At 34.6% G+C, this 60,948-nt stretch overlaps 5 protein-coding genes, 2 long non-coding RNA genes and 3 other non-coding genes across 13 annotated transcripts in view; 7 read left to right on the top strand and 3 right to left on the bottom strand.

Moving 5' to 3' along the window:
* Window positions 1-5,989: 5,989 nt before the first annotated feature.
* On the bottom strand, window positions 5,990-8,278 carry LOC110938136. Its single transcript, XR_002591210.2, has 4 exons — window positions 8,115-8,278; window positions 6,958-7,073; window positions 6,420-6,548; window positions 5,990-6,285 (listed from the first exon to the last, which is right to left on the bottom strand). It is a non-coding gene; the product is annotated as an uncharacterized LOC110938136 (long non-coding RNA).
* An 8,151-nt stretch (window positions 8,279-16,429) lies between these two features.
* Window positions 16,430-20,485, top strand: LOC110938134 (tyrosine-protein phosphatase DSP1). 2 transcript variants are annotated; one of them, XM_022180607.2, is made up of 6 exons: window positions 16,430-16,690; window positions 16,776-16,869; window positions 17,577-17,634; window positions 17,721-17,764; window positions 19,218-19,402; window positions 20,316-20,485. In XM_022180607.2, exons 1-6 carry the CDS (start codon window positions 16,488-16,490, stop codon window positions 20,317-20,319), a joined length of 588 nt encoding a protein of 195 aa, XP_022036299.1. In that variant the 5' UTR covers window positions 16,430-16,487; the 3' UTR covers window positions 20,320-20,485. The 2 variants fall into 2 exon arrangements, with proteins under 2 accessions (XP_022036299.1, XP_022036298.1); XM_022180606.2 differs by having other exon boundaries at window positions 16,432-16,690; window positions 20,310-20,485.
* A 1,235-nt stretch (window positions 20,486-21,720) lies between these two features.
* Window positions 21,721-22,936, top strand: LOC110938133. Its single transcript, XR_002591209.2, has 2 exons — window positions 21,721-22,564; window positions 22,785-22,936. It is a non-coding gene; the product is annotated as an uncharacterized LOC110938133 (long non-coding RNA).
* Window positions 21,803-21,871, top strand: LOC118492014. Its single transcript, XR_004892458.1, has one exon. It is a non-coding gene; the product is annotated as a small nucleolar RNA U49 (small nucleolar RNA).
* On the top strand, window positions 22,198-22,351 carry LOC118492013. The gene has a single exon (XR_004892457.1). It is a non-coding gene; the product is annotated as a small nucleolar RNA snoR2/U65 (small nucleolar RNA).
* On the top strand, window positions 22,400-22,482 carry LOC118492009. Its single transcript, XR_004892453.1, has one exon. It is a non-coding gene; the product is annotated as a small nucleolar RNA snoR77Y (small nucleolar RNA).
* Window positions 22,937-29,933: 6,997 nt separating the features above from the next.
* Window positions 29,934-32,477, top strand: LOC110935336 (phosphatidylserine decarboxylase proenzyme 2). 2 transcript variants are annotated; one of them, XM_022177753.2, is made up of 6 exons: window positions 29,934-30,624; window positions 31,156-31,338; window positions 31,529-31,588; window positions 31,696-31,764; window positions 31,849-31,928; window positions 32,009-32,477. In XM_022177753.2, the coding sequence occupies exons 2-6, from the start codon at window positions 31,312-31,314 to the stop codon at window positions 32,067-32,069; spliced, it is 297 nt and encodes a 98-aa protein (XP_022033445.1). In that variant the 5' UTR covers window positions 29,934-30,624; window positions 31,156-31,311; the 3' UTR covers window positions 32,070-32,477. The 2 variants fall into 2 exon arrangements, with proteins under 2 accessions (XP_022033445.1, XP_035844716.1); XM_035988823.1 differs by lacking the exon at window positions 29,934-30,624 and having other exon boundaries at window positions 30,983-31,338.
* A 776-nt stretch (window positions 32,478-33,253) lies between these two features.
* On the top strand, window positions 33,254-37,514 carry LOC110938132. The gene is made up of 5 exons (XM_022180605.2): window positions 33,254-33,503; window positions 33,602-33,674; window positions 35,513-35,577; window positions 36,084-36,193; window positions 37,167-37,514. The coding sequence occupies exons 1-5, from the start codon at window positions 33,390-33,392 to the stop codon at window positions 37,387-37,389; spliced, it is 585 nt and encodes a 194-aa protein (XP_022036297.1). The 5' UTR covers window positions 33,254-33,389; the 3' UTR covers window positions 37,390-37,514.
* Window positions 37,515-42,735: 5,221 nt separating this feature from the next.
* On the bottom strand, window positions 42,736-43,968 carry LOC110938131. The gene has a single exon (XM_022180604.2). The coding sequence runs from the start codon at window positions 43,921-43,923 to the stop codon at window positions 43,315-43,317; it is 609 nt and encodes a 202-aa protein (XP_022036296.1). The 5' UTR covers window positions 43,924-43,968; the 3' UTR covers window positions 42,736-43,314.
* Window positions 43,969-55,267: 11,299 nt separating this feature from the next.
* The window catches only part of LOC110938130 (GDSL esterase/lipase At2g04570), a 7,607-nt gene continuing 1,926 nt past the window's right edge, over window positions 55,268-60,948 (bottom strand). The window contains exons 1-3 of one of the 2 annotated variants that reach the window (XM_022180602.2): window positions 58,700-59,140; window positions 56,114-56,609; window positions 55,268-55,639 (exon numbers count right to left, since the gene is read on the bottom strand). In XM_022180602.2, the coding sequence (XP_022036294.1) occupies window positions 55,446-55,639; window positions 56,114-56,609; window positions 58,700-59,050 (1,041 nt within the window). In that variant the 5' untranslated portion in view covers window positions 59,051-59,140 and the 3' untranslated portion in view covers window positions 55,268-55,445. Of the gene's footprint in view, window positions 55,640-56,113; window positions 56,610-58,699; window positions 59,141-60,948 lie in introns of those variants that run through there. The other variant, XM_022180603.2, reaches the window with a different exon arrangement.

Here is a 60,948-nt window from a genome sequence, read left to right as displayed (position 1 = left end):
TCATGAATGGTTTATGAACGTTTATCGCACGAGATTTCTTGTTCGTGTTCATTCATTAAGGAAATGAACATGTTCATGAACACTTATTGAACGCAGACGAATGCAAATAAACATAAATGAGCACAAACAAACATTATATATTCCTTTTAAAAATACAATCTGCATTTATTATCAGAAAGATTATGAATAATCCGTCAAAAAAATATTTAACATAATTAACAAAAATTAAGAAGTTTCTTAAGCTTTAACGCAAAGTGAAACCGAAATGATCAAACGAGTGATGTTGGCGGGGGTGTATAGTATAACTATGGTTTCAAATTTAAAAACCAAAGCCAACAAAATAAAAATATAACTAAAAAACTTTTAAATGAATGAACTCAAATGAACATAAATGAGTGAACATTAATGAATCTTTTACCAAAAAGTTCACGAACGTAAATGAATGAACACAAACTCTGTTCATGTTCGCTTGTTTAACTTATCGAACAAAATTTATTGTTTGTGTTTGTTCGTTTATTAAATGAACGAACATAAACATTTCTTGCCGAACTGTTCGCTGAGTGTTCGGTTTGTTTACAAGCCTAGATATCTTTAACCTCCTTTTTAACTTCACCTAGGCATTACACCACCTACATTTTCCCCTTTCACGCCACGTCACCCCAAGGATATACTTTAACACCCCTATTGACTCCACCTTAACACCCTGGCAACGGCAAACTCTTCCCCTTCGAAGCCCGTTAACGTGTTAACACATGGAGATTTTAACGCGCTTAATGCGTTGCACGGAGTGGTGATTAACGCCATTATCGTTTCATATAGGATAACACCCCAAGACATGTTAATATACTGCAAGGCCTTAGGGATGGAGGTAGTCTTCGGTGGCAGATATAGAAAATCCTTATAGGGGTAATGTTTCAAAAAAAGGGTAACAAAATCGAAAAAACGTAATTTTTTTTCTAAAATTTACACTACCGCCGGAGCGTCAACGGGTAGCGGAGACTACCCCTAATTATAAGGTAGGTCCGCCACTAGTAGTCTTTACTGAATTCTATGCTTGAGACATTTATCATCTCTTTTGCAAGGTTCTTCCACAAAGGGCTAGTCATGATTCACAGTTTAGGTTTAGTCTGAAAGGCGTTATCGATAACTAAGGGTAACCGAGTGACGGTTAATTATGTCTTGTTTCAAACATGTATTACTTATATAACTTTTAGTCACTAGAACATAGATTTGAACTTTGAATGTAGGTCATGTTTATTTCAAAAACTTGTATATTTGATCAGATAAACTAAAATGAAAATTAGTAAGTAGTAATTTAGGATTATCATACTTTAAAAGTGGATATCTTTTTTAGAGAAACCTAAAGAAATAATATGAATAATAATTTTGGTTCATTTCTACTTCTTTGTTAGAAAAATGAAATGAAATGCAAATGCAAGTGGTGTTTTCATGCAAAAATAAAAGCAAATCCCCAAAATTATGCATAATTTGTCTTTTATTGGTTTGTACACTTGATGATGGATTGATGGTTCAAGTCACAATCCATATTCATAAACTATCATCATTACTATTTTGTTGTTATGTCACACCACAAACATTTTATCTTATTTTCATTTATAAATATTTTAGTATTTTAATCTGCCACACTTTTTAGCATGTGATATTTCAAGTTAACTTAAATATAAGATTAATATTTTTGTTATAAGTAACATAATATACATAACATTTTTATTAGTATGAAAATTCAAATGTTTAGATGGCACAATAATCCAGTATACAAGTCCATAGCAAAATCTAATGTTCACTTGGGTTTACAACAATTATAAACAATTACTATAAACATATATCAAAGATTATTAACAAGTAGGATACATATTATAAAAGAAATTTCCCATAAGTTAATAATTTTCTTGTGACTGATCACGAAAATTAGGTACTAAACATTCCTACAATAGAAATTTTAATTGTTAGATTTGGTTAAGATTGTTCTAAGTTTTTATGTTCTAACCGTTAACACATACGCCTTCTCTAAAGTCTAAACCTACTCTTAAATTTGCGCTTTTAAATTTTAGTATTTATTGTAATAATATTCATCGTAAAACAATTCTTTTCAAAGTACTTATCAGATATTTGTAACTAACTGAACAAAGGCAGATTCAAAAATACATGTTTACTATAGTCGTCTTTTACTACCGTTATTACAAAACAAAAATTAAAATTAATCATTTTATTTTACGTATGTGAATTTCAATTATTCAAACCAAATAAATCTCACATTTAAGGAAAATGTTTTTTTTTTTTTTTTTGAACAGCTACTATTGTACTAAAATCATAAAATAGAATATAGGGTACAGAAGGAAACTGGAAATCTCAAACAAAACAAAAACAAAAACATTACATAATGAGGTCTCGAATATTTAATTTAATTATATTAGTTAAGATAATTTTATTTATCTGTCATTTGTGGAGTTATACTAAAGTTATCAGTCGATTTTCCTACAACACAATTTAATTATTAAGTTATCTTATTCTAATTTTATTTAATTCAATACAAACTATTGTCTTCTATAGGCTGGTATAACTGACGGAGCTGGGCTCTTCACTGACACTGATGAGCTAATTTGTTGGTTTGCAGCCCAGTGGAGGCCCAATCATTGATCAGGAGAAAATTGAAGGTTTGACTAAATTGAGATGTGCATAGAGGCATGTAGCAAGAGGAGTGCACAAAAAAAGGGCCAAACTATCTACACACCAAGTGTGTAGATAGTCACCATTAAAAGGTGTTTTTTGTCCTGACATGCAAACTCTGCAGTGTCGAACTATGACCAAAACACAGCGTTTTGGTTCGGTTAACCAGACAAAGACTGACGGGTGTCTGACGGGTCTGTTGTCCGGACCAAAACGCCGAGCTTTGGCCGCGTTTTGGTCCTGTCAACCAGACCGGGTGTCAGTCTTTTGTCTGGTTGACAGCACCAAAACGCGGCCGAAGCTCGACGTTTTGGTCTGGTCAACAGACCCGTCAGACACCCGTCAGTCTTTGTCTGGTTAACCGGACCAAAACGCCGCGTTTTAGCCACAGTTCGACACTGCAGGGTGTGCATGTAAAGACAAAACACCTTTTTTTGGTGTGTAAATAGTGAAATGGGTGTGTAGATAGGTACACCCCAAAAAAAACCTGAATCCGAAGCCAAACTTGGGAAAAAAAATTACCTGCTCCCGGGTTTTTAAAAACCGGGTATTGTAAACCCGAACCTGATCCTACCGTATGGTAGGGTTCGGATACGGTATACGCTATGAAAACCCGAAACTGAACCCGGGTTTTTTTCAACCCGTGTTGTACCTGGGTTTTTTGCATACCGTCACTAGGTTTTATCAATACCCGGGTTTTTTGCATACCCGTACCCGGGTTTTCTTTTTTTTTTTTTCTTTTTTTTTGCGGGTAAACACTTTTATGATATGTAATGTTGTTAAATTTATAAGTTTCTAATATTTTGGAAGTTGTATGTTATTAATGTTAAAGTTTATAAACAAAAAATGGAGTTGGAAACATAAAACTAGAAAAATTATGAAAAAAAAAGAAATAGTCAACACCAGCGAAATCGGGTTTTTTCTATACCCGTATAGGGTTTTCCTAATACCCGACCCGACCTATTCCCGAAACCGTTTTTTTATACCCGGAAACATGGTATTTTAGTACCCGGGTATAGAAAACCCAAACCCTGGTACACAAGGTATGATTTTCCTAGTCAATACTCGGTGATACCGATACCCGAGTGTATACCCTAACCCGGGAATTAAAAAAACCCGGTTATGTGCACCTCTAGAGAAGGGAGTGTAGAATGGAGAAACTAGCTGACCTACATTTATTGGATTTGTTTTGAGTCAGAGCATTATTGGATTTGTTTTGAGTTTGGGCAAGTTGATGTTAGTTTTAGGTAGAACCTCAATCATGTTGAATTAAAGGGGTTGTATATTTATGATATAACACGAGATTTACAGGTTTAGTTTTAGTATGACCAGGTTTGGGTCAAATTTGTAATCAATTGAGGTAAACGTGTCATGTTTGTGGGTTGTCTTGTTTAACCCATCACCCCTATATATATATATATATATATATATATATAGGGGGCTGCTAGAATGAGAACCACCCCGAGTTGTAAGAACCGCGAGAACTACACCCCACGGAGCGCCGTTCGCCATGATTTTTTTTTACAAGTAGATGTGTGTATTATAAACACAAGCGTAAAAAATCATGGCGAACGGCGCTCCGTGGGGTGTAGTTTTTTACACCACAAGTTTGGTGTTTTTTAATTTTTTTCTTTTTTTTTTTTTTCACCAAACTTGTGGTGTAAAAAACTACACCCCACGGAGCGCCGTTCGCCATGATTTTTTACGGCTGTGTTTATAATATACACATCTACTTGTAAAAAAAAATCATGGCGAACGGCGCTCCGTGGGGTGTAGTTCTCGCGGTTCTTACAACTCGAGGTGGTTCTCATTCTAGCGGCTCCCTATATATATATATATTATAAGGGATATTGGATTTAAATAACTAAAGCTTTCACCAATTGACCGATATTACTCCCAACTGCTTTTCAACAGTACATAAGACATTCTTTTATAACCTCTAATAATATATTGGATTTAAATAACTCAAACTTCACTAATTGACCGATATCACTCCCAGCTACTTTTCAACAGTACACAAGACACTCTTTTGTAACCTTCAATAACCGGAACCCTAAGCCCATAAGCCATGTCATGTCTTCACAAGTCTGGCCCAGTCTTCACTTGATTAACCTTCAGCCCAATAACGCTCCAGTAAAAGCCCACATGGGCAGTACATAGGAAAAAAAAACATTAGACAAATAAACTTTCGATTTGTACCACACCACTTTTAACTTATTTTCTTTGGCACTCCCAAACTAACTGAACTCTAACCTAGTTTACAAACATAAATGAACGAACGCGGGATCTCTTTATGTCGGTTCATTTAACTAAACAAACAATTTTTTTGTTCGTGTTCGTTCATTTATTAAACGAACACACACAAACGAACAGTTCATGAACATTCCTTGAAAGTTTAGTTCGTTTGCAGCCCTAGTTTTAATCATTGTAAAGGATCAAACAAAAATTCACTAGTAAAATGTGTATTTTAAGTTAAATACCATAGACTTTAATAGAAATGGTAAATAGAACTGTTGTTGCATTCATTTTTAGTTGAACTCTTTTTATATATACGAGATTGAATGGGTGTAGAAATTTAGTTAATATAAAATGTTTAGTCATCTATGATATTTTAAGTATATATATTACATGTCTATTACTGTATTTAAAGAAAACTTAAATTCAATTAGTCTGGGCCGGTCCAATAAGATATATTAATACAAGAGGAGCAGAGCCCATGTTATATTTAAGCACAAGTCCACAACCCTGCACCAAAATGTATATACTAATTACGATGTCGTTCTATAATGGGACACTACTATTAAAACGAGTTTATTAGAGTTGGAGATTTTTTTTAGTTAAATAATTTTTTCATTCCAATCATCAGACCAAATTACATAAGGATAACAGGTAGACGAGCAACAAACTGCGCCGTCATCCCCTTCTGAAAATCTTGAATTGAGGAGATAAATATCAGGTTATAGATAATTATGATAAATTATTTATTGTGTCTTGTATATTTAAATTAGATATAATTGTTGGTTTTATTAGATAGGTTTATCTAGTTAATATTTTATTATTTAAAATAGAGTTTGATGAGTCTGGTTAGGACTAGAATAAGTTTTAGTATAAATCTTTGGTTAGGGTTACTGTATTGGTGTGCTCTTATTGATAAATAATGAAATGAGTCGAATAGTTCGTTCAAGTATCGTGTTTACGTGTTCGTTCAAGGGCTTGATTTCCAACAATTGGTATCAGAGCTTGGTGTGGCGAGAGTCGGTGATTTTCAGTTGCTGTGTTAAAGCCGGTGGAATTTTCGGGGTTGTTGGTATGCAATTATCTCAATATAAGTATAAGTATACATGGTTAAATTGAAATACTTTTGCGTGGGGATTTACATAGTTATATATATATATATATATATATATGGAACCCATTAAGTCTAACCACCCTCCAAATCAATATTGACCATTGGATCTTGCTGAGATTAAATCCCAGCCCTTTAAACTCCCTACAAAAACCGCTGAAGTGGCAGTTATTTGCAGTTTTGTAACCAGGTGGTTTGCTCCTCATTTTGTGCACATGATCTCCACTTCTCTAGAGGTTATATAATGGTACCTGAAATTCAGCAAGAAGTGGGCTATAAAATTTAGTTCAGTTCCTAAAATTCAGCAAATAAACTGCACGACATGTAACTTCAAATGGATATAAAAACAACACACAGTTCATATTAAAGTGGGTAGTGGGCTTACTTGCAGTTATTGATGTTCCTATATAATAATAGTGCTATGGATTTATTTGTCTAGCGTACTCAACATGGAGCAGAAGATCAATACTCAAGAACTGCACTCGACAAGACACCCAATGCTGGAACACATGGCCTGCAAATGAAGGTTAAATTGTTCATACTTCCGTTAATATTGGTTTTGTTTCGTTAACATGCGTTATGTTTTGCAAATTACAGAAACCTAATCTGCAATAAACACATCAGTAGTTCTCTAATCAGTTTCTTTCTTTGTGTAGGTGGTAGCTATGATGGAACAACCTTGATGAAATAAATCACCTGCAAGTTAAGGTTACACTGTTTTTATACTTTCCATATTATTTGTGGTGTTTTTATTAAAATGAATTATGGCTTGCACAGTGCAAATACCCGAAGACAATGTTAAGAACGGAAAAACAAGTCCGTACAAATCGAAGTTTAAGCAGTATAATGGAGCAGATAAAAATGAAAGCAACATATCTAAATTCCAAGGTATTTTAACTAATCAATTGTTTTAATACTTTTACCTTCTAACTTGAATGTTTCGTCTCATTTCATGATAGGTCGGAATATTGCGACTGATGAGAGTGTTGAGACCCGCACCCCGTTTTCCAGTCCTTACACATCTGACTTGCACCATAACCTGAAATAGAGGAGTACCGGTAAAGTTATTTTCATTTAAATTTGTTAGTATTGAGTTTGATGCATATGAATGATGGTTCAAAGCAAAATTTTCATGTCACATGAAACAAAACATGTCTAATGGTCAAATTTTTCTAAGGTTACAGGAAGACGATGACACGTACGACTTTTTATTCTCTACAAATGCGAATATAAACGGGCACACAGTAGCGAGGTTTTTTTTTCAAATTTCATGAAATAGTTTACTAATTTTACATTTAATTTCTATACTTTAATACTCAAATTTCATGCAATAGTTAAACTCACAAAAATAACCGCTCTAATGATGGTTCAGGGCGGTTTTTGGCAGTTTTCCTGCAGGTGGTTTTACTATAGACATGGTCAGATTAACAAATAATACATAGAAGAGCTAACATATTTGATTACAGAACATACAAGTATTACCTGATACGAACAGGTAAATATTTAAATAAAAGTGATCAATAATCGCAAAAGTTCAGATATGTGAACAAGAAAGCTGTACATCTAAATGTACCCGTAAAAAGTTTAAGTTTAGTGTAGCTTAGCTATCTAAACAGGAACATATAGCACAATCAGTTTTCCAAACCGTTGTCTGGGACTTTAAAATCATTATTCTCCCAATAAAAGTTCAAAGTAATGAACCATAAAACATCCAAAAACACGAAAATATTCTGAATACATAAACTTTGTTGTAAAATTGGCAAGTAAAGATGATAAACCAATTACTTTGCATCCCCAAAACTTATCCAGCAAGTTGAACCCTAAACCTTGATCACGAAGGATGATAGTTAGCAGACCAAGAACAATTATAAAACAAACAACACCCACTTGTACTAATTCAAATCCCTGATATATAACAAACATTTAAGAAAATAAGTCGCGTCATGACATATATAAGTTAATCGAACACGAATTAGAACCTGTTAATGCTAATTAGGTCTATTATATCGAGAAAAAACCTCAAATTATCGAGCACAAACAAGGACCAGAAAAAGAATTGAACAAGAATTAGAACTTGTACCGTATATGCGACGAAGAGAGGATAATCGACGGTAGAAAACACCTTTAGCTTGTGTGATCTATAATTGTAAAGCGATCTTCAGGTTACCATTAAAGCGAAATGAAACAGTGAAACGAGAGCAATGGATGGAGCGGCTGTAATTGTAAGGTGAACAGATGACCATCTAGGGTGTTAAAAGACCATTTTTATGGATCCGATTACCTGTTCAAGTAACCCAAATTGTAAGAATTGGTGGACCCTTTTATAAAATGGGTAACCCAACATAATATTTAAACATATTATGTTAAATTAAAGAAAAAAATTCATTGGCGAGTTTTTTTAGAGTTAAATACCTGGTTGGTCCCTGTGGTTTGCGAAAATCGCAAACTTGGTCCCAAGGGTTCACTAATTACACACTTGGTCCCAGTGGTTGCAATTTTCGCACTCGGGTGGTCCTTAACACTAACATAAGTTATATTTCTCAGTTAAGTGTGTGCAAAATTACTTATTTACCCATGAACAATTTAAAAAAAAAAATTAAAAAGATAGCCACACTCATATTCCCCATTATCTCTCTCACTCCTACCACAACAACCACCATCCATCACCACCTCCACCACCATCAATCTCCACCACCGCCACCATACATCTCCACTTCCGCCACCATTAAAATCTCTACCACCGCCACTGCTCAACGTCACACCCAAATTACCAACACCATTCACCCCCGAAACCCCCCCTTCACCACCACCATGTAACCCACACTCACCACCTGCACCCTCACACCGTAACTCGACCACCGTGTCACCTGCAACTCTGAATTCAAGTTCATAACTGAAACCCTATTCAGTAATTAATCTGACCATCTAAGTGAATCTTTTTATAGTTTTCGACTAACCCATCACCCAATTTCAAAAACCCATCATCAGGAACCCAATTTTTCCACAAAGAACCATTAAAAGGTGTAACAACACATACCCATTAGCAGAAACATGAATTCCTTAATTCTAGGGCTTCCTTTCGAAACAGAGTATTTGTGTAACAACACATACCCATTAGCAGAAACATGAAATTGATCATGAGACGTGGTTCCAATATTCATAAAATCGAATTTATAGAAATAAATATGTACCAAGTGAGTTCTTTTTTCTTCAATTTTGAATTTGTAATGTGAGGGTTTCGTGAAAACCCTAGCTGTGTGATAAATTAGAGACAAATTGGGATATGGGTTTGAGTTCTTTTACGACAAAGATTTGGTTGATGAGAGGGTTGAAGAGGACCCGTCGCCGGTGAACGGCCGATGGTCATGGTCAACCACCGTGGAGACGGTGGTGCCGCAGTCAATGAGGTGGTAATCGGCGGGGGGAGAAAGCAGAGACAACAGCGGTTTAAATTGCGAGTGAAAGGAGAAGATGGAAGAAATTTGGGGTGTTCATTGTTAGGGTTTGATGAAACTGTATCAAGATTTGTGAAAGTGAGTTATTATTATTAGAGTTAAATGTCTAGTTACATGGTGGTGATGAAGGGGGGTGCAGGTGGATGGGGAGATGAGTGTGGCCTTTTTTTTAATTTTCTAAATTGTTTAGGGGTAAATAAGTAATTTTGCACACATTTAACTGAGAAATTTAACTTAGGTTAATGTTAAGGACCACCCGAGTGCGAAAATTGCAACCACTGGGACCAAGTGTGTAATTAGTGAACCCTTAGGACCAAGTTTGCAATTTTCGCAAACCACAAGGACCAACCAGGTATTTAACTCGTTTTTTATTTAATATGATACTTTCTAACTTTACTTATCCCCGTTTTCAATTTAATATGATACTAACTTTACCTATCCAACACATGTAGCCTAATAGATTATTCTAAATTAGTTTATAAATTTGCTAAAAAACCATAACTCTGGCTCTTTTTCTAAACAAATAATGTTTTTATTTTGAATTCAAAAAAATATGTATGCTATTATTATTTAAATAAACCCGTCACCAGAGAGAATGAATAAGAGATAGATCTTGTCATTTGTACAGGAGAAGTCACCGAAGATGGCAGGCATCTGCATACGAACGTGCCACGGATCAATGTCATCATGTCTTGAGAGATCAAGATGAAAGCTACAACGATATAATTCGCAGAGAGCATATTTGTTTCATAAACATTCCACACATTTCTCTTTTGTTTACCATACATTATTACTTTGTGTTTTATTTCAACTCACTATTTGTATTTTTTTATGTTTTTAGTAGTCAACGGTCCACTTAAAGAGTCAAGCAATCTAAGTTATTAGAATGTCTCCAACCTTCCTTTTTTTCGTTTATAGACATATTATATATGTCAATGTGAACTCATTTAATGAGTTCATATTATACGTGTAAAAATAATTAAAACCTTTTTCATTTACACTAAAGAAACCGTCCACCGGATGGGCACCATGCATCAAGTCAACAAGTCGAAAAGAGGCAATCTTTGAGGTTAAAGAGGACCATCTACAAGCCGAAAAAATTGAGGCAGTAAACCATGTTTGATTGTTATAACACTTTCCCCCAGTGTTTTGCATTAAAATGACACCATTTCATGTTTTGTCACTCTTTTACTTTTATTTTATATTGTTGTCTGGTTGTTTAGTGTTCACGTTCGTTTTCCTTTTATAAATTAAAAATAGTGCTTTTGTTTATGATGTTGCTTAGACTTGTGTCCACTTAATGTGGGTGTTTGGATTGCTTATTTTGAGCTCATTTTAACTTTTTGACTTCTTAATAGTTAATAGGTCATTTTTGTAGTGCTAGGATAATGTGTTTTGAGAATGAGTTTTGTGGTTTGAAAAGAAGAAAATGAAAACTTAGATGGTTGTAACTTTTTCAAATATGAGATGGAAAAAAAGAAAATGAGAAGCAAACTGAAACACCATCAATATACATTCTCTTTGTTTGTTACGTTGTTTATCGTAACCAGTCCACCTGACGGGTATTAAACTACTTGTGATGGTGGAAATCACGTGGCAATAGAGTTGCAAGTGTTAAAAGGTTAATGAACGAAATTAACGTTTGTTCATCTTCGTTCATTTAACTTAATGAACGAAATTTCTTATGTGTGTCCGTTCATTTAATAAACGGACGAACATAAACGAACTTTCCCTCGAATGGTTCACGAATTACTCGTTTAACGTTCAATTCGTTTACAACTCTACGTAGATATAAAGAACCCGAATCAATCACTCATAAGTATTTGGGTCGAAATTGACACATCTAATTGTTTATGAACTCTAGAAGTCAGAACTACTCACAGGTTTCAAAATAATGTCATTCAGGTAATCAACAACGGGTGAGCTACTCAAGCAATCCCCTCATTTCTAATGAAATATCCCGAACCGAGTCATCTATCCTAAAAGAAGTTTCCAAAAACTTCCCTCCAAAGCTCAAAAGGTTAGCCATCGGATCCTTTTGAGATTATACAAGTAAGAGAATCAAATTTAAATCATTCGTCGAGTTCTATCACATAGTTGTTGTTTTCCCTTTGTTCTATCAAAGAACTTGCTTTATGTCAAAATAAACAAAACCTAAAATATGTCAAAATTCTAAATAATTAAGACACATAAGTTCATAACAAAGGGTTTACATGAAACATATTCATTTAAATGTAAATAAGCAACTAGTATATCGTAGTTTCAAACAATTTACACATGAGACAACAGAAAGTGTAGTTACAAATCCGAAGAACCTTCATTATGCGCCATCAAACATTCTAAGTTTGAATGTTGGAGCAAATCTAATAAACGTGTTTAACATTCTGTGGAATGTGGAGAGCGTTTGGTCGATTTCTGGCGTTATAGAATGTGGAGAGTATCTGGTCAAATTAAGGTTTCTAGATGAAAAGAAACCAGGTCACCCGATTGAATCAAAGGATTTGCGCTTTTTACCGAAAAAGATCCATGGGCCTAGACTGGAAACCCCAAATTTTGATTGCCTCATTAACCAGACGCATGTCCCACAAGATTTTTTTTGTTGTATAAGAAATAGATAAAGTTATATTAAAACATATAAAGTATATTATTATATATAAAATTATAACTAGATTTACCACCCGCCGCAATGCGGCGGGGGATTCAATAGTTATATATCATGTTAGATGAAAGGCAAATGTTTCTCACATGACCACGAGCATGTGTGTAAAACCGAGAAAAAAATAACTAAGTCGATCTCTGACTCGGACGTTGCGACAGACCTATAAAACGGGGAAAAATAGACGCGCTGCGACGGACATGTTAAACAGGAAAAAACCAGATGAAAAACGTTGAACCCCACAGGCACGTTGCGGCATGTTAAGTCAGAAATTTAGAACGACACGTTAAACGGAGAACTTATGAAAGATGAAAATTATATAATAAGAGATTAAAGTTGAAAGTAAAAAAAATGTTGAGATTAAATTGCAAAAGATGAAAAGTTTTGGATTGAAAGTAAAAAAAAATTAAAGGGGTTAAATTGCAAAAGATGAAAACTTTTGAATTAGAAGTGAAAAATCAAATTAATTAAAGGGGTTAAAAAATACCAAAGATCGAAACTTTAGACTTAAATTCTCAAAGATTGAAACTTTAGAGTTAAAAAAGAAATCAATTAAACAAAAAAGATAAATAGATTTAGTTAAATTGATGTTTAATATTATTATTATTTAATAAAAGAGATAAATAAAAAACTAAGAGTGAGAAATTACCAGAGAATGACATGTGTCCAAAAAGGATTTTTGTTTATTAGTATAGAAAGATTATATATAAATTATCTATAAATAATAATGGAACTAACTATATAATAAAAAGAGTAAACTACACTTTTACACCCTCTGGTTAACACCCGGTATCAGCTTTATACCATATTTTGAGAATCGATCAACTTTACGCCCCCGTTTGTTTCCAAAACGCATCAATGTTGTACCCTGCACCTTAACGCCGTTCAGTTTCTACGTTTCTCACTAACGGCCAAAGGGCAAAATTGTCATTTTACTACTTTTTTACTTAACCTGATCAATTACATACCCTGTTTTCTTAACCCATTTGCTTTTACACCTTACCATTCACACGCCAACGTCAAACCTCCATTCCTCTTCTGGCGAACGACTCCGGCCACCAGAGCTCCATCATATCATGTTCTCCATCAGAACAGAAAGCATGCTAATTAGAACAACGATCACGAATGTAATCAGAGCGATTACATGTATATTTCTACTTCAATCATTACAGTTAAGGTTATGGATCATTATGGTTAACTCATTTTGATATAATTTTGGATAAATGTGATGATTAGGGTCTAGTCACCATCAACAACGTAGCATTATATTATCTAGGATAACTTAACTATACCTATTAGACCATGTGTAGTGGTGAAGATATATAATGCCCCCACCATGGGGCATTATCTGACACGTGTCATCCCAGTCAGCATGGGGCATTATAGCATAAAGTGATGTAGTGGGGCATTATTCCAATAACCCCCGTAACATTTTTAATGAAAAAAAAAAGCAAGTGGGTGTGTCAGAGCATTGATTGGTGGGTCTTAGTGGTCCAAGCTACCAACATAACATGTGTTAGAGCAATTCGGCGTTTTAAACATAACGCCAAAAACAATTTTTTCCAAAAGTAACGCCCCAAAACGCCTAGTGTAGTGGGGGAGGGGGCGTTTTGGAGCGTTTTTTTTCAATTTTTTTTAAAATAACGCCCCACTACTGTGTAATTAAACTATGTAATTCAAACACATAGAATGTGTTGAATATTTAACTATTTCCTATGGTTCACTGTGTAATTCAAAAATGATTATGGATGACTTTATTATGCTCAAACAGAATGCTTTTTCGCAAGGTCAAACAGAATGTTCATTGGTCATTTAACTTGGCAAGGTCTAACAATATGTTCCTTATTTGCTATTTGCTTGGCAAGGTCAAACAATTTAGGTGGGAATCATTAACATGATGCAGGGACTAAAAAAACTCGGTTATTAGAAATTACAAGGTGTAAATGAAAGGGTATAACTGTTATTTCACATAACAACAAACATAAATATAATGTCATCAGATAGGAGGGTCTAACATTGATGCATTTTGAAAAACGAGGGAGCGTAAAGTTGATCGATTTTCAAAATAGGGTGTAAAGCTGATACCGGGTTTTATCATTAGTCCTCAGGGTGTAAAACTACAATTTACTATAATAAAAAATAAACAAATCGAGTTCTAGCAGAGTTCGAGCTTAAAACATTTCTAACAAGTCTCGTATGAGTTCAAGCTGTCCTCAATTAAACGACGATACTTCCTAAAAACACCAGCCACGTACCACCTTCTCTCTCCTCTCTCCCTCACCAAACTCTTCTTCATCCGTGAGAGGTCCTTCCACACGGGTTTCCTTATTGGAAACCGACAAAGTCTGTAGCTCACTAGCTTTAAATCGACGAATTCCATTAGACCATCCGTAGTGGGGGGTGGGGGTGACGTTTTTTTATCAAAAAAAAAGCCCAACTACGCTTGTAAACCCCCCCCCCCTCTCGGGCGTTTTTTTCAAACAAAGAACCCTGAAGCGTGCTTTATAAAACTCCTTTTTCTTTTTGTTTGGCCAATAACATTTTTTTATGGTTTTGTTTTATTTAATTCTATTACACCCATTTTAACACAATGCCCACATCCTCACTACACCTCTTTTAACATAATGTCTCACAATGCCCACATGTTAAGTGGACCGTCACATAACACAAAATGCTCAAGAGTCTTTCCCCTCCCACTACACATGGTGTTAGAGATGCTCGTGATTTGTACTATGCTTAAATGCTTAACAAGTGTTACAAACGAAGTAGATAACATATCAAAATTCTAGAGATGCTCTAGTTTTTTAATCTCATCTCAAAATTCTCCCGGCCCACTACCCACTTGGGTTTATTTTTGTGAACCGGATGATGCGAGTTGATTCGGTCGAAGATGCGGGTCGCTTTCTTTTCCTTTTATATAAAGTAGCACTTTCTTTGCTTAGTCACCGGGTCACAAGAACCACCCGAATTACGTGGCGCGCAGCTCTCGCAAAAACAACAAATGACAGAATACACCCACTTTTTAAAACAGCATATTCTTCGAATGTCCTCTTTATGCCCTTTTCAAAAGTTACAAAATAAAATACATAAATTAAAACTTGTTTCTAATACATTAATCTAAGTTGTTTTGGTTGTATTAGTTTTGACTTTATACCATGATTATATATTATATATTGGTGTATTATATCTTTAACATTGCTTAAATTATTAGAAGAAATGATAAGGTAGGTTTCGCGTCCAAGAAACGACAAGAATATAATCGAAGAGACGTAGAGATGACTAACACGGATAATGATGTATTATCAGGATAAGACGGACCTAACAACAGATGAGCCAATAATAGTACCAACTACTCACCCTTCGATTTGGATAAAAGTTGTCTGGACAAAATCTAGTCTACGCGTCGGACAATACACTGGTTTGGAGAAAAAACGTACTCCACTAGATTGATTAGGGATGAGGAAAAAATCGAATTCCTAAAAAGTACTAAACCAAAATAACCTTAAACAAACTACAACATCACAATCGTTCTATAGTCGTGTTAAATGTTAAAGTCGTCGAGCTGGATTACTTGAATCACACACTTAGTTATATACTTTAAATGCGTGTTACATATTTCAAATCAATGATTGCTTACAAAGATAAACAAGGACGCAAACATAATCTACACACCCGTGTGATTTGTGAATAACGTACAATGCGTACGAGATAAAATTACGCACATTATAAAACTTAAAACCCTAATCACGCATGTTGAAAACCATAATCACGCATGAACATAATCATGCATGTACAAAATCAGAAATCATGCGTGAGGTAAAAACATAATCACGCATGTTATAATTTCATGTCGTACGTATTGTACGTTAAGTGATATTGTATTTTACACTTTCATTATATATATAAAATAAACTTAGTATATAAATATATTAAATAAACTTATAAATAAAAACTCGATTGGGCTCATGAGCCGCCTCGAGCTCGACATGTGAAGCTCGGACTTGAACAAGTGTCCTAAATGAGCCTCAATAACCTCGAGCTCGTTTAATGAGCCGATCTCAAGTAGGTTAAGGACGGATCAGCTCGTTTTCACCCCTAGTTTATATTAAAATACTACACTAAATTATAGATACATAACACCATCTATAATTGGTGCTATAAACTTCAGAAACTTTCAAGAAAAGGGAGTCCAAAATCGTCACCTTAATTCTATTTTTAACTAACCTCTTACCACAAGACACGCATTATGTGTCATCACACACCCCCCCCCCCCCCCTATAAAGACCACATTCACATTCCTGCAACTATTACACAATAATACTCTTAACTCATTCTCCTTGCAATGAAACTAGATCACAAGCTACATGACATCGAAATCGCTCAGTCGATAACGGACCTGTCATCGGATAAGCTTGATTCGAACGAAGAGGAGCTCTACACACCTCCACTCAACTTCTCCATGGTCGATAATGGCGTTTTTCGTTCCGGTTTCCCTGATACTGCTAATTTCTCGTTTATTAAAACACTAGGCTTACGATCTATTGTGTATGTCACTTTCTCTTAGTAGAGTTAGTTTTTATTTGTTGTGAGATTTATCATTTGATCTAGTTAATTTGTGGTGATGGTTTAGATATTTGTGTCCTGAACCGTATCCGGATCATAACGTTGAGTTTTTGAAGGCGAATCGGATTCATCTGTTTCAGTTTGGGATTGAAGGAACTAAGGTACGGATTCTGTGGTCTTCTGATATCCGATCTGGTAATTTCATGTGATGGTTGCAACTTTTAATGAAGTAGCATTTGAGTGATTGGTGTGGATCGTATCAACACGATCAAATAGATCAAATAATGCGTCAAAAAAAAAAAATACTTATAGTGTTTGAAACAATGATGGACTTAGTCCATTAATTTAGGGGTATCTCAAAAAAAAAAAGAATTTAGCGGTCAACTGAGTAGCAACAGGGGCACTCATAGTCTGGGAACTGGGATGATCGCAATTCTATGACGTTTTGTTTCTTACGTTGCCGCCCATACACAAAACAAAAGGATATTTTATTGTTTTGGGGCTTGGGTTATGTTTGTTATTTGGGCCTTTTTCAATTATATTATACTTAATTTAGGTTAACTCTATCATTTGGGCTTCTTTCAATTATATTATACTTAATTTGGGTTAACTCTATCATTCGGGCCTAATTATTATACAAGTTTGGTGTTGGTAAAGGTTTGGGCTTATAAAAGTTTGGAATTTTAATAAATTAAAGTATCATATTTTTTAGGTGTATCATTGTATTTGTTCGGTGATATCTTTTATATAAAACAGAACTAATAATACTCCAAAATATACCAGCTAACAATTCAAATAAAAGAAATTAAAAATTCAAACTTATAGATAAAAAATATGTAACATTGTTTTTATGGGGGAATATATGCAGGAACCTTTTGTTAACATACCTGAAATCACAATTCGTGAAGCATTACAAGTTGTTCTGGGTATGTAATTAATCCACATTGATTTTAAAGGCTAATAATCTTTTTCTTATCATGCATTTGATTTGATTTGATTTGATTTTTGGCAGATGTAAATAATCACCCGCTGTTGATTCATTGCAAAAGAGGCAAGGTATAAGCTGTTTTCTATATTCGGTTACAAATAAAAAAATTAAATAAAACTTTCTGGTTCGAAACGAAATTATTTATTCGGTTCAGTTATGATTTTTGTTTTATGAAATTCAATTCGGGTTAAACCGGGGAAAATAAATACATATATATGTATTGGACTTTCGGGTTTGAGAAATCACAAAATTACATTTCAATAGATGTCGCTTTTCCATTGTTTAACCTTAAGTTATGAAGCATGCTCGCTCGACACTTTGAGGATTCGAGTGAACGATGATCGGGAAAAAAGTTAACGGAAACCTAATTCAAAATCAGTTTTTGGTTTATTTGAATTCAGTTTTGTTTGGTTTAATGAACAGATAATCAAATCAAGGAATCCGAAACCCGAACTGAACACTCTATAAGCCCTTAGAAAGTAACCCATAGACTTGGATATACATGTTCACTTTTTTTTTCTCTTGCTGGCCCGGTTTCTATATTAATATATAGATGTTGGTCGTTAAAAAAAACATGTTTACTTTTTTCAAGTTGTGGGATTGAGTTTGAACGCAACGCTAAAGTTTGCATAAGTGTATCGGTTTTGGTCCACTAGTTGAAAAGTTGAAAATTTTAAAAATATGAGTCATTGATAAAATATAAATTACATAGTTTAGATTTGGGTTTTCGCATACTTTTGTAATAAACTAATGTGATGTAATAAATTAAAGAGTTAATTACATAGTTAGTACCTGTGGTTTGCACAAAATAACATACTTAGGTACTAATAGTTTAAAATCACATTCTAGGGTATTAACTTTTCATTTTGTAACGTTTGAAGGTATTAACGTTATTTTTAAATTTAAAATCACATTCTATTAGTATCTAAGTATGTTATTTTGTGCAAACCACATGGACTAACTATGTTAATACCATAGAAGTTAATACCTCCAAACGTTACAAAATGAAAAGTTAATACCCTAGAAGGTGATTTTAAACTATTAATAGCTAAGTATGTTATTTTGTGCAAACCACAGGGACTAACTTTGTAATTAACTCTAGATTAAACATGAAGTAGCAAACTACTTTCATCTTTTGGTGTGAATTTATAGTGTTAAAAAAATTCAATTGAATAAACTAAATAACTTTTATCTTTTTGTGTGAATTTGTAATTTTAAAAAATTTAATTGAATAAACTAAACATGGAGCCTGAAGTGGTAGATAAATCAATAAATGATATTTTGAAAGGGAAAAGGTTAATAATTATTATTATTGAGCATTGGTCCAAGTACCGATATGGTTCGTTTGTTCAACCACTCTGACCCATAATCAGCTACCGAAATGAAGATGGTTCAAGAGTATTCAGCTGAACCGATTATGTAGGCGGTTCTCAAACCATCAAATCCGGTTCTCAGTACAGTGCTCAACGCACATATATAGAGAGATTTTTCTAAACATGACGGTAGTATTGATTGATTCAGCATCGAACGGGTTGTCTAGTGGGATGTTTAAGAAAGATTGAAAGATGGTGTTTGACATCAATATTTGAGGAATACCAAAGATTTGCAGCTGCAAAGGCTAGAATTTCAGATCAAAGGTTCATGGAGGTGTTTGATGCTTCTGGATTCAAAGATATACCAACATCTCCATGTTCATGTATTAAGAGGTAAAATCACAAGGGCATTTTCGTTATAACCATATGCATATCCAAATGTATTTGAGTTTGGTTATCCTAGATCATATAAACTTGAATAATAATTGGTTTATAACACTAGAAAATAATTTATACAAATATAACATTATTTTTTAGAGTAAATCACTTTTTGAGTCCCTATGTTTTAGTGGTATTAACCACTTGAGTCCAAAATCAAAAAGTTTAACGCCCTGAGTCCCTAGCCATTTATTTTATAACGTTTTGAGTCCAATTTTCTTCATTTTATAACGATTTGAGTCCAAAAAATTGGACTCAAAAGGTTAAAATTTGGACTCAAAAGGACTCAAATTGTTAATGAAAATGCTTATAGGGACTCAGGTCGTTAAACTTTTTGCTTTTGGACTCAACTAGTTAAAACCACTAAAACACAGGGACTCAAAAAGTAATTTACCCTATTTTTTAAATAGTTAATAAATAAATAGAAATAACAAATTTTATAATATACAAGGAGAAAACGGCAAGGAGGGATTTATCTCTCTGCCATTGTGGCAACGATGACTGTATTATATGTGTTACACTACAACTTCACATTTATGTACTATGAGAGTACTTACCCTAGGAGGCGAATTAGTTAACCATACTTGTTATTATTCATTGTTGTTTATGATGGTGTAGAGTGCAACTTCGTGTGACGGCTTATTAATAGCGTTTTACTTGTTTGCAACCCTAGATAAGTGTTAATGTCATTAAGCTTCTTGTACGTGTTGCATCGTTTCAAATACTTTGCTTGCCTCTAAAGTCGCATTCATTAGTGTGTATATTATGTTCTAGTTGTTTGACATATTTGGCATATTAAGTTCATCTTTTGCTTTTGAATTTTGATATATTTGTGCAACTGCCTTTTGACTTAACTACATAGTGACAGGTAAACCATGAACATAAAGGGGAATGTGCTGAGAGTGGAATCCATGAAGCATGACCTAATAATAGTTTTATATGTACCAATTAAGTTATGTAATAAATTTCCTAGGCTTAGTTTAAATTGTATAACTTTACCATATTATAATGTAATATTACGTTATAGGTTTTCTTCCTTATGCTCATCATACCTGTAACTCATGAAATCGTTGGTGAGTTCATGATGTTACAAACGGTATTAGAGTGATCAAAGTTGTAATGTGTATATATAATGTTATGATAAGTTAGAGTGTAGATAACATGGTATGTTGGAAAACATTTTTAAGTAATCAACAAACAAAACCGATTGATAGAAACAAGGGAAGTATTTAAATCATTTTTCTAGACATGGTTCTCTTTAATTAGATTTTGTTAAAGGTTTTAGAGTGGTGGGAATGCTTAATCCACATGCTTCATTTGCTATAACACCTCTCTCCTCTACATCGGCTTTCTTCACTACTTACCATTTACTAGCCACAACATGCCAAATTACATAAAGTGCTGTTTGCTCCTCATGCCACAACCAATTTATAAATTAAATAAAAAAAACTAACCAAATATGTGATTGCTTCTCATGCAACCCAATACCCTCTTGCTTCTCGACAAGAGTGCTAAGATCACAACCCACCTTGGTGATCCACATGTTGTCGCCACTTGTCTATTGACGGGAGCGCTTGCCACAACATGCAGACGATGGGGTGCCGAAGCATTCCATCCACCCTAAGAATTGTCCTTTCACACAGTTATTTAATTACCATGTCTTACTATCAATGCCATGGACCCAAAGTCAAAGAAGATATTGCAGCTCCTACGTTTAAGACAGGTGACTATTCTTCAACCCCAAAAGTCATGATATATATGTCGTTTTGTTTAAAAACTAGTATTTTTACATGCCCCACATTGCGGCATCGAAACTTAAAGTAACTCGAATATATACCATTAAGTATTTGACCCGACTCATGTTTATGCTTTATAAGATAAACATATATGTATCTGCTAAAAGCATCAGTAAAAAAAAGTAACGAATACCTCTCCCCATTTCTATCATTTTTACCAAATATATATATACCCGCACTTTCGCCAAAAGCGCAAATCGTGAACTATGATATTTAACCACTCAACTATTATTTCTTGTTTATCATCCAAAGTGTAACATTCATATGGCAAATCAAACATTTGACATCTCATTTAGACATCCTACATTCATGTGGCCAAGTTGAGCTGAGCATACCCAGTCCATAAGCCCATATGTCAAGGTCCAATAACAAGCCCATTTAATTCATTATTGGGCCACCTTATCCCTCCACTTCCCCCAAAAATTAAAATTAGGGTTTACAAATCTCTCTATATAACCTATCTTCTTCTTCAACCTATCAATCACATCATATCTTCTATCTCATCTTCCAGATCTACAATCACTCTCTTTTATCATCATATTTCACACATTCCAGAAGATTCCGATGAGGTAGACATCCCCAATAAGTATAGGAAGTGCCGTATGACACTTTAAACCGCACCGGATCACGGCGGCGCGTGTCCTTCCACCAATTCACCACCTCTCCGATCATTAACACGATCTCGAGCTCCGGTTTTTGGTCTGGATACCTCGCTTTGCCTCTTCCGCTGTGTGTGTGATTTTGAACGGGTCTCTGAGGTTTCTTCTTCTTTAAGTTTCACACATTTTCTCACACTCACGCGCTCCCACGCGCCGCCGATGTTTACCTAACATTTAAGGTTCGATGCACGTCACCGGTAGCCAAAAGTGCAGTGAGGTTTCTTCTTCTTTAAGTTTCACACATTTATCACACTCACGCGCTTCCACGCGCCGCTGATGTTTACCTAACATTTTAGGTTCGATGCCACGTCACCGGTAGCCAAAAGTGCAGTGACCGTTGATGCTATGATTGAACCGATAATAAACTTTCGTGTGTTTCGCATTTTATAGGAACCTGTGAATCGATAATAATCCGTTCGTTCACGGAGCCGTTTTTTGCGATTACATTTTTTTAAAAATTTATAATGATATTTTTTTGATTTTTTTTAAAAAAAGTTGTGCCTGTGATGATTCATTTTAAAAATGTTGGAATTACCGACTGATTTTTTTGTGATGACAGATCGACTAGCTGAGGCACTTTTTTTTAAAAATTTTGGTTTTGTAGTTAGTGTAATTAATTTGCCTCCTCTTTCGGCTGCAAGTTTATTGATTTGATTATCAAGGTTATTCTTGTTGCTTTGTTCTAGAGGCATAAATAGGTTCATTGTGAGGGTGTTATTGTTCCTTGGTTTTGTTTCTTAATAATAATCAGGGTTAAGCCTTCCTCTGGCATATTTCTTGTTTTGTAATATTAAACTTAGGTTGACAATTAGTTTTTGGTGTTTTTTAATGGATACCGTTGACAATTGATTTTGGTTAATTGCCTCCTCTTTCGGCTGCAAGTTTATTCTTGCTGCTTTGTTCTAGAGGCATAAATAGGTTCATTGCGAGGGTGTTATTCTTCCTTGATTTTGTTTCTTAATAATAATCATGGCTAAGCCTTCCTCTGGCATATTTTTTGTTTTAACTAATGGAATGAATTATTTGGCATTTACTATCCGCATCAGTGAAAGGCTATCCTTTCTACAAACAGCCTAATCATCATGTCACATCAGCTTTTCACTTATTCTTCCCACAAACACTTTTTACCCACAACAATAACATATATATCCTTCTCACAAACAACTTTATAAAAAAAAGAAAGGACCCACCATTAGCCCATTCTTCCCCAAGAATTTTGAAGAATGAACAACCTTCATGTCATCCTCTACAACACCCACTAATCTATCACTCTCACAAATGCCCTCCACATAGGAATGAACACCCTCCATGTTACCTACAAACATCCTTGATGTGGATAGTCTAAAGTGAGCGCTTAGGTACTAGAATGGTTAAAGCTCTTGATTTTAGGCTCAAAAAGTAGATTTATTATTTTTCAATTTAAATAAATTACGAAAATTAAATAACATTAAAATTTAAATTTTAACATTAAATAAAAAAATTACCAACTTACAGCATTACATATCATTGAAACCTAAAATTTAAAACTTTACATCAAAATAAAAATTAATACTTAAAATATGATAGAAAACCTAGAAAACTAAAGCTGTTTCAACCATTTTGATGGCCTAAAACGAATTAAAAACTTGAGGTTTTTTTTAAAAAAAAACACTATTTGAGAAAAACTCTTCTTTACCTGGGCTTGATATCGGCAAAATAAACCAAAATTTATTGTTTGTGAAGTTGAACTCTTTTTTGTATTTTTATATATAATTTTTGTATGTGTTTATAATAGGGTTGTTCATGAGCCGAGCTGAGCCGAGCCATGCCAAGCTCGGGCTCGGCTCGATTATAAACCGAGCTGGCTCGGCTCGGATTTGAAACTAAGCTGAAAATCTAATCTCGGGCTCGGCTTGGTTTTAAACCGAGCTAGCTCGGCTCGGCTTGGTTTGGCTCGATTTTATACCTCTTAAAATTTAATAGCCTAAAATATTATTCAATAATTTAAAAGAATATATTCAAAATAAGTTCAACCTAATACAATTCAAACCAAAATCAAGTTTAACAACGCAAAATAAGTTTTAATTTCAATAAAATACAATATTAGTTCATTAGTATGATAATCAATCTTCAAATATGCCATAAATATCAAATTACAAACCTATATACATGTAAATAATAATCAGTTTTTTGTAATATTTTATAATGTATATAAAATTAAAACTTATTATAAGTAAAATAATTCGAGCTAAACCGAGCCGAGCTACAAAGCGAGCCGAACCGAGCCAGCTCGGCTCGTTACGAGCCGAGCCGAGCGAGGCTCACTTTCTAACCGAGCCGAGCCGGCTCGGCTCACTTTTAAACCGAGCCAAATCGAGCGAGCTTTTTCCGAGCTAAATCCGAGCGAGCTCCGAGCCGCAAGCTTTTTGAACAGCCCTAGTTTATAAGTTTGTATGTGTTTATAAGTTTAGTCCAACTCAAATATTATATATAATGTTTTTTAGAGTTTGAGTTTCTATTGATTTAGAGGTGTAAAGTCAAGTCTCAAATTACTTAGGACTTGAGCTGGCTCTGTACAAAACCTAAATACTTCAAACTTAAACATATGTTGACAATTAGTTTTTGGTTTTTATTAATGGATTTTGTTGACAATTGATTTTGGTTAATTTGCCTCCTCTTTCGGCTGCAAGTTTATTGATTTGATTATCAGGTTTATTCTTGCTGCTTTGTTCTAGAGGCATAAATAGGTTCATTGTGAGGGTGTTATTGTTCCTTGATTTTGTTTCTGTGTAATAATCAGGGTTAAGCCTTCCTCTGGCATATTTTTTGTTTTAACTAATGCAAGATTATGAAAAATAAATTTACTTGGTAATGCTACTATTTCTATGTAATCTTGAACTCGAAGTGAATATTCGAACTAGACAGTAATTTGCTCATGGAGGCAAATAGACACAAGATCACCTGAAAGGTGAAGGCCTACTTTTTCTTATGGGTGGAAGACTCAAATAATGTCTCAACCTTTAGGCGTCTTGAGTCATGTGACGGTTCATTTAACGATGGGGCATTAGACTATCCGCATCAGTGAAAGGTTATCCTTTCTACAAACAGCCTAATCAGCATGTCACATCAGCTTTTCACTTATTCTTCCCACAAACACTTTTTACCCACAACAATAACATATATATCCTTCCCACAAACAACCTTATTATAATTATTTTATTAAATTTAAACTAAATAAAAAAAAAGAAAGGACCCACCATTCCCCCATTCTTCACCATTCTTCTCCAAGAATCCTTAAGAATGCATACCCTCCATGTCATCCTATACAACACCCACTAATCCATCCCTCTCTCAAATACCCTCCATATAGGCCAAGAATCACCTACAAACATCTTTGATGTGGATAGTCTTATATGATGTTTTTTCATAATTGAGTGTAGTCGGATAATGTTCAATGCCTCATAAATGGTAACTCAATTATTATTTTTTCTAAAAAAATTACTAATAATAAAAATTCATTACATAATTACATTTCTAAAAATAAAAATAAAAACCGCAAAATAAAACAAATAAAAAAATTACATTGCTAAATAAAAAACTAATAATCCAAAGTCTGTATTTTTCTCGGATTTTTTGCTGACGCATTTGCCTATAAGAGGGTCATAGTCTTTGAACGCCAATGACCGAGATCTCGAATGTCTTGTAGGCGTTGGTTCATCTATTCTTCCTTAATTATGTCGGGTTTAGGGTTTAGCTGAAGATGACTCCACGTTTTTCACTTATTTTTTCTGTTTCTTCTACCAAGCGATCGTTCCAACCGCAAATCCTCGACGTCCTTCAAATTAATGTTTAAGTCGACGTTACTCGTAATAATTTGGAGGACGACTAGTATTTGGAGTTCGAACGACCGTTCGGTCAAAAAAGTGGGAAAATATGGGTGATCTCGGTCATATCGGAAAATTATGTCGGCTAATCCCGACGTAATGAACGAAGATTTCTAAGAGATGAACCGACATTTACAAGACATTAGAGATTTTGGTCAAATGCAAGAAAGAAATGTCGAAAACAAAAACATTGTCGCGGTACAAGAATCGAGGCAAATGAAGAAAGACATAATTTTTCGACCATCTTCCAAGCGACGCACTGATCTTAGCACAAATGCGTCAGCAACAAATCCATGAAAATTTTGGATTTTAGATTATAAGTTTTTTAGTTATCAATGTAATTTTTTTGTTTTTTTTTTTGGTTTTTTATTTTTATTTTTAGCAATGTATTTTTTTAAATTAATTAATTTTTTTAATTAATAATTTCTTATATCCCACTACACCCATTTATGAAAAACTCTCCATAATACCCCACTGCTAACTGAATTGCCACATGACGCAAAAAGCCTAAGGATGGGGACATTAATTGGATCATCCACTACACATTCTCTTAGTGGTGACGACGTATACCCTAGTCTCATAAATTTTTTAAATTTAAATTAATTCTCGAAATAAATGTTATTTAAACTTAAATTTGAATTTTAAATAAAAATTACCCTACAAACTTAAAATATTACATATCATTAATATCTTACATTAAAATCAAACATATTTAAAACATTTTATATATATATATATATATATATTAAAGAGTAAACTTTCGTTTTGCTCCCTATGGTTTGGTCACTTTAACGATTTTGCCCTAAATCTTTAAAAATAGGCATTTTACTCCCTGATGTTTTGGTTTTGTTGCCAGTTTGGATGGAGTTAGGGGCGGGGAGCAAACTGGCCAAAAAACCAAAACATCAGGGAGTAAAATGACCATTTTAAAGGTTTGGAGCAAAACCTTTAAAGTGACCAAACCACAGCGAGCAAAACGGAAGTTTACTCTATATTAAAACTTAAACATAGGTTGAATAATTTTTTTATATGGTTAAAGCAATTGCCATAGTGGTGTTTGTAGTCGACATGTGCCACTTGAATAACTTTGTCCTCTGAGAGCTTGTTGTGGAGATATGACACATTTAAGAACCTACCATAGATCTTGAAATCTTATAATGGATAATTGTGAATCTATTTGATTCACGGTTCGGTTGGTCTCGCCAACATGGACACCAAATTGGTGGTGAACCCGGTTCCAAAAAGTGGTCCTTCAACTAGGAGATATGGTTTGGTGATGGATAGCGACACACGACAACACGATGTCTTCCTCTTTGGTCCATGGAATTGACATTTGAAGTTGAAGGTTTTGTGAATGAGAAAGATAAAAGAGGTTTGGGTATCTGAAAATATAAAATAGTATGGTTGTCAAATATAAAATCTTTTCTATATTTCTCATTCACAAAACCCCATTTTCAAATATGTCAATCCCTTGGACCGAAGAGGACATCATGTTGTCGTATGTCGCTGTCCATTACATTTCACGTATATCCGTTACACGATTCCATGGTAGTTCTTGAACTCTCGGAGAAGGAAGTTATTCAAGTGGCACTTATCGACTACAAACACCCCCTATGACGAGGACTTTAACCACATGGCGCATTATTTCGACCTATGTTTAAGTTTTTAGGTTTTATGTTATGTAATGTTTTAAGTATTATGTTTTATTTTGATGTAAGGTGTTAAGTTTTAATTGATATGTAATATGTAATGTTTTAATGTGTACTTTTTGTGTTTTTTGGGTACTTTGTGTGTTTTTGATGTAGCGAATGATTGTTGGTAGGAGCTAGGGTACTTTCCTAGATTGGTCTTCCCCCTTGTAAAGTTTGTTTATTTAGATCGAATAAAACGACATTGTGCTATAGCCTTTTTTTTTTCTTCTGGGCAAACACCAAGAATGTACAAATCTAGACAAGAAAGAGTTCAGAAGATATTTCTTTGCGATAGTTTTCTTTGGTTATTTTTTTTTTCACAACAAAGAAACAATTTAAATGATGACCTAATCTATGAGTTTCCTGGGCATTCTGATATTCTTTTTTTGCATGTTAGTTAGGATATTCAGTGACGGCTATGATGGTGTGCGGGGAGGGCCTCTGCACAAGGACCGTGATTTCGAGGGGCACGCGAATTAAAAAAAAATCCGATATATATGTTATTTTTTAAAAAATAGTAAACACATACCAATTCCAATATAAGCTCATTTACAAATATTTTTTATGGTTTAGAATTTAGCCAACTTGGCATTAGTTTATTGAGCCCAATACTAATTTGATTTTTTAAATAATATTAAAACATTACGGAATAACACATTTTTTTCGAGCTCGAACAGGGTACGTGAATTCTCAGGACGAGACGCCTCTGAGCACATTAGTCTCCCGGCCCTTAATTTGCCCCATTTTAACCAACCATCTGAAACAGACGATGTCCTCATACCATTCCCATAAATTGCTCGATTGATGCTGTGACTTGGGTTCTTTGAACGGACTATAAAATCCTTTCGAAAGCTTCATGCTTCTTCTGTTTTCCACTGATTGCTTCCTATGATCACGTAAAACTCCATATCGCCAACTTTAACTTCCACTAATGATGCGTCAATTGATGGAACTTCAGAATTACCATCCTTGTAACGATTTGCCTCCGGTATTGGTTGACCATACAATGCTTCGAAGGGGCTCATGTTTAATGAGCTATGTGATGTTGTAAGATGCAAATATTATTTTCCAAGAATGCGGTTTGCCACCTGCAAAAGAACGTAAATAATTTGAAAACGGTTTACAACCTCTATTTTGCCGTCGGTTTTGCTTGAAAAGCTCTCACCAAAATGAGCTCAAGAAAAGTGGGTCACGGTCCATCACTATGCTTCGAAGAAAAATACTATATAAGTGATAAATGTTTTGAAGGCAAAGCAATGAAGTGGGCGAACTTAGATCATTGATCCGCGACAACCCATTAACTGACTTCGGTAAACGAAGTCCAGAGAAATATCTTGCCAAATGGATGGTGGTATAAGGGTTGGAAAAGGCCATACGGTTTGTGAGTGGGATATTTAACTTGTTGGCATGTTTAGCATAATTGGACAAAAGGTTGTAACTTCATATTTGAGTGGGATTCTTGTGAAAACAATTATCGAATGAGTGTGTATTCCGGAATTAAAATCTTGTTACCATGTACCAAACCTTCTTTTCTTTTGATGACTAATAAAACAGGTCCGATAACCAAGACAACTAACATGTGTGTTATGAATCTAAGTGCGTCTACCACTTTGTTCTTGTTATCGTGGATTTTCCGGTGGAACTCTTGGGCTCCGCCCAGATGTAACTACCGGCCTAGTTTCGAGAGGTGTAGGCCTGTCTGATACGCTTTGTCGGAGATGCGGTATTGTGGATGAAGATCCGAACCATATCTTCGTATCTTGCATTTGGGCGAAGAGTTTATGGTGGAACGTCTTCGTGTGGCTTTGTCTAAATCCTCCTTACCAGTTTGATAACCTGAAGAACGTGCTGAACGAGTTAGGAAGTAACCCAGGAAGGCAGGCAGCAAAATATGAAGGCGGCTTGTTTATACGGTTGCGGCAGCAATGACCTGGAGGATTTGGTATGCCCGTAATGCCAAGGCTTTTGAAGACACTTTTATTCTAGTTAACAACTTGCTGGATTTAATTAAGGAAGACGTTTTTCTTTGGGAGTGTAATCGGGCGAAGATTTCTTCTCCTATATGGGAAAAATTGATAAATTTCGATGTAGCGGACATGGTATAAGTCCCCAGGTCTCGTTTTTCCAATTCTTTTGTTTGTTTCTACAGTTTCTTGCTGACCCTATATATTCATATATATAGAGTTGTTTGCCGTTCAAAAAAATTGTTATATAAATAATAAAATATTTTTCGTTCAATTCTTTAAACAACACCAATTATTTCCACTAAATTAATTGTTTTGCATACAATTAATATCTCTAGTATTTTACCAAATGCTCGTTTTCCACAATTTATATATACTCTAATTTGTAACACTTCTAGGCATTAGGTGTTTGTAACTCTTGCATTAGTTGTGGTATATGCTTTCTTAACTTGTAACTACTGTTATTTGGGTTGTAAACATATAGGCTACTGGAGAATCATTTCAACCCACACCGTCCCCACCTCCTCTCCTCTCACCCCCCTTGAAACCTCCATCGCCTCCACGACGCTTTAACACTCCTTGGTTCAAAACCCTAATCAAAAACGGTAACTCGCTGGACCGAATGGAACCACGTCCTCTCGTCGCCGATTCAAAGCGCAAGGCATACGACGTCGCCGACGAATCCTGGAAACTATCCAAGTGTCAGAAACCCTCGCCGGAAAAATTCATGGTCCGACTCGAGATTTCCTCACCGGATTACCGCACTCTGTTTGTCTTTTTCTCAGAAGTTCTCGTCCTTTTCTTTGTTCTACTGAAGGTGAGGTCATCTATGGTCGAATGATCGAATGATTAGAGTTTCGATGTTGTGGGTTTGTCTTTGCATCTGGCGTTTAAGTCGACTTGGGCTTTTCACGGCTATTTTTCGGTGGTTGTTTTGCGATTTGCTTTGTGTGCTTTGAAGGTGTTGTGTGTTTGTTTATGACCAAAAATCGGTTGGTTCTTTGTTAACCTACTTCTGCTTGAAAGGGAGAGGAAGTCGGCCACCCCAACCCGACGAAAGGGGTGATAGCGGCGGCTTATGGCTGAGGTCTTTATTCCGATAACCAGATTGCCAACGATAGCGGCTAGGGTTCCAGTTTAGGGGTTTTCAAACCAGATCAACGCTACTTATTACGGTTCACCGCGAATTCAACTCACCAATTAGGTATGAATTTTACCCTCTTTTGTTATTCATTGTGGTCTACTCTGTTGTCTCGCATATCTTTTGTTATTGAAAGCAAGTCTAGGTTTGCTGAAAATTAGGGTTACATAGTTTAATTTGGTGATTTATAGAAGCATTTGTAGTGAAATTTGAGTAAAATTAGGAACAAATCTATGTTTCAAACTCTCAATAAAAGGGTACTACTCATATCTGTCCATAATTTTAACTTAAAGAGTAGACAAACAAATCTTGTGGGTTAATGAAATGCGTTATGAGTTGCAGGAGATTTATGGAATTGGTAATTCAGTTGGAAATGATCCTGGTAAAGAATGTCTTATATGTTTATCAGAACCTCGGGGTATCCTTTGTATAAAACAAAAAAATAACCGGAAACAATACACTACGAATACGGGGTTGAGCCGTAGCCCGTGCTACCCCTCTTAATACATTAGCTCCGCCCCTAGATCTGTTTGGTTATGATGAGTTAGGCATGAGTAATGGCAAGTTGTTTTTACTGTTTTCCCATTTTTTTAGGACTAAATGCGAGAGATGCGTAAACGTCGATGTTTATTGATACATGATCAAAAGATTGGTCTTCGGGTGCAGCCGATGTGGTAAGGAAGGCGGGTGGAGCAATCACGCCAGAGGAAATAAAGGCGGACCCCCAAAAGTGTCAGAAGTTAGGACAAGATGTGTCTATTAAACATTTTCAGACAGGTAACCGACACGTGTCAAAACTTTTCATAATTTGGGTATAATTTGGGTCATTGGGGCAATCTTGATACACGTGGTTTATTTTGATTGGATGTAATTATGTATAACGATCATATTAATAAATTAAAAAGAAGGTAAATTGACCATCTGGATAATATATTAGTCAAAATGTCACATTTGAGTCATCTTACAGGAGAAGAAGTTTCTTTTGGAAAGAAATGGGCCTTATGTTGCAAAAGTATCTGTTTTTGAGGTTTGTTCCAACTTCCAAATAGTTTTATCATATTAACTTTATTTGTATGCTTGTAGGACCATAATTTATATCACTATTCTTTAATATGAATTTATATCCTTCTTCAGACCAATAGACTGTCAAAGAACCATCTAATTGGGTATTGTGAGGTAGATCTGTTTGATTTTCTTAGCCGGGTAAGTTTAAAAAAAGCTATATATAATTTATATATGATTATATATTTGATGGAATATAAAACAACAAGGTTTTATGTTTTATAGGATTCAGATTCTGGCATTGAAGTTAAGTTATTGGATCCAATGGTGAAGTTGGCAACATATATCTTTCATGTTCTATCGAGGTGCATTACAGTATCTCATATTTTCATTTGGTCCATCGTTGATTAATGCGACGTAAATTTTGTTTTTTTTTGGTTTGCAGGACCCTACTGAAACAGAGAAAAGCTTTGCAAAGCGCATTTTGTCGATTGTTACATGTCTAAGATCATCCTCCATCTTTTTGCTAAATTAAACTCTTGTTTTGTGGCTCAAACATCAAGATTCATGCAGGCATATAAGCTATTGGCAAAGTGAAAAAGTATGCAGAAGGTCAATGACATTTGATTTGTAGCTCAAAGTAGATGGAAGAACATGTTCAATTCAAGAAGTTATTATCAACGGATGATGACCTGAATAAGCTTTATAAAAGTACGTTGAAGGTCAATGGCGTTTGTATTGTCATACATTTTTCATGGTTAATGTTTAGTGTTATATAACCATCCCCGCCGCAACGTGGATTGGCTTATGTTTACCCTTTGTATACATTATATGTCTTAATTTGTAAGCCCCCGACCGCAACGCGGCGGGTGGTGTTCCATATTTTTATATAAATCTAGCCCCCCGCCGCATCACGGCAGGTTACTTTTCTAGTTATACTAAAATTACAAACACTTGTAATTTTGTAATAATGTATGCTCTAATTTCATTTTGGTTTTAAGTAAATTTAGTAACCAAAATGGTTTAATTATACTAAAATCACAAACACTTAATAGGGTTCTCAGCTCGTCTAAGCTTGAGCTTAACTTGTTTAACATATGAGAGTTCAAGCTTGACTTATTTTTGAGCTTTCTATCTAAAAATTGAACTTGGCTCGTGAGCAATTATTTTTGAATAAATTATAAATTAGATTATATATAATATATATTTATTTATAATTGAATATATAACAAGAATAACCACTATAAACATATACTTTTATATACAAAATAAAAAATGAAACAAATAACAAACTCGTTTTGTATCGTGAGCTAGCTCGGCCTCAAAAGTGAAGCTACAGGCTCAAGCTTGTTTGTTAAACAAACTAAATTGTATGCTCAGGCTCGCTTATGCTCAATTCGACTTGAGCTTTTTAATGAAACAATCTCGATTATAATGAATTTGGTGTAGTTTAGAGACGAGTAAGAGTAAGCTAACATTCACTCTATTCTTAAGACCAGGTCAAAAACGTGATTAAGATTTAATAAACACGATCTCGATTACGATTAATTTGACACACTAAAAGTGAGTAGGAGTAAACTCAACGTTTTAAAAACCGGTTTAGACAGACCAGTTAACCCAGTTAAACCATCCAATACACTCGGTTATAAACTGCCCGATACACCTGGTAACACGATAATCAAATAAATAAATTTGAAAAATCAAAACCCCGTTTTACATCAGAAAGAACGAAATTTCCGGAAGCAAAAATCGAAAAACCCTCAAGATCAAAACCCAAAACCTCAAATATCCTACTGAAACCCTAAAATTGGATAGTGTAAATCACTATGCAGGGTTTCAAACGGGGCTCCTCTGTTTTAACGCAGTTCTCCGTTCCTCAGATCAGAAAGAAAGTTTCAAATTCATTCTCAGCCGTTGAAGATACTTTTTTATCAACCAAGGTGTTTCCTTTGATCTGGGTTTTTATTTTCTTTTTTAATTTCTGATTGATTACTGATTTGGGTTTTTTTTTTTTTTTTTTTTTTTTTTTTTTTTGTAGGAGACATTTGAGAGGCATAAAGTTGTGTTTACGATATTAACTTCAATTGCATCTGTTGGCACTGCTTGGGTTGGTATGTTAGCCTACTTGATCTGTATATGTTAATTGTCATTAGGGTTTTTGATATTTTGTATTGAAAATTACTTGATCTGGATGGTTTTTAACAAGCTAATGGGTATACCGGATGCCCGGCGGGTATTGGGCTTGGTATGAAACATAGTTTTAGAATCGGGTATGGGACTGAGGGGTTGTTTGATAACTTCTGAATGGGTAAGTGTTGAACCAGTAAGAGGTCTGAACCATTACGTGCTGAACCGGTAACAGGTCTAAACCATTAAGAGCCAATATAATGCTTAACTGTTCAGAGCTTGGTTTTAAAAAGCGAGAGGCGCACAAAAGCGACGAGGTCTAAAAATGAGGCGCGAAGCGGTGGGCTTTTCGTACTCGAGGCGCAAGAAGATTATATAAATTTTTATAATATATCTCATAGGTTTCTAGCATCCCGGATCCAAAATATAGTTGTAACTAAGGTTTATATATGATTTTACCTACATGTACAAGCCAAAAAACCTATTGTCCAACACTTTCATGCATAAAAACAACATAAAAACACCCACAATACATAAGGCGCGCGCCTCGGACCTCAAAAAACCCAAAAAATGCACTTTTCTTGCTCTTTGTGGTAAAAGCGCCTTAGGACCTGAGGCGCTGAGACGTGCGCCTCGCGCCTAGGCGCGCCTCAGGCGCGCTTTTTAAAACCCAGGTTCAGAGGCAAACGTCTAACCAATTCAGATAAGAGGTCTTAACCATTCAGACTCAGTATAATGCTTAACCATTCAGAGGCAAATGTTTGAATCATTCAGACATCTGCTCGCGAAACAAACAGTCTGAACCATTAAGTGTTGAACCAGTAAGAGGTCTGAACCATTAAGAGCCCCATTAAGAGCTAAACAAACAGCCCTTGAGATTGGCAATACGGGTCCCATTGCCATCATTTACTAGATAACTTACTGTGGAGTATTTTGAAATAGCTAGACTCCTCGTTTAGGAGCTAGGATCATCTGTCTTCACTTTGTCACACCTGAATTATCGGGTTTTAATATACAACATGGTGTGTACGTTATGATGTATACTTAAACCCGATGTGCGACAAAAACGAGATGCAAAAAGTGGGACAACAACAACATATCATCATATAGTCATTTTGTTAATCAAATATTTGATTTGATGGGTGGCAATGTAAATTTACCATAATCCAACCTTGGTGGTTTTTGCTTTGTAAAATTATAGATAAAATTGTCATTAACCATCATGTTTGAGTACCGATTTAGCAAAGGTTGTCTATATGCTACGCGTATATTCGATTTGTGTGAATATAGTTAAAGAGAGAGCGTATCATTGAATGCGACCACATGAGACAATATGAAAATATTGAACTTTTCTTCCTCAAGATTATAGTGTAAGACCATAGTTGTCAATAGCGAATAGCGGACGACAGCGACAAGCTACCTAAATGCTACGTAGCGATAGCGATTAAATATTGGGCGCTATTTCATGTTTAGTGATACACTAGAAGAAATTTTCAGAAAATTTTTTATGTATATTTTACCAAAAAAAATATAAAAAAAGCTAAAAATTTTACAAAAATCTCGCTATTTACCGCTATTTGTCGCGACCAGCTATATAGCGACACATGAGCGCTACGCTACGCTATTCGCTATAGCGGGCGCTATGCTCGCTATTAATAACTATGTGTAAGACTTGCAATATGAACAAGAGAATGTGCAAGGGACTAAGGGAGCCCTTTGTGCTACGGCGAGAAAAAAAATAATAAGCAAAAGAAGAAACTGTCATCTTCGTTTTGATATTTTTTTAATCTCAAATGAAAATTAATATATGGAAGTTGTGCAGGATATACGTTACGCCACCTTCACGAGACAAAAGTTGAACGGAGGCTCGAGTCAATTGAAAATGCTGTTAGTATTCACCCTTCTTCTAAACCTTTTGATGTATTTTCATTTGTTTTACTTTTTTTTCCCCATTTTTATAGGAGAAATTGGATTTTAATAATCCCACCTAGAGGTCGTTGGCCAATAGCAGTCCCACCTTAAATTTTTTTTTTCTCACTGGACGTCCGTTAAAAGAAGCTTGACGGAGTTAAGTTTGTTTTCCGAAAATCTAGCTGATGTTTTAGGGCTTTTGATCAGACCGAGGATACGAGTCGATTGATGTAAAACTTACCTCGAAACGGTGCTCCAAACGGCTTGATTTTTGTTAATCGGAAGTTAAACATCCGAACTGAAGCATCGTTTGGAACACCGTTTCGAGGTAAGTTTTACATCAGTCGACTCGTATCCTTGTTCTGTTTCATTGCAAAACCGACATAAAAATAGCATTAATTGATTCTAAGATTTGCCTTCGCTTTATAATATGTTTGTTTGATGAACTTATTTCAATATGTCATTTATGAACTTTCTTGCAGATGAGAAAAAATTACGATATCGAAGGTAAGGAGTTCATGAAGTTGGTTGGTTCTGGTAATACTAACGCTGCAGCCTGTATTGCCACTGGCGGGGTGTCACTAATTGTCGGGTTTGTAAATCTTTGTTCTTTAAACTTTTATTTATTAATTGCATAAAAGTTGCCAAAATAATTTTTTAGTATTTTTTTAACGAACGCCTCGCATACGTGATGCGTGCATAACTCGTCGTCATTGGATCATAACACATCGGAGCGCCACTGCGTCAAAATGGGTGGGTTGTGTACCTGATCAAAACGGGTCGGGTTGGGCCATCCGATGATACGTCAACACTCTTTGTTTATTTTTCTTGAATTTTGATAACAATCAATGTATTATTTATTAAATATAATTTTGAAGAAACTATATTATCAAACTAATAATATGGTTTGGGTAGTGTAGTTGTAAGCATTCGAATTCGGCTACTTTTATATAGTTTACTAGTATCATCCTTGATCAAACAAATACGACCCAAATTCAACCGTTTCATGATAATGTGTCGCTATTATGGTTGTAGCGATGGATAGTGACACCTTATTTTTTTTGTTTGAGTAAATTACGATTTTGGCCCCTGTGGTTATATCAATATTACCCTTTTAGCCCAAAAATGAATTTTTTAACATCTAAGCCCCCAACGTCTTTTTTTTCTAACCCTTTTGGCCCCTGACATTTAGTGGATGAAGTTAGTGTTAGGGGCCAAAAGGGTTAGAAAAAAAGACGTTGGGGGCTCAAATGTTAAAAATTCTTTTTTGGGTTAAAAGGGTAAAAGTGATATAACCACAGGGACCAAAATCGTAATTTACTCTTTTTGTTTTTTTAAATATAAACAGCCATTAAATATAGCTATAAAATAGCTGGATCATAGGTTTTTGTTAAATACATGTAAAATAGCATATACCAGGGTATTTTGATATAATATACATATAAAAATATTTTTTTTTTCCAGTGTATCGCTATTTATAAAATAGCCGTCCGCTATTTATCGCTATTCTCCGTTAACAACTATGAGTGCCACTCCTAATCTTATAAAACTTTTTATAATTGCAGGTACGGGTTGGGTTGGAGAGGCGGTAGATGGTATGCAAATCGTAAATTCAAAAGGGAACAGATGAAGCTTTTGGGTCAAGTTAAACCGAAAAGGTGGCAACTCAAGTTTCTGAAGCGTCCGATAATTCGATTAAAAAGGTCAAACGGTGCGGTCAAAGCACCAGAAACTGTGGAAAGATCAGCTCCAATGGCTCATAATCCCAGTGAAGCAAATCCTGCTTGAAATTTGAAGAAGATGCTTATTAAAAATGTTTATTTATTTATTTATTTAGTTATTGCTCCATCTAAGATAGGTGCAATGATCTTGCATACAACTATTAACAAATTTTGAAAAGTTTTGTTATGGCCCCTAAACTTTCTAGGATAATCATAAATACGCACCACACTAGCAAATGATTTTTATAACTCATGTTTCATAAAATTACACATTAGTTAACTTCTGATTTGAAGTTTTGTTTCTCATTTATTAAATAGAGTAAAATGGTCTCTGAGTTGAGTTTAGTTTACTTTTGTCACTTTAGTCTAAAAATAAATTTTTTTTATTTGAGTCCTTGAGATTTCATTTTTGTTGCCATTTTTATCAAACTGGCAAACTGAATTGGAATTTCCTGTTAGCTCCTATTTTTTTGTCGTTTTCCTCTTTTAATTAAAATATATTATAGCATCAAATGACGACTATACTCTCTCAGACCTCAATTGGCCTAAACTCTGGGAACAATTTGGCATTTTACTCTATTAAATATTAGAAAAATGCTATAATATAATATTAGAAAAATATATTATAGCATTTTACTCTCTCAGACCTCAATTTTACTTTTGTCACTTTAGTCTAAAAATAAATTTTTTTTATTTGAGTCCTTGAGATTTCATTTTTGTTGCCATTTTTATCAAACTGGCAAACTGAATTGGAATTTCCTGTTAGCTCCTATTTTTTTGTCGTTTTCCTCTTTTAATTAAAATATATTATAGCATCAAATGACGACTATACTCTCTCAGACCTCAATTGGCCTAAACTCTGGGAACAATTTGGCATTTTACTCTATTAAATATTAGAAAAATGTTTAAAACTAATAGTAAAATTACATTTGTCCCATTAATACAGAAAAAAATGAAGGAGTTAATAGCCAAAATGGTCCCTGAGGTTTGCTCACTTTTCCCACTTTAGTCCAAAATCCAAATTTTTTACATCTGGGTCCCTGAGGTTTGCATTTTGTTGTAATTTTGGTCCAAATCTCAAATCAGGTCAGATTTTTGTCCTTTTCCTCAGGGGTATTTTAGTCATTTTAAGTATTAATATACCCAAACACCCCTAAAATCACTCTGCACACACACTCTCTCTCTCTCTCTCCAAACACCCTTCTTTCTCTTCTCTCTCTCTCATCTGTGTCGAACACCACCATCGCCATAGCACCTCCACCACCGCAACCATCTCTGTCTCTCTCTCTTCTCCCTCTCTCTCTTCCGCAACCATCACAACCAACCACCACAAATCAAAAGAAACCCTAAAATTCTCTAATCAGCCGCCACTAATCGGCTATTGATGATTATCTCCAACTAATCGCCGTCGTTCTTCTCTCTCCACCAACCACCGCTTTCACCGACCTCACATCCACCCCATCCTCCACCATACCTACCCATTGTCGTTCCCCATTTAACCAGATCTGAACAGGGGTGTTAGAGACAATGATGGTTTCTAGTGTCTTTGATCATCGACGCCTAAGGGGTTTGAATTCAGATGCAGCAACAGATGATGATTGACCAGAAACATCACAGATCCAACAGCTCTAGCGACGGTGATGGCAGTTTATAATGGTGGATGGACTGTGGTTGGTGGAGTTTCTTATCTTGCGGTGGTGGTTACGGAAGGGAGAGGGGGAAAAGAGAGAGAGACAGAGATGGTTGCGGTGGTGGAGGTGCTGTGGCAATGGTGGTGGTGGCTGTGCGGTGGTGGTGGTGGTGTTCGACAGAGATGAGAGAGAGAAGAGAAAGAAGGGTGTTGAGAGAGAAAGAGTGTTTGTGTGTGCAGAGTGATTTAAGGGTGTTTGGGTATATTAATACTTAAAAATGACTAAAATACCCCTGAGTAAAAGGACAAAAATCTGTCCTGATTCGAGATTTGGACCAAAATGGCAACAAAATGCAAACCTCAGAGACCCAGTTGTAAAAAATTTGGATTTTGGACTAAAGTGGCAAAAGTGAGCAAACCTCAGGGACCATTTTGGCTATTAACTCAAAAATGAAGTATCAACATCTTAAATCGACTTGAAAGATAAGAACTAGCTAGGATAAACACTGCCAATGAGGTGGTGGTGGAGTGGTAAGGGAGAGAGTTGGTGTTCTAAGGGACCCAAGTTCGATTCATGCCCTCTCCATTATTTTCTGCGGTACCTAGTGATGATGGGAGACTAGGCGAATAAGTGGAGATCGCTAGTTCGATCCTTGAACCGAGCGGGTTTTACCTCACCGCACTGTCGTGCCTTCGGGCGAGTGTTCACGGGCTTCGGCCCTAGGTTATGGTTTTCCCCGGTTCGGAAGCGAGTGTATCCCAATGTGGTGAATTTCGCCAGTAGCCCATTTGGAGGATTCGTTGGCCGTTAAAAAAAGCGAGGATAAACACTTGAGATTACCTCCAAGGTGCTATGACATAAACGATGACGTTTGATGCTACTTCACTCATTTTTAAAGCAAATTGTATATCAATCTTGTAGTCATTATATATGCAGGACAATCTTCTACATTTTCTCATGGACTTGTATGTTGTTTTCATCGACTATCCATGAACCTCTTGTTTACTTTTATTTATTTTTTTATGTAAAATAATCGTATACGTCAGGACCAACACCTTTATTTTATCAAGGTTACTTTGTTATTTTTCGAATATAATGCTTAATCGTTCAGAGGCAAATGTCTGACCAATTCAGATTATAGGTATAAACCATTCAGACTCAATATAATGCTTAACCATTCAAAGGCAAATGTCTGAACCATTCAGACATCTACTCACGAAACAGTCTGAACCATTAAATATTGTACCAGTAAGAGGTCTGAATCATTAAAAGTGTCACTAAGAGCTAAACAAACAACCCGTAAGTGTGATATTGATGGTGCATTTTGTTTTTATTTTAGTTAATTTTATCTAATCGGCAAATGTCTGAACCATTCAGACATCTACTCGCGAAACAAACAGTCTAAACCATTAAATATTGTACCAGTAAGAGGTCTAAGAGGTCTGAATCATTAAGAGCTCAACAAACAACCCGTAAGTGTGATATTGATGGTGCATTTTGTTTTTATTTTATTTAATTTTATCCAATCGGCCATTTTAGAAATTAGACTCATGGTCATATGGAATGGGTCAAAGTCTTCGTTGCCTAACTGTGTCGTAGCCTAGACGGTTCCAGTCGTTGCCCAGTTTTGACTTTATAATTCATATCGATAACCATCAATTTTTACTACGTGGAAAATAATCACTTCGATTAAAAAAATATATTTATCATTAAGATTTTTGTTTAAAAGATAGACATGTTTAAAAAAAATATATATATGACAGAGTTATGACAATACCAATAATATATATTTTTAAATATTATATAGATGCAAATTGTAAATCGATTTATGACAGATTTACCATTTACCAACAATAATTTGCAACATCGACTAGACAGATGACATTTTTAATTTTTACTAATGAACCACTTGATTAATTTTTATTCTAATAAGAATGTTGTATGTTGTGAAAACAACATAAATGAAGGTTATAACCAGACATAGTTACTCTTTCGCTAGAGTGGTGTTGTCCTTATTAACGAAAGTAAAAGTGAGAAATGTTATTGATTGTATCATCAGTATGCATTATTATCGTCTAATAGGTAACACTTTGGAGTATGAAAATGTAATTTGTTTAAAAACAATTCTTTTTTAGCTCATTGGTATTATAAAAAGATAAATTAAGATATTATAAAAGTTTTCATAAATAAAAAATCTAAGTATTATTTAAGGATGAATTAAATTATAATATATAATCACTTTTAATGTAATACATTTTCGTAATATATGGTTTATAACTCGTTGGTATTGTATAAAGATAATTTAAGACGTTATAAAAAATATAATAGTTCGAAATTTAACTAATAAGTATTATTATGACATGATGAATTGAATTATAATAAGAACTTTTTAAATGACAGATTTTCGTAATATATGTTTTTTTAACTCAATGTTATTGTATCAAGATAAACTAAGATGATATTTTTTTAAGAAATAATGTAGAGGTCGGTTAATGTACAAAATTGCTTAACGTACATTGTGTACGCGAGACATTATCAACGTGCAATTTTGGTATTGCTGAAAGTTCATGCGATTTTGGGGGTTTCATCAACATGCGATTTTGGTTAACTATAACCATGCGATTTTAGTATGCATCTACATGCGATTTTGGTTAATTTATCAACATGCGATTTTTTGTTATAATGTGCGACTTGCCATCACGTATGCAGTGTACGTTAAGGCATATTGTACGATATACTTTTTTCAAATAATGTATTCCAATTAAAAGGTATTCATATCAAGATGAATTAAATTATAATAAAAACTTTTAATGTAAGGCTAGGAGGCGTGGAATGGTGCCCCATATGTTCTACGTCAGTTCCACATAAACAATAAAGCCATGAGATGGTGTAGGTCGTGATTTAAAAATTAATAAAAAGAAAAAGAATTGATTGGTTGAAGCAAGGTGGGCTCAGCTCCACAACCTTTTAGCGCTCGCTATTGTGTTAGCGGAAAAGATGATGACGCCAGCAGTAGAGTGGTGTTTAGGGCGTGAAGGGATGATGTGGAGGTCGGGTATGAGCCCCCGTCCAGCCTAATAGCCTTCCATTTTATAACGAATATTCTCAAAAGATACCTTTTCCTTCTATATTTGAACATAAAAAAAAGTAAATTACTTTTTGAGTCCCTGTGTTTTAGTGGTTTTAACCACTTGAGTCCAAAATCAAAAAGTTTAACGCCCTGAGTCCCTAGCCATTTATTTTATAACGTATTGAGTCCAGTTTTGTTCATTTTATAATGATTTGAGTCCAAAAAATTGGACTCAAAATGTTAAAATTTGGACTCAAAAGGACTCAAATGGTTAGAGAAAATGCTTATAGAGACTCAGGTCGTTAAACTTTTTGCTTTTGGACTCAACTAGTTAAAACTACTAAAACACGGGTACTCAAAAAGTAATTTACCCTAAAAAAATTATGGTCAAAGGATAAAAATGAGGAAAATGCTCCCAAGACCTTTGTTCCTATTCAGAGAAATTCTTGGAGGAAACAATACTCTTTAATGAAAAAAAAGACTGTTTATTTATTTTAACCTACTTAATTTCACTAATAATATAAAATTTTAAGCAGGTTGATAAACAAATTATATTATAAAAACCAGTTTAACTATTATTTAAAGATAAGATAAAATAAAATAAAACAAATAAATGAGCATTCACCATCTTGTTAGGTTTTAACTAATCCTATTGGTTCTAGAAAGTATTAGTACGGTTCTTTGAATTAGAGGATGCTTCATACTTAAGAAATCAAAGAAATAACAACATTTCCATGCATTTCCAATTTACTGACATGATAATGAAGAATTATTAACTTACATATTCCCACTTTAAATATGCTTGAAGAAATGAAAACAAAAAAATACCAACACACAAAAAATTTGTTTCCTGTTCTTCAATATCTATAAACTTATAACAAAGTTATAAAAAATAAAAAAAGAGTTAAATGCCATTTTAGTCCCTGTGGTTTGAGCCATTTTATCAGTTTAGTCCAAAGGTCTCATTTTTTGCATGTGGGTCCAAAAAGGTTTCACTATTGCCATTTTAGTCCACTGGGTTAACCTCATCCATTTTTTCTGTTAACGAGAAGGGCAATTTGGTCATTTTACATGGCCGAATTGCCCTCATAGTTAACAGAATTACATATAAAATGACCGAATTGCCCTTCTCATTAACAGAAAAAATAGAGGAAGTTAAACCAGTGAATTAAAATGGCAACGATGAAACATTTTTAAACTCATAGACGAGAAATAAAACGTTTAGATTAAACTGATAAAATAGTCCAAACCACGTTGGACCAAAATAACATTTAACTCAATAAAAAAAAATTCAAATCCCCCAAACACCCCATATTCTCTCCCCAATAAAACTTACCATTTTTTTTATTGACCCTTTCTCTTTCTCTCCTGATGATGTCCCAACAATCAATCCATCTTCATCTTCAACACAATCACTATTATTGATTCTAGTTTCCTCAACTAGTTGCGGCACGTGCGAGGCTGTCTCTGGCACGTGTGGAGAACAAGAAGAGGGTGTCACCTTATTGTTCTTTTTCTTGTTTTTGTTCTTCCCATTCCTCTTATTATTATTATTTGTTATCGCGTATTTAGCTTCATACGTATCAATTACTTCGTGTATGAGGTCACGTCTAGGTGAAGCGTCCCAACGAGCCCAGTAACTCGTGTAGCATGAAAAACAGTAGCAATTGAATTTAGGTGCATGGGTTCCGGTTTTGGTATTATTGTCAATCTTGGTGGTGGTACATGAGAGAAGGTATGCCAAAACTTCTTGGTCTTCGGGTGCGAGTGCGGCTGCGAGTGTGGCTACGGCCAACGGTAGCAGAGATAGGTGGTCGATGGTGGTGGTGGTGTTGGATGGTGGTGGTGGTGGTGGTGATGGGTGGATTTTGCCTTTGTTGTGGTTGTAGAGCTTCCTCATTTGCGGTGGATTCTTTTAGAATAATTTTGTGGTGAAATCAAGGCTTTAAATGATATATAAGTAAAGGTCATTTTAATGTTAGGGGCAATAATGGAATAAAGAAATATAAGTAAAGGTCATTTTAATGATAGGGGCAATAATGGAATAAAGAATTTAGATGGTGATGTCATATTTTTTAATTATTTAATTTCATATAACGTGATATAAAATTATCAACAACCACCACCAGTCCATCATACCTACTGAATCCCACGTATAGTAAGTTATTGATAGGGTCTCAAAAGGGTGGGATGTAAGCAAACCTTACCTCTATCCATAGAGATAAAGAGACTACTTTCAAAAAAACCCTCGACATAAGAATCTAATGGTAGACGAGACAGACTCAGAGAAACAAAACATTTGAAATGACCAAATAATAGGCAAAATAGGTGGTGACAAAGTAAAATAGTAAAGTAGATACAAAAGAAAAAAGGTATAAGACCACATATATAAACATACGAGCAACAATTACATACAAGTTCCATCTAAACGCTAGGACATAGATAAACCTGTTCATATCCGTCTCTAACCTTAATCCTACATCTCCATAGACCTCTATACTGTATCATGTTCTCAGAGAGTTGCAACTCTAACAAATCATGTCTAATCCGCTCATCCCAAGTCGGTTTGGGCCTACCTCTACTCGTGATATAAAATTATAAACTCTTGTAATTTATATAACCCTAAAAGTCACCGACACATCCTACCCTTAAACTTTTGTACAGTGTCAAAAGTAACCCTTCAATTTTATACATGTTATTTTAACTACCTTAACTCTCTTAAGTTTCTAAAATTTTTAGTTTACTCTAAAACAATGTTTTAAACGACGAAAACGGTGCTTCAATTCGGTTGTTTAAACTTCCAATCAACAAAAATCAAGCCGTTTGGAGCACCGTTTCGAGATAAGTTTTAAATCAATCGACTCGTAACTTCGATCTAATCAAAAACCCTAAAACATCGGTTTGTAATTCGGAAAAAAACTTAACTCTGTTAAGTGATTTTTAACGACGGACCCTTATACAAACAAAATGAAAAATGTTGGACCACTATGGGAAATAAACTCAGCTGGGATTATTATCGGCAAAAAAAGGCCAGATCGTATTTAAGTCCAATTTACCTTTAAAAAACATTATATTTTAAAACTTATAACACACACATGCGCACATATATAGTGAGAAAGACACACACAAAAACAACTACAAAAGAGCTTATGAGGCTTTAAATTCTAACTTCAATCTAATGATCAAACCAATAAATAATTACCCAAAAATCACTAAATGCGTAAAATTCTAAATCCTTAATCTAGTAATAGGATTTAAGTTTTTGTATTTTATTTCTAGTTCATTTAGTTTGTTACTTTGTTTAATGGTTTATTATTTGATTTTGATTTCTAAAACACTTTGTTAACTAGGGATGTTAAGTGTTGGAAAAATCGAAATTCGATTCGAGTTCTATAATTGAATTTTGAGTCGAATTCCAATGCAACTTTAGGATTAAATAATTCGATTCGATTCATTAGAGTATTCGAAATTCGATCAGTTTAGCACCCTTGGTGGCACTGGCAACGACATTGATAAATAAGGGTTTAACACTAATATTTGTTAGTATTTTAACAACTTAATAATGTATAATCACAATCTCCTATCTAAAAATTCGACCTAATCAACAACAATAGTTGTTTTAACACATCATTCGTTAAGATTGTGATGTTGGATTTTAGTCAACATGATATTAAAATGGAAGAAAGTGTCAATTGTGACATAATTCTGAAGTTTAATATTTGATGTTCATTTAAATTGAAAGTAGTAAATGCTATTTATACTCATATTTCATATAAAAATATCAAAAACTATAAAACCTAAAATCAAATAACAGTTTCATTCCAATTTATCTATATAGTTATCATTCAACTTGTCCAACTCTTCATTGAGAAACCAAAAGATGGAGGGTCATTAAAAAAAAAAAAAAATTCCACATTCTCCCCAAATGGCACATCAGCTTTTGCTCTATAATCTATATGTGTGAAGCAATGGGGATATCAATCGGGCACTACCCCAAGATTATGTGCGTGTGAAGCAATCCTGGTACCATTCGGGGACTGCCCGAAAATTTTGGTTGAGAAAGTCATCCCCAAAGGGGAGGGGTGGTGACGTGGTGTTCTTGTTCGGCCACAAGCTCCTTGATGGTTCCCCGAGCTTCATACCTTGCACCCTAAGAGGCTAAGTGAGTCGGAAGCCCTAAAGAGGTGGAGGATTGTGATTGAGGTTGATGTTGTAATTGGATGAAAATTGAGGATCATTGACGATGGGATTGAGTAGGTGTTTGAGAAGTTTTTTTATTAGGGGTTATCTACTGAGGAAGGTTTAAAGGGAAGTTTCTAGAACTTGAAACTTGCCATCATATTAGGTCGAAGTTGAACCTTCGTCGACCCAGAGATAGGGGGGGGGGGTCGGGTTTCAATAATATTTTAATTCTTTCAGTAAATTACATAACCTGTAGTTTGAAACGAATAAAAAAAGTATTTTACAAAAAAGTTAACCAAAACTCCATATAAATATCTCTAAAGCCAAAAACATATGGACTATATATTTGAAAGGTATTCTTAAACTTTAGCACTATATTATCCTATCTTGAATTGAAAATGTCAAGATAAAATGATATGTTTAGCAGTAAACATAATAATAATTCTTTGTCCAAAAATGCTAAATATTTAGATGTTAACAGGGCCGGCTCAAAATTTTCTAAATTTTTCTAGGCCCAAAGCGTATAGCAAAATTGGGGCCCTTTTTGTAAACAAAAAAATTGCTATGAATCCTATTATTCATATATGATCTTTGTATACACATAATTATAGATCATAAACCTCAATGTTAACAATCTCAAAGCCAAAATTACCAACATATAATATATTTTCTTAGAATTTGAGGCCCTAGAAAACTAGAGGCCTAAAGCTCTTGCTTTATTTTACTCCCCTTGAGCCGGCCCTGGATGTTAAAGGTAGTTTTTTTATGTGACACTAACCCAAAATATATTTTATTCAGTAAACTCGTATAGTCATTTACTTTGATTTTTCCTAGTTTGGATACCTCTTAGGAGAAGGAAACGAAGTTTAGTCACCTCATTATAATTGTTGGATTATTTGACCAATCACCCAAAGTAGTTTATTGATTGCTACAAAATTCTAATAATAATTGAGATTTAAAAACTATATACTTTTTGTTGCAACATAAAAGAGTTTAGAAGGCAATGAAATTATTCACGCCCTTGCCTTTTAATATACACTAAATAAATAGAGTAAATTATACTTTTATCTTTTATATATAACTAAAATTATGATACATGCTTTTAAAAAAGACAATTATAAAGTATTTTCAAATTCTTAGTTTTAATAACATATTTTGTCCTTTAAATCAAACCCAGTTAATTTGGTAAGTTAACTTCAATAAAATGAAGGGCAATATGGATATTTCACACATCATTGATTCTAAAACCCATTAATAAACTCTCTCTCTCTAAGCCCATCATCACAACAGTAACACCTAAAACCACCTGAACCGTTTCGATGCGTACCATTTTGACTTGCACGTATCAACCCGCACCGTTTCAACCCGTATTGGAGCGGTTGTAGTCAAGCTAGGTTGTTGGGTCGGGGCGATGACCCCATTGGGTCGGCGATAGGGTCAGGGTGATAGATTCCAATTTGGTTTGCCAACCAAACACATTATGAATGGAATTGAGAATCCAAATCCAACAATTTCCAACTCCTATTGGAAGGTTTAAATTTTAAATCCATTCCTTGAAATTCCAATTCCGAAATATTCAGCAAACCAAACGCACCTTAGTGATACATAAACGGACCAACCTTAATCAATAAATTTCTAAAGGAGAAAGAACATGGTGATTTTGGTCGTGTTTTGAAACTCGCTGAAAATACGAGCACAAAACATGGATAGAGAGAGGGTGAGAGTTGTGTGCTTATTCCTTCCCGCGCCAATAACTAGAAAAATAGAGTATCATCCGGGAAATAGATGATTGGTCTCTATAAATAACCTGCCAAAGCACCGAACCATAGAGCACATGCACCGCGCACAACATGTGCATATATAACATACCATACACATTTCTATTGATAAACTATTTTTACTGAAAATTGGTTTTTAAATAAAACCCAATTTAAGATTATATGATGTACTTTTGGAGGTTTAAGGATATATGAATGATCAACAAAGAATTATAAGGGTGTAAGGGGTGGGTTAGGCAAATCCATTGGCAACCCCCTTTTGCCGATCGGGAGTCCACCATCACACCCTCTTTTTCCGATCGGGAGTCCACTATTCGAAATATTACGCTAAGAATCATCGTCGAACTAGTGACATCCAGGGATTTACAAACTGTGTTATCGACAAAAGACTAATAAGCATGGACGTGAATCCTACCCATAAACGTATCCCAAGCGTCATCGACATATTATTTGTCGGTAATTTGCCACTAAGGAATCCCCAAAGTCGATGACCAATGTTTGGGTTTACTAGCGTCGGTGGTCTCCGATTATCAGTCAGTGATAATCTCAAGTTCATGGTTTATAATAGGCGTCATTGATCCACCGGTTATTACCGAAATTATTAACTATGGCTATTCTGATTTTTACCATTTTTATTTTAATTAGAAAGATTTCAACATTAGTTATTTTTAATTTTTTTTTTTATAAATTCTCGTAAAATTAATAGGATAAAAATGATTATTTATATATTATTAAAGTGTAAAACTAAAATATTACACACATTGTGATAACATAATATATTATGACCAAATTGGTAAACTTATAATTATACCTTTGTATGCTTTTTTGAACATGACCCATTTTTCTTTAGGGAACAATAACATGTTCGTGTTCCAGTTATTTAATTTATATTTTAAAGTAAGTGGAGATACATATATACTTAGTAATTTACTAAAATCGATCATAATAGCTTAATAAAGTTCGAATATGGGCAAATGTTTTCCAGCTAAACACCAAAGGACGTGTTTGAATCTGATCATAAAGTTTAAGTGTTTAACCCATATATTACATATTTATTCTTTTCATTTAAAATACTTTTATAGAATTACTATTTTACCCTTAATGAGTTTATTAAATGACTAATTACATATTTCTCATTTTAAAAAAATCAATTACATATTTCCCCAATTATATTTCTAAATCTAATAAACAATTCGAGTCATCTCACCTGGTTTTGATACCATTCGGCTCAACATACCTTGAGTTTAATAAATCTAATATTTGGTTTGATAATATATAAATAAAGTAAATCAAATATCTTGTAAATTTTGTGGAATTCTAAAAAAACAAATAAGAGAAAAGGTTTATATGACATCAATTCAAAATTAACGCACCAGTGTTACTGATTTGATTTCAGTTGTCATGATTTTGTCTAGCTCTCTAGATTTGACAACAAAACTTCCTAGGCTATGTGTCGGATTAAGACTATGGGGTATGGGGCTTGGGTTGGGGCGTGGGTTGGCTGAAAACGCCCAAACCACCACCCCGGGGGCTTGAGTTGGGGCGTGGGTTGGGGCGTGGCCCAAGGGGCGGAAGTTTGAAGCCGGACGTGGGGCGGGCTAGCGATCCTATGTGGCGGGCTCCTATTCGCTTTGTTGGCCATGTCCTATTCACTTTTTTTTAATAAAATGCCAAGCCACGCCCCAACCCAAGCCCTGCCATACCCCACGGACAAGTCGCTCACCGGTGGGGGGGCTCGAACTCCATGTGTCAACTCATGCCCCCAACCCAAGCCCCACCATACCACACGGTCTAACTAAGGGGATGCGGAGTGGGTGGCAAAGGGGATCGACAAAGGCAGTTTGCCGTGCGGGAACACCGCCGCCTACCCCCCTTTGCCGCGCGGTGAAGTGAGGGATCGGTGACAGGTTGCCGAACGGTGAAGGGAGGGAAGGTGTGTGGTGGGGTGTGTGTGGTGGGGTCCATGCCATCTCAACCAATCACACCTTTTTCTTTTAAAAAAAAATAGTTTACCAATTCATGAAGCGTCTGACCATTGTCAACACTTTTGAGCATAATTTAAACACTTTTCATTGAATGACATGACACACTCTCATTGGTTGATTTTGAAATTTACCATTTTCAAGTGTCGAACCACTCTCTACACCCTAAGTATCCCAATAACTAATAAAAAATACGACCACAACAACACCAAGTCTAGAGAGTGTCATTAACTAAATTGTTCAATAACTTAACGTTGTGGAATAACTACACTGTAATTATTTAACAATAATTATTCGATTTTTTATTTAATATCTTTTTAAATGTAAATGACATATATATAAATAAAACTACAAATATTATATGTTAAAATAAAATTAAAAATTTCTCTAATAAAAAAGACAAAATAAAACAAACTTAGAAAAACCACTACAAAGGAATTAAAATACCCGTGGTTCAAGTGTAAGAATAAGTGGAAGTTTTGTAAAATAAGATAAAGAGTTTTCAGGGGATTTTTTAGTTCAAGGGATTTCGTAGGGAGCCTATTAATTAGATAAGTGGGTGTAGCTAGGGCTTCGGGCCAAAAAAAACCTTAGGAACCCGAGATTCAATTAGAAGGGCTCGAGCTATTTCTAAGAGAATGCGATTTGTTTTTTTTTTTTCTCAACAATGTTGTTTTGTTTAGGGGTATTTGGGCAAGTCTTTGGTAAATAATCCCTTTATCTTGACAAAAAAGTTTCATTAAGTCATTCAAAAATTCTCTCCATTATCAGATCAAAGAATTTGGATTTTTTTTTTCTAAGTTGTGTTTGTATCATAGTATAAAACATAGTAAATTTGTCAAAAATTTGTGATTTGGTTTTTATAAAATAGATCCGCCTCATACGAGTCCAATTATCAATAAAGAGAACAAAATATCGAAAGTTTTATCACCCACTAATTTCTGCAGGTCCTCAAACATCAGAATGAATAAGACAAAAGGTAAATCAACCTTTATGTTATTAAATTGAGTAAATTACGTTTTTGGCCCCTGTGGTTATATCAGTTTTACTATATTGGCCCAAAATAAGAATTTTTAACAGATCAGCCCTCATGGTCCCATTATCTAACCATTTTGGCCCCTGAGACTAACTCCATTCATTACCCTGGTTAATTATTTGTCACATGCAAGGGTATTTTTGTGAACAAATAAAAAAAACACTCTTCATCTACATGAACTTACCCAGATTTCAAGAACACTCTTCATCTACATGAACATGAACAAATAAAAAAAAAAACAAAACCTAAATTCAAGAACAAGAACCCATCATCTGCACATTATCATCTTCAAACCCTAATCTTCAAGAACAATCATCATCTAACCCAGATCATCGTCATCATCATCATCCCCACATAAACAACATCCAAACACCCCTTAAATTCTTAACACAAAATTGTCAAAGAACAAATAAAAAACAAAACCCAAATTCAGTGTTTTGTGTGTTCGAATGAAACCCCCAAATCCGACTGACCTGGGTGATTCAATCGTCGCCGGATGTTTGAACGGAATCGATCGTCGCTGTGTCAATCGTCGCCGGATGTTTGAACGAAGTTGATATCCACCGGCCGTTCTTCTCCATCGTCTTCCTCGTCGAACCAACCTCCGATGTCCACCACAACCACCACCTACAACCGTGAACCACCCTCTCATCATCACTGGTAACCCACATCAATCGTCTTCTCCAGTCACCGTTCTTCACCACCATCATCACCATACCATCAATCAACCGTACTATTTGTTCAAGACACGCAGATGATGATGATCTGATTTGTTAAAGAAATCAGATCTGAGTTTTTGTTCAAGAGATGCAGATGATGATTTGTTCAAGACACGCAGATGATGATGATATGATTTGTTCAAGAAATCAGATCTGGGTTTTTGTTCAAGAGAGATGCAGATGATGATCTGATTTGTTCAAGAAAATGATGATTTTGGGTTTTATTTATAAAGTCATAAAAGGGGGAGGGGAAATTACAATTTTACCCATCATGTGCAACCCATGTGACCAAGAAATTAACCAGGGTTAGGGTTTGGTTAGACTTAGGGGCCAAAACGATTAGATAATGGGACCATGGGGGCTGATCTGTTAAAAATTCTTATTTTGGGCCAATATAGTAAAACTGATATAACCACAGGGGCCAAAAACGTAATTTACTCTATTAAATTTATAAGTTTGTTTATGACTATGTAACATAAGCCTACTTGTATGTTGTATTGTTTATTGTAAGTATCGTTTCATGCGGTGTAGGATGATAATGGTATTAAAATCACATCTCATTAGTAAAAGGATAGTGGTGGTTGTTGGGTGGTCGGCATCACATATTTCAACTAGTAAACATGTCTCAAGTTTGTGGACTCCATTGTCTTCACATATCATAACCCAAAAGGGATGGCGAGAGTATCAAAGTACAACTATAAACTAGGAAAATATCAATAAACAAAGGATGCCTTTGGTTTTCCACTTAGAGTCTTAGAACATGCGTAGTGGAACGTCTTTTTTCAAAATTTAGCACCAATAACGCCCAATATTGCCCTCTCGACCCCCTTGGGCGTGTTTGGGCGTGATTTTGTAATAAAAGCCCCTCCAGCGTGATTTAAAACACCCCTTCCCCCATTTTCTTTGTCCAATCACTTTCCATCTTCCTATTTTTTATTCAATAAGATTTTTTAATGGTTTTTGTTTTATTTAATTATATTACATCTCATTTAACATAATGCGCCACATCCCCACTACACCCATTTTGTAAAAACGCCCAATAATGCCCCATTGCTGACTGGGCTGCCACATGGCGCAAAACGCCCTAGGGTGGGGCATTATTCACTCCAACGACTACGCATGGTTTTAGTGAAGTTTCAATGTGTAATATACAATATTTAAATTATTATTTTACTCTTTTATATAATAGTATTTATCATATTAAAAAGTTATATAAACATAATAAAAAAATTACAGAAGTCGAACAATCTTATGCCTTATTTAACAATTTAGAAGTGCTTACTGACCGTATCCACGGGTTAGGAGGTTGAACCCACACCGAACTCGAAATTCTAAACGAATCAGGACACGACCTAAACTTGAAAATCGTGTTAGACATATAAACCCGAAGACGACACAAATGTTCACCGGTTTACCCGGATAGATTCGTTTAGCCTGATTTTTTTCGCATTTTAAAATTTTAGATTTAAAGTTTTACAACAATATATAAAAAAAAGTATAAACAATTACATTTTAATTATACAATCTTAATTTCAATTTCTTTTTTTGAGTTATAATTATAGCATAAAATATCTAACTATTTTAATTTAGTACATAAAACACATTTTGAAAAAAAAAGAAGATAAAAAGAGATAAATGGGGTAAAGGGGTCAATCCATCAACCTGTCGTCAATGAACCCACACGTATAGTTAAACATGTTTACGAGTTCAACTTGAAACTGACCTGAATCCATTTAGATTAGACCCAAACTTGTAAATTTTATGTTAGGTTTGTATCATGTCAAAAATTCAAACGTTGTGCAACATCTTTAGATTATTTTTTGTTACAAAAAGATGCAACTCAAAACTTATCCGTCCACATATAGTTTTCTAATAATATTTAAGGGGCTGTTTGACGACATCTGAATAGTTAAGTGATGAATCAGTATGAGATCTGAACCATTAACTGCTGAATCAGTAAGAGGTCTGAACCATTAAGAGTCTGTATAATGCTTAACCGTTCAGAGGCAAATGTCTGACCAATTCAGGTTTTAACCATTCAGACTCTGTATAAATCTTAACCATTCAAACTCTGTATAAATCTTAACCATTAAGAGACAAATGTCTGAACCATTCAGACATCTGCTCGTGAAACAAACAGTATGAGCTATTAAGTGCTGAACCAGTAAGAGGTCTGAACCATTAAAAGTCTCATTAAGAGATAAACAAACAACCCCTTATATTTTATATTGGAACCAATGTGGAACCACGTAACAAAGACAAAGAACATGATAGCAAACTAATGGTCGAAACTTATAGGTCGGTGAATAATAAGAGGGAATATCTTTAGATCAATATAAGAAAAATAGAGGAGATGATTTAAACGGATAAATGTTAAAACATAAATAAATGAGCTATATTTTATTTTCAATAAGCAGGCCAAAATTATCTAACAGTTGAGGGGCGGAACCGGCATTCAACAAGCCGTAGCACGGGCTACGGCTCAACTTCGTATCGATAGTGTAATTTTTTGTGTCGGTTTTATACAAAACATACCTCTAAACAACTACAAGGATATCACTGGAAGGATAAAACCTAGCCCAAATGTGAAATGCTTAATATTGATTCGTTAACCTAAATACTAATAACATGAAAAAAACTAGTTCATAAAATTTAATTCGGTAAGGCCTAAGGGTCTTTTTTGGCTCGTCCAAAGGCACTTGAATTTTCAGGATCGACCATGCCCCGTAATGTTGGTAAAAAAAATCGTTCTATAAATGTACAGTAAAAAAAATTGGGATACCTCTGGATATTTTCTCTAGTTCCGCTAGTTGATTATCTTTTTTATTGAAGTGATGATCAACGTTTTGTCTTTGTTTCAGTTAGTGGTAAATTGATTACTTGTTGTTAGTTTGGTTAGGTTATGTTGTGTATTTATTCATGTTTTGTTTATGATTATTTTTCGCTATTTATAACATTTTTGGCACCGTCCATCCTGATTTTCTTTTATCAACATGCATTATTATTATTATTATTATTTTATATAAAGTTAATTTAACAAATAGTTCATGTGGTGTACGTGTTTTATGAATTTAAACTCTTTTTTTTTTCTAGTAAGTACGAATTTGGGTCTTACTATATATTAAGTCGTACTCGTAACCCATTTTTTTAATCACTATGAGCTTGGTTTCTATAATATATTCATCAATTTCTCTAATCACCTTAGTAGCACTTTGGAATTTTGATTGATTTATATCACATGTATATAGGGTGTGTAGCGGCACAGCTTGCTACCCGTCTACCTGTCATTAGTCTATAATTTTCTCTGTTTTAAATTGTTTTTTTCTATTTATGTGTAATTGATTATTGGGATTATAGGGTGGCCCAATGTGCATCTTACTTGAGCAAAGGTTGACCCTAAAGATTGGGCCTACTTAAAAAACAAAAATACATATTTCTTCTATTTTATTGGGCTTTTAGGCTTTTAATTTAGTGAATTAAGAGTATAGGTGAAAAAAGGGGTATTAACAAACATAACTTGACATAAGAATCTAAGAAAACCACCACGTTTAAGAAAAAGATAAACAATAATTCCTAAAACGGCTTAGAATTTGAAATCGCAACATGCGATCTCTTTTATTTATGTATCATACATAATGCCATGAATACAGCATATATAACACACCGTCCACATTATAAACTTATCTTTCCTTTTTTTTTTGTTCTAAATATATAATCCCAAGGTACTACAAAAATTTCGAGAGAACGGTTTTGAACAAATGTCGAGAAATGATACGGTTGGTTTTTTCAGTAGGATGGAAAGAATCCCAGAAAACATATTTGCTGGCATCTGAGCAGGTGAATGGATTATATTGGTCGCACATATATCCCATCTCAAACAGTCCCGTTGAACAACATGCCACTGCGGCTGCCTCAAATCCTGTTTGAAATTCAACAAACGATAATTTGTTATTTTTTTTTTAATTTTCTGGATTTTTTTTACAAGTTTAAGGATATGAAATCCAATTTAAATACTAATGTTTTACTAAAAATACCGTAATTTACATAGGTGCAAAGAATTAATAACAAACATAGGTAACCGGTTAAAGCCCATTGCTCATCCCCACCGAGCACACCCCAGTCAACTAAACGTGTTGATGGGTTGGTGGGTTCTAAGCAAGTTGTAAACATGTTAAACGAGTTTTTGGGCCAACTCGTTTAATTAAACGGGTTAACTGATCAACCAGTATAATTAAAAGGATTATATAGGTCAACCCGAACACAATCCGTTTAACTAAATGTGTTAAACATGTCAAGCAATTGTGACCCATTTATTAAACAGGTTATATACAACAATTATTTCAAGTCGTGTCAGGAACTACCGCCCCTACTTAAATAGAGAAGAAAAGCTTACCAAAAGATGACGGTTTTTGGACAATTTGCTGGAAAATAGGATACGGGTTAGAAAAGACGATTTTGCTCCCCGAAAGCTCGGTATTTAACCGTTTGACCAAACCACTCAACTTCCGGTTAAACGCCATGGCCACTTTGTTATATGCACCATTGCATGTATCTCCATTTCCAATCATGAAACTTGTGGTCCGCTCCAATGGCAAACAACCCATAGGAGGAAGACCCCCGAGTGAAAGCTTTCTCGCACCCAGGCCGTAGAGCTTCTTGATAAACGACTCGGCAATGGTGACTAGATAATCTTGATATTGGGTGATTGTGTATTGTGATCTCCTGTGGGAGAGTGTATAGTAGTTCTCAAGAAAGTCATTGGTGCCCATGCTTGTAAGGTAGAGTGCTTGTGATATAATAGAATTGGCTTTTTGGTCACCCAAATGGTGTCTTAGTTTCTTTTGGTACTCCTTGTAGTACTCCACTTCCTTCCATAGAGGTATCACTGACTGTATTTAAAACATACCAATGTTATTAATGTTTTGTACAACTATAATAAAGAAGAATGTTAATTTAAAAGAAAGTTCAACCAAATTATATACCTACTTGTGAAACTTGAATATATAGGGGCTCATGCGAGAACCACCCTTATTGTGAGAACCTTGAGAACCAATGTGAACACAACCTAAAATAGCTAAAAAAACATAAAAAAACCTAACCCCCACCCCCCCCCCCAAAAACCTAAACCCCCCCCCCCCAAAACCTAATCCCCCCCCCCCCAAGCTAAATGCTAAAAAAAACCTAACCCCACCCCCCCCCCAAAAAAAAAAAAAAAAAAACCTAAACCCCCCTCCCCCACCCCCCCAAAACCTAACCCCCCCCCCCCAATCTAAAATGCTAAAAACTAAACCCCCAAAAAACCTAAAAAAATCTAAAAAAATCTAAATTTTTTTTTTGAATTTTTAATATTTTTTATGTTAAAATCGCTACTTTTAGAAGCCAAAAAATTTTTTTTTAAAAAAAAAAAAATTTAAAACATTTTTTTTTTGCTTCGAAAAGTAGCGATTTTTTTAACAAAAATATTAAAAAATTCAAAAAAAAAAAATTTGTGTGATTTTTAGCTATTTTTAGGTATTTTTTGTGTGTTCACATTGGTTCTCGCGGTTCTCACAATAAGAGGTGGTTCTCGCATGATCTTCTCCCTATATATATATATATAACTTTTTACCCCTTTAACGGGTCAACTTATTTGATGAACTGACGTTTGTATTTAAAACAGTCAATGATTTTTTTTAACGAAAAATGTTACTCTATTTAACTTTGCACCACTAATAATTCTAAAATTCACCCATTTGTCTCCCCCTTTAAGGGGTATGCGTTTCTATCAAGTGAACTAGCACACGTTAGTGGTTAACATTAATGAAGTGGTATTATAAGTCACCAAGTAACTTGTGTTTTATCAATTTTTCATAATCAAATGTATTTTAAACAACTTCATTAACTTTAACATATCAAAATTTGATTGGACAACTTTTTATTAAGAAAAAAGAAGATATGTTAACCCTCAAAAGAAATATACCTTTATTCTTTCCTTTTCAAAAAAAATCTTATACCTTTATTGACTGCAAATTACTGATTTAACTCTATAATTGAAAGGAAATTTGAGAATTAATTAAAACATAGAAATATATTAAGAATTCTTTTATAGGACCTCTAGGTGGTTTTTAAAAAGCTTTAAATATCCAGGCAATTTGCTCGGGTTTTTAGCTAATTCAGTCAATTTTATTTTATTTTAATTATTTTTTAAACTAAACTAACATCACAAAGTAACAAATTACAAACAAGTGACAGGTAAACGAGCAACAAGCTGCGCCGCAACCCCCTTTTGAATTGCAAAACCAATCCTACTAAAGACGAAACGACCCTTAAAGGTTGAGAGATTACTATTCACAACCCGTTGGACCCTGTTTAGTAATTTTATTTTAAAGACAACGAATTTAAATGTGAAAAAATGGATTTCCCTCTATTAAGGCAAACCATAAGTTTAGTACTTAAGTTAATTAAAATTCGGATGACCAGTTTTCATAACATTTGTTATATTTGGGGGATTTATTAAAACAAAACTTCTATCAGAGAACTAAAATTTGATATAGACACATGCTTTAAAGTTTAAATAAACTCAAAGGTTATAAAAAATGATCATCCTACACGTGCGTACGGTTTTACAAAAACCATCTAATCCTAAAAAAACAATTTATTTACCTAATAAATGAATGATATTAATGTGTATCTACTTTTTTTTTGACATTTTTATATTAAAAAAAAGTAACGAATTTTCTAAAAATATCATACTCAGATAATTTCAATTATCATTTATAATCCGATATATGTAACACATGTTTTATCATTTCTAATTCTTTTATAACTTTATTACATTTATTCTAATAATCTAATATAATTAGCATATATATATATTTATATGAAACTGGAAGCACCCTCTCTTTCCCTATGGTTGTCTACATCTTACTCTTTTTTGCTGAACACGATGATGATAATTTATATGGAAATTACATTACATTACGTCACAAAGAGAACTTACAAGCACGTCAGAAGTAGCATTATCGTAACCGGTACCAGCAGATGCAAAACAAACTCCGGTTGCAAAATCCGAAATATTATACGCATGATCTAAATAAGCCGGCACATACGGCCGGAGACCAAACGACTCCGATATAAAATCAGTCGGAACACGCCCGTTTGAGAATCTTCCGGTAGCCTTTCCGCCAAAAAAGTCACGACCGTATGGCCGGAAATTGCTTTTTGCAACCGTTTGAATGTGGTTGTTGTTTCCGGCGTCTACCGATGAGTCGCCGAACACGATTATCGCCGGAATCTTGGCTCCGGTAGTGTAGATTTGCATGAGAAGAGTGAAAACTATGAAAAATACCATTTTTGGAAGCTAAAGGAGAATGCCTAGAGAAAAGTAAGTGCCTGGAGATGAGTATAAATAAAAATAATGAGGATTGGCGTTGAAGAGGAGTTTGTTGAAAGTAATAAATTGGAAATGATATTTTTGTAGTTATGAGATGGTAATTAATGGCCTTCTAGAAATTTTATTTATAGATTATTTTTATGAAAAGTAAACTTCATTAAACAACCCTTGACTCAAACGGGTAAGTGACCAAACAATATACATTTATAACTAGTGAGAGGTTAGCAGAGCCGAGTCGATGTGAGTTTAGTTGGGAATTAAAAGAATAAGTGCATATGGAAGCTCCTCTTGGGTTAATAGAAGATTTCAACACCTAAGAAGTATGTCGACTTAAGAAAACTCTCTACGGGCTTAAGCAGTCTCCTCGAGCTTGGTTTGGTAGGTTTACTCTAGCAATGAAAGGATATGGCTTTCAACAAAGCAGCTCTGATCATACATTGTTCCTTAAACAAAGAGGTAAACGTGTAACTTGTTTGATTGTTTATGTTGAGGACATAATCATTATAGGAAAGGATGATGAAGATATGAAAAGATTGAAGGCAAATTTGTTCACAGAATTCGAAATGAAAGACTATGGAAGACTAAAGTACTTCCTTTAATTGAAGTTCTAAGGTCCAACCAAGGGATCTTTGTATGTCAAAAGAAATACATTCCTGATCTCCTGGCAGAGGCGGGAATGATCGACGGGAATGATCGACTGTAAAACTGGTTGGCACCCCTATGACAGCTAACCAAAACCTTTATATGGAAGACGAAGAAAAATTGGCCGACAAAGGAAGATACTAACATCTGGTGGGTAAATTAATATACTTCTCACATACCCGTCCAGACATCACATTTGCAGTTGGAGTGGTCTACTAGTTTATTCATCAACCTCAAACTGCTCACATGGAAGCAGTATGGAGGATTATAAGATATCTTATTGGGAAAGTAGGACATGGGGTTCTCTCTAAACCAAACAGACATCTAAAAGTTCAGGCATATACAGATGTAGATTGACAGGGGATAAAGGAGACCGAAGATCAACATCAGGCTACTTCACTCTGGTTGGTGGGAATGTTGTCACTTGGAGAAACAAAAAAACAAAAGGTTGTAGCTTTATCTAGTGCGCAAGTAGAATTCATAGGGATTGCACGAGGCTTGGCAGAAGTTCTGTGGATACACAAACTTCCGAGTGAGATTGGGTTTCCTCAAGACAAAACTAGTATGATCACGTGTGATAACGAAGCCACAATACAAATTTTAAAGCTATCCAGTTCAACACGATTGTACAAAGCATGTGGAAGTTGACAGACACCTCATCAAAGAAAAACTTGAAACATAAATTATCCAGCTTCCATTCGTTCAATTAGAAGACCAATTAGCAGATATATTAAGGAAAGTTGTTAACGGAACAATATTCAGTAACTGTTTTGACAAGTTAAGTATCGGAGACCCCGTTACTTAACTTGAAAGAGAGTATTAGAAAATGTTCAAAAGCATAACATCATGTCCTATAGAGCATAACATCTTATCTTATCTACAAAGCATATCGCATAACATCAACTTTAGCGCATCACTTAAAATTTTGATTATACAATTGTGTGAATTTGTATTTAAAACGGTTAAATTGATCAAGTGGTGTTTCAAGTCACCAAGTAACTTGCATTTTATCAGTTGAAATTAATGAAATGTATTTTAAACAACTTCATTAAAACATATCAAAATTTGATTGCACAACTTTACGTTAACCCTTAAAAGAAGTATATCTTTATTCTTTCCTTTTCAAAAAAATCTTATACCTTTATTGAGTGCAAATTACTGATTTTTAACTCTATAATTGAAAGGAAATTTGAGAATTAATTAAAACATAGAAA

The sequence above is a fragment of the Helianthus annuus genome, chromosome 4 (assembly GCF_002127325.2).
Source record: "Helianthus annuus cultivar XRQ/B chromosome 4, HanXRQr2.0-SUNRISE, whole genome shotgun sequence".
NCBI lineage: Eukaryota > Viridiplantae > Streptophyta > Magnoliopsida > Asterales > Asteraceae > Helianthus > Helianthus annuus.
This window is presented reverse-complemented; position numbering and strand designations above follow the sequence as displayed.

Excerpts from the sequence above, each read along its gene's own strand:
- LOC110938134 (XM_022180606.2), top strand. The coding sequence starts at position 16,488 with ATGAAACTAGATCACAAGCTACATGACATCGAAATCGCTCAGTCGATA. Across the intron at positions 16,691-16,775 it reads CTAGGCTTACGATCTATTGT|ATATTTGTGTCCTGAACCGT; the intron begins GTATGTCACTTT and ends GTGATGGTTTAG. Across the intron at positions 17,765-19,217 it reads TTCATTGCAAAAGAGGCAAG|CATCGAACGGGTTGTCTAGT; the intron begins GTATAAGCTGTT and ends TGATTGATTCAG.
- LOC110935336 (XM_022177753.2), top strand. The coding sequence starts at position 31,312 with ATGTGTCTATTAAACATTTTCAGACAG. Across the intron at positions 31,765-31,848 it reads TGTTTGATTTTCTTAGCCGG|GATTCAGATTCTGGCATTGA; the intron begins GTAAGTTTAAAA and ends TATGTTTTATAG. Across the intron at positions 31,929-32,008 it reads ATCTTTCATGTTCTATCGAG|GACCCTACTGAAACAGAGAA; the intron begins GTGCATTACAGT and ends TTTGGTTTGCAG.
- LOC110938132 (XM_022180605.2), top strand. The coding sequence starts at position 33,390 with ATGCAGGGTTTCAAACGGGGCTCCTCTGTTTTAACGCAGTTCTCCGTT. Across the intron at positions 33,504-33,601 it reads ATACTTTTTTATCAACCAAG|GAGACATTTGAGAGGCATAA; the intron begins GTGTTTCCTTTG and ends TTTTTTTTGTAG. Across the intron at positions 35,578-36,083 it reads TCGAGTCAATTGAAAATGCT|ATGAGAAAAAATTACGATAT; the intron begins GTTAGTATTCAC and ends ACTTTCTTGCAG.
- LOC110938131 (XM_022180604.2), bottom strand. The coding sequence starts at position 43,923 with ATGAGGAAGCTCTACAACCACAACAAAGGCAAAATCCACCCATCACCA.